Source organism: Mustela lutreola, chromosome 2, assembly GCF_030435805.1.
Source record: "Mustela lutreola isolate mMusLut2 chromosome 2, mMusLut2.pri, whole genome shotgun sequence".
NCBI lineage: Eukaryota > Metazoa > Chordata > Mammalia > Carnivora > Mustelidae > Mustela > Mustela lutreola.
Genome location: NC_081291.1, coordinates 90,537,540 through 90,609,628, shown reverse-complemented (window position 1 = coordinate 90,609,628; position 72,089 = coordinate 90,537,540). Strand labels below are relative to the sequence as shown.

Below are 72,089 nucleotides of genomic sequence, written 5' to 3'. Positions count from 1 at the left end.
TTAACATATGATTCCGCTAAAATGATTACTTGGAACAGAGCCAGATAGGTATCTGCATCAGTGGCTGAGAGTACAAGGAGGGCAAGCTTAGGTAGCATAGTAGCCCAGAGCAGGTGACAGGGACCAAGCAAGGAAAGGAGGATGTCCACACACTCCACACAGAAATGCTGCCATGACATGGGGTCAGGGCTTCAGCAGCATGAGCAAGATGTCCATGCAAGGGTTCGACCTACAATAAGCTGACAGGTGAAGAGGTGCTCCTTCAGAGAAGCAGCATGACATGGGGTTTTAAAGCCCAAGCAGAGTGAGGTTGGCCTCTATGTTGGGGGAATGTGGCCCAGAATGTGGATTCAGAGCTCAAGAAGGTGAGAAAGTATCCCCGTAGAAGGTTGTCCTGGTGTCCTGGAACAGGGTATCAGAGTCCAAGGGTGGTAGAGGAGGGCATCTGTATCAGAAAGTGGGTGGTGGTATAGAAAAATCATATGATCATCTCAACAAATGCAGAAGCAGCATTTGGCGATAATCTAGTACCTATTACTAATAAAAACTCCTAGAAAACTAAGCATAGGAAGGAATTTCCTCAAAATGATGAAGGGCGTCTATTAAAAAACCTATATCTGGGCACCTGGGTGGTGTAGTCAGTTAAGCAACAAACTGTTGGTCTGATCTCAGGGTCATGAGATAGAGCCCCACATTGGGCTCTGCACATAGCAGGGAGTCTGCTTGAGTTTCTTTCTCTCTCTCCCTCTGCCCCTACCCCCGGCTCTCTCTCAAATAAATAAATTTAAAAAAAAAAAACACACAAATCCTATACCTTACATCATATTTAATGGTAAAGACTAAATGCTTTCTCCCTATGATCAGGAACAAAATAAGCATTGTATTGTACTTAGCATTGCTTTGATGTCCTAGAGCAGGCAATCAGACAAGAAAAATAAATTAAAGTCATTCAATGTAAAAAAGAAGTAAAACTACCTTTATACGTAGCTGAAATGATCATTTATGTAGAAAACCCAATGGAATCCACAAAAGGTTAGGAGAAGGAGGAGGAGTCAAGATGGCAGAGAAGTAGCAGGCTGAGACTACTTCAGCTAGCAGGTGATCAGCTAGATAGCTTATCTAAAGATTGCAAATCCATCGGCAGATCTAAGAGAAGAAGAATAGCAATTCTGGAAACAGAAAAACAAACACTTTCTGAAAGGTAGGACTGAGAGAAACGTGAATCCAAAGCAACGGGAAGATAGACCCCTGGGGGGAGGGGCCAGCTCCTGGCAAGCGGCGGAGCAACAGCGCACAAAATCAGGACTTTTAAAAGTCTGTTCCACTGAGAGACATCGCTCCAGAGGCTAAATCGGGGTGAAGCCCACACGGGGCCAGCGTGGCCTCAGGTCCCACAGGGTCACAGAAGGATCGGGGGTGTCTGAGTGTCGCAGAGCTTGCGGGTATTGGAACGGGAAAGCCCGCTACAGAGACAGAGCCAACAGTAAGCTCACAGTTCGGGGTTACCTTGAACCGGTCGCAGGCTCGGTGAGCTCGGAGCGCGGCCGGAGGTCAGGCAGACGGGAGTAACTGGCTGCTGTTCTCTGAGGGCGCACTAAGGAGTGGGGCCCCGGGCTCTCGGCTCCTCCTGGCCAGAGACCAGGAGGCCACCATTTGTATTCCTGACCTCCGGAAATCTATGGAAAGCACTCAGGGAACAAAAGCTCCTGAAAGCAAACCTGAGTGGATTACTCAGCCCCGCCCCTGGTAAGGGCGGTGCAATTCCGCCTGGGGTAAAGACACTTGAGAATCACTACACCAGGCCCCTCCCCCAGAAGATCAACAAGAAATCCAGCCAAGACCAAGTTCACCTACCAAGGAGTGCGGTTTCAATACCAAGGAGAGCAGCAGAATTCCAGAGGAGGAGAAAGCAAAGCACGGAACTCATGGCTTTCTCCCTGTGATTTTTTTTAGTTTTGCAATTAAATTTTTTTTTTCATTTTTTTTCTCTTCTTCTGCTAAATTTTTTTTTAACTTTTACCCATTTCTTTTTTAATGTTTTTTAACTAGTTTATCTAATATATATATATTTTCCTTTTTATATTTTTCTTTATTTGTTTTCTTTTTAAAATTCTTTCCTTTTATTATTTTTTCTTTCTTTCTTTTTGAACCTCTTTTTATCCACTTTCTCCCCCTTCACGATTTGGGATCTCTTCTGATTTGGTTAAAGTATATTTTCCTGGGGTTGTTGCCACCCTTTTAGTATTTTACTTGCTCCTTCATATACTCTTATCTGGACAAAATGACAAGGCGGAAAAATTCACCACAAAATAAAGAACAAGAGGCAGTACCGAAGGCTAGGGACCTAATCAATACAGATATTGGTAATATGTCAGATCTAGAGTTCAGAATGACAATTCTCAAGGTTCTAGCCGGGCTCGAAAAAAGCATGGAAGATACTAGAGAAACCCTCTCGGGAGATATAAAAGCCCTTTCTGGAGAAATAAAAGAACTAAAATCTAACCAAGTTGAAATCAAAAAAGCTATTAATGAGCTGCAATAAAAAATGGAGGCTCTCACTGCTAGGATAAATGAGGCAGAAGAAAGAATTAGTGATATAGAAGACCAAATGACAGAGAATAAAGAAGCTGAGCAAAAGAGGGACAAACAGCTACTGGACCACGAGGGGAGAATTCAAGAGATAAGTGACACCATAAGACGAAACAACATTAGAATAATTGGGATTCCAGAAGAAGAAGAAAGAGAGGGGAGCAGAAGGTATACTGGAGAGAATTATTGGGGAGAATTTCCCCAATATGGCAAAGGGAACGAGCATCAAAATTCAGGAGGTTCAGAGAACGCCCCTCAAAATCAATAAGAATAGGCCCACACCCCGTCACCTAATAGTAAAATTTACAAGTCTCAGTGACAAAGAGAAAATCCTGAAAGCAGCCCGGGAAAAGAAGTCTGTAACATACAATGGTAAAAATATTAGATTGGCAGCTGACTTATCCACAGAGACCTGGCCGGGCTCAAAAAGAAAGAGCTGGCATGATATTTTCAGAGCACTAAACGAGAAAAACATGCAGCCAAGAATACTATATCCAGCTAGGCTATCATTGAAAATAGAAGGAGAGATTAAAAGCTTCCAGGACAAACAAAAACTGAAAGAATTTGCAAACACCAAACCAGCTCTACAGGAAATATTGAAAGGGGTCCTCTAAGCAAAGAGAGAGCCTACAAGTGGTAGATCAGTAAGGAACAGAGACAATATACAGTAACAGTCACCATACAGGCAATACAATGGCACTAAATTCATATCTCTCAATAGTTACCCTGAATGTTAATGGGCTAAATGCCCCAGTCAAAAGACACAGGGTATCAGAATGGATAAAAAACAAAACCCATCTATATGTTGCCTCCAAGAAACTCATTTTAAGCCCAAAGACACCTCCAGATTTAAAGTGAGGGGGTGGAAAAGAATTTACCATGCTAATGGACATCAGAAGAAAGCAGGAGTGGCAATCCTTATATCAGATCAAGTAGATTTTAAGCCAAAGACTATAATAAGAGATGAGGAAGGACACTATATCATACTCAAAGGGTCTGTCCAACAAGAAGATCTAACAATTTTAAATATCTATGCCCCCAACGTGGGAGCAGCCAACTATATAAACCAATTAATAACAAAATCAAAGAAACACATCAACAATAATACAATAATAGTAGGGGACTTTAACACTCCCCTCACTGAAATGGACAGATCATCCAAGCAAAAGATCAGCAAGGAAATAAAGGCCTTAAACGACACACTGGACAAGATGGACATCACAGATATATTCAGAACATTTCATCCCAAAGCAACAGAATACACATTCTTCTCTAGTGCACATGGAACATTCTCCAGAATAGATCACATCCTCGGTCTTAAATCAGGACTCAACTGGTATCAAAAGATTGGGATCATTCCCTGCATATTTTCAGACCACAATGCTCTGAAGCTAGAACTCAACCACAAGAGGAAGTTTGGAAAGAACCCAAATACATGGAGACTAAACAGCATCCTTCTAAAGAATGAATGGGTCAACCGGGAAATTAAAGAAGAATTGAAAAAAATCATGGAAACAAATGATAATGAAAATACAATGGTTCAAAATCTGTGGGACACAAAGAAGGCGTCCTGAGAGGAAAATATATAGCGGTAGGTCTCAGGTACACAACCTAACCCTACACCTAAAGGAGCTGGAGAAAGAACAAGAAAGAAACCCTAAGCCCAGCAGGAGAAGAGAAATCATAAAGATCAGAGCAGAAATCAATGAAATAGAAACCAAAAAAACAATAGAGCAAATCAACAAAACTAGGAGCTGGTTCTTTGAAAGAATTAATAAAATTGATAAACCCCTGGCCAGACTTATCAAAAAGAAAAGAGAAAGGACCCAAATAAAATCATGAGTGAAAGAGGAGAGATCACAACTAACACCAAAGAAATACAAACTATTATAAGAACATACTATGAGCAGCTCTACGCCAACAAATTTGACAATCTGGAAGAAATGGATGCATTCCTAGAAACATATAAACTACCACAACTGAGCCAGGAAGAAATAGAAAGCCTGAACAGACCCATAACCAGTAAGGAGATTGAAATAGCCATCAAAAATCTCCAAACAAACAAAAGCCCGGGGCCAGACGGCTTCGTGGGGGAATTCTACCAAACATTTAAAGAAGAACTAATTCCTATTCTCCTGAAACTGTTCCAAAAAATAGAAATGGAAGGAAAACTTCCAAACTCATTTTATGAGGCCAGCATCACCTTGATCCCAAAACCAGACAAGGATCCCACCAAAAAAGAGAGCTATAGACCAATATCCTTGAGGAACACAGATGCGAAAATTATCACCAAAATACTAGCCAATAGGATTCAACAGTACATTAAAAGGATTATTCACCACGACCAAGTGGGATTTATTCCAGGGCTGCAAGGTTGGTTCAACATCCGCAAATCAGTCAATGTGATACAACACATCAATAAAAGAAAGAACAAGAACCATATGATACTCTCAATACATGCTGAAAAAGCATTTGACAAAGTACAGCATCCCTTCCTGATCAAAACTCTTCAAAGTGTAGGGATAGAAGGCACATACCTCAATATCATCAAAGCCATCTATGAAAAACCCACCGCAAATATCATTCTCAATGGAGAAAAACTGAAAGCTTTTCCGCTAAGGTCAGGATCACGGCAGGGATGTCCATTATCACCACTGCTATTCAACATAGTACTAGAAGTCCTAGCCTCAGCAATCAGACAACAAAAGGAAATTAAAGGCATCCAAATCAGCAAAGAAGAAGTCAAATTATCACTCTTCGCAGATGATATGATACTATATGTGGAAAACGCAAAAGACTCCACTCCAAAACTGCTAGAACTCATACAGGAATTCAGTAAAGTGTCAGGATATAAAATCAATGCACAGAAATCAGTTGCATTTCTCTACACCAACAATAAAACAGAAGAAAGAGAAATTAAGGAGTCAATCCCATTTACAATTGCACCCAAAACCATAAGATACCTAGGAATAAACCTAACCAAAGAGGCATGGAATCTATACTCAGAAAACTATAAAGTGCTCATGAAAGAAATTGAGGAAGACACAAAGAAATGGAAAAATGTTCCATGCTCCTGGATTGGAAGAATAAATATTGTGAAAATGTCTATGCTACATAAAGCAATCTACACATTTAATGCAATTCCTATCAAAGTACCATCCATATTTTTCAAAGAAATGGAACAAATAATTCTAAAATTTATATGGAACCAGAAAAGACCTCGAATAGCCAAAGGGATATTGAAAAAGAAAGCCAAAGTTGGTGGCATCACAATTCCGGACTTCAAGCTCTATTACAAAGCTGTCATCATCAAGACAGCATGGTACTGGCACAAAAACAGACACATAGATCAATGGAACAGAATAGAGAGCTCAGAAATAGACCCTCAACTCTATGGTCAACTAATCTTGACAAAGCAGGAAAGAATGTCCAATGGAAAAAAGACAGCCTCTTTAATAAATGGTGTTGGGAAAATTGGACAGCCACATGCAGAAAAGTGAAATTGGACCATTTCCTTACACCACACACAAAAATAGACTCAAAATGGATGAAGGACCTCAATGTACGAAAGGAATCCATCAAAATCCTTGAGGAGAACACAGGCAGCAACCTCTTCGACCTCAGCCGCAGCAACATCTTCCTAGGAACATCGCCAAAGGCAAGGGAAGCAAGGGCAAAAATGAACTATTGGGATTTCATCAAGATCAAAAGCTTTTGTACAGCAAAGGAAACAGTTAACAAAATCAAAAGACAACTGACAGAATGGGAGAAGATATTTGCAAACGACATATCAGATATCCAAAATCTATAAAGAACTTAGCAAACTCAACACCCAAAGAACAAATAATCCAATCAAGAAATGGGCAGAGGACATGAACAGACATTTCTGCAAAGAAGACATCCAGATGGCCAACAGACACATGAAAAAGTGCTCCATATCACTCGGCATCAGGGAAATACAAATCAGAACCACAATGAGATATCACCTCACACCACTCAGAATGGCTAAAATCAACAAGTCAGGAAATGACAGATGCTGGCGAGGATGCAGAGAAAGGGGAACCCTCCTACACTGTTGGTGGGAATGCAAGCTGGTGCAACCACTCTGGAAAACAGCATGGAGGTTCCTCAAAATGATGAAAATAGAACTGCCCTATGACCCAGCAATTGCACTACTGGGTATTTACCCTAAAGATACAAACGTAGTGATCCAAAGGGGCACGTGCACCTGAATGTTTATAGCAGCAATGTCCACAATAGCCAAACTATGGAAAGAACCTAGATGTCCATCAACAGATGAATGGATAAAGAAGATGTGGTATATATACACAATGGAATACTATGCAGCCATCAAAAGAAATGAAATCTTGCCATTTGCGACAACATGGATGGAACTAGAGCATATCATGCTTAGTGAAATAAGTCAAGCAGAGAAAGACAACTATTATATGATCTCCCTGATATGAGGAAGTGGTGATGCAACATGGGGGCTTAAGTGGGTAGGAGAAGAATCAATGAAGCAAGATGGGATTGGGAGGGAGACAAACCATAAGTGACTCTTAATCTCACAAAACAAACTGAGGGTTGCTGGGGGGAGGAGAGTTGGGAGAAGGGGGTGGGATTATGGACATTGGGGAGGGTATGTGCTTTGGTGAGTGCTGTGAAGTGTGTAAACCTGGCGATGCACAGACCTGTACCCCTGGGGATAAAAAGATATGTTTATAAAAAATAAAAAATTTAAAAAAAAAGGTTAGGAGAAAAATTTATTTTAGCTAAGGTTGTACGATAAAAGATCAACATAAATATCAATTGTTTTTCAATAAGCAAATAATCAGTAAACAATCAGAATTTCAATTTTAAAAACAGCATTTAAAATAGCATCAAAAATATGAAATAGGGCTAAATCTGACAAAACGTGAAAAATCTGTACACTATAAACTATAAGATATTGCTGAGAAAAATTAAAGACCTAAATAATAGGAGAGAGAGATCTCGTTTATAAAGACTCAATATTGTTAAGATGTTAATTATCTCCAAATTATTTATAGATTCAAGGCAATCTCAATCAAAATCTCATCAGAAATTTTTCTAGAAATCAACAATCTGATTCTAAGATTAATATGGAAATTCAAAGAACCTACCCTAGACAAAACAATTTGGGAAAAGAACTAAGAGTGTTAACACTACCTCATTTTAAGACCTACTACAAAGCTGTGGTATTGACATCAAGTATTGACAAAGAAGATCAACCAAAAAGAACAGACAGTCCAGAAAGAGTCCTACATTAGGGACATTAATTTTTTTTTCTCAAGGTGCAAATACAATTAATGGAGAAGGGATGGTGTTTTCAACAAATGGTGCTAGAATAACTAGATACTTATACATAGTAACAACAATAACAACAACAATAAAAAAATACTTCATGCCATTTAAAGAAATGAAGTGAAAATGGGTCATGAACCTAAATGTAAAATCTGAAACTATAAAAATTCTAGGAGAAAACAAGAGAAAATCTTTATGGATTTAGGTTAGGCAATTCTTCTTAGATATAACACCAAAAACATGATTCATAAAAGGACAAATTAATAAGTTGGATTTCATTGAAATTTAGAACTTCTGCTCTTCAGATGACACTATTAAGAAAATGAGAAAACAAGCTAGAGACTAGGAGAAGATATTTGCATAGAATGTATCTGATAAGAGACTTGCATCCAGAATAAAGAACTCCCAAAATTCAAGGACAAAAAAAAAAGGAAAAAATCCATAAAAAAATGGGCAAAACATTTAAACAGAACTTCCACAAAAAAAATATATAAATGGCAATAAACACATGAAAAGATGTTCAAAATCAGTCATTAGGGAAATGCAAATTAAAATAACTACACACGTATTTAAAAAGTTAAATTAAAAAGACTAACCATACCAAGTGTCAGCAAGAATGTTGTGGAATTGAAACTCTCCTACTAGCTGGTGGGAATGCAAATGGAAAATAGTTTAGCAGTTACTTAAAGAGTCAAACATACATCTACCATACGATTCAGCCATTGCATTCTTAGGTATTTACCCACGAAAAATGAAAACATATACAAAGACCTATACAGAACTATCCCAAAGAACATGTATTTGTTTATAAAAGCCTCAAACTTGAAACAATCCAAATGTCCAGGTAAGTAGATAAAGGAATATATTCACACAATGAAACACTACTCAACAATAAAAGGGAACATACAAAAATATGGATGAATGCCATTGCAATTATGTGGAATGAAAGAAGCCAGGGAAAAAAAGAGTACATACTGTATTATTCCATTAATATGAACCTCTAGAAAATGTAAACTAGTCCATATGACAGGGAACAGATCAACAGTTCCCTGGGGAGATAGTGGAGAGGAAAGGATAGGAGGGAGGGATTACTTAGGCACAAAAGGAAATTTGGGGGGTGATGGATATGTTCACTATGTTGATTATGAGAATGGTTTCATAGGTAAATGCATACATCAAACTTTACCAAACTGTACACTAAATATGTATTTATTTTATGTCAATTATCCCTCAAAATACTATTAAAAAAAGAAATAAGTTCAAATTAATTCAATAATAGTCTGATAGGGCACCTGGGTGGCTCAGTAGGTTAAGCCTCTGCCTTCGGCTCAGGACATGATCCCAGGGTGCTGGGATCGAGGCCCACATCGGACTCTCTGCTCAGCAGGGAGCCTGCTTCCTCCTCTCTCTCTCTCTGCCTGCCTCTCTGCCTACATGTGATCTCTGTCTATCAAATAAATAAATAAATCTTTAAAAAAAAATAATCGTCTGATAGAAGGAAATGTCTGTTAAGATTTTGCCTGTAGTTGGAAAATAAAGTCAAATGGGCAAAATTTGCTTATTCAACCCAATTAAATGTCAATGGGGACCAATTAAAATGTTTGCTAATTTGTGCAATGGTTTTGTACAGTATAAATCTACAAATTAGAATAATACGTGGATATTTCACTGTTTTTAAAGATTGTATTTATTTGAGAACGAGAGAAGCAGAGAGAGAAGGACAAACAGACTTGAGACAAGATGTGAGGCTTGATCTCATGATCCTGAGATCATGACCTGAGCTGAAGACAAGAGTCAGATGCTTAACTGACTGAGCCACCCAGGCACCTCGACTATACAGCTATTTAAAAAATTATTATGAAAATGTTTACTGTTTAATGCTAAGTAAGAAGACTGAGAAATTGTGCCTCACCCTTTGATTATGCATGCATTTTGGTCAAGAACTGGAAAAATACTTTGGAAAACAAAAAGTTTATGTGATAGGGTGACAGGACACTGGGTGATGACTTCCTTGTTATGTTAAAACTTATGTAAATACTCCTGAAGCTGTTTCAAAAAACAGAAACAGAAGGAAAACTTCCAGACTCATTCTATGAGGCCCGCATTATCCTGATCCCCAAACCAGACAAAGATTCCATTAAAAAGGAGATTTTTAGACCAATATCCTGATGGATATGGACACCAAAATTCTCAACAAGATCCTCACTAATAGGATCCCACAGCACATTAAAAGAATTATCCATCACAGCCACATGGGATTTATCCCTCAGATGCAAGGGTGGTTCACTTTCACAAATCAATGTGATAGAGCACATTAATAAGAGGAGAGAGAAGAAACACATGGTCCTCTCAATTGATGCAGACAGTGCATTTGACAAAATACAGCATCCTTTCCTGATTAAAACTCTTCAGGTATAGGGAAAGAAGGAACATTTCTCAGTTTCATAAAATCCATCTATAAAAAATCCACAGCAAATACCATTCTCAATGGGGAAAAGCTAAGACCCTTTCTCCTAAGATCAGGAACACAGTGATGCCCAATCTTGCCACTATTGTTCAACATAGTAGTAGAAGTCATAGCAACGGCAATCAGACAATAAAAAGAAATAAAAGGTATTCAAATTGGCAAAGAAGAAGTCAAACTCTCTCTCTTCGCAGATGACATGATTCTTTATGTGGGAAACCCAAAAGACTTCACCCCTAAATTACTAGAACTCATACAGCCAATTCAGTAATGTGACAGAATATAAAATCAATGCACAGAAATCAGTTGCTTTCTTCTGCACTAACTGTAGAAAGAGAAATTAGAGAATTGATTCCATTTACAATAGCACCAAAAACCATAAGCTACCTTGGAACAAACCTAACCAAAGAATTAAAGATTTATACTCTAGGGAACCACAGAACACTTATGAAAGAAATTGAAGACGACACAAAAAGGTGGAAAAACATCCCATGCTCATGGATTGGAAGAATAAATATTGTTAAAATGTCTGTGCTGCCCAGAACAATCTATACTTTCAAAGCCATCCCAATCAAAATACCAACGGCATTTTTCAAAGCGCTGGAACAATCCTAAAATTTGTATGGAACCAGAAAAGACCCTGAATCGCCAAGGAAATGCTGAAAAAGAAAAACAAAGCTGGGGCATCATGTTACCTGATTTCAAGTTATATTACAAAACTGTGATCAGCAAGACAGCATGGTACTGCCACAAAAACAGACACATAGATCAATGGAACAGAATAGAGAGCCCAGATATGGACCCTCAACTCTCAAATACTCTTCAACAAAGCAGGAAAAATATCCAGTGGAAAAAAAGACAATGTCTTCAATAAATGGTGCTGGAAAAATTGGACAGTTACATACAGAAGAATGAAACTCAACCATTCTCTTACACCATACAAAAAGATAAACTCAAGGGGCGCCTGGGTGGCTCAGTGGGTTAAAGCCTCTGTCTTTGGCTCAGATCACGATCCTGGGGTCCTGGGATCGAGCCCAGCCTCGAGCTCTCTGCTCTGTGGGGAGCCCACTCCCCTCTCTCTCTCTGCCTGCCTCTCTGCCTGCTTGTGATCTCTCTCTCTGTCAAATAAATAGATAAAATTAAAAAAAAAAAAAAAGATAAACTCAAAATGGATGAAAGACCTCAATGTGAGACACGATCCACGAAAGTCCTAGAGAATAATATAGGCAGTAACCTCTTCAACATCGGCCACAGCAACTTCTATGAAGAGACGTCTCCAAAGGTAAGGGAAACAAAAGCAAAAATGAACTTTTGGGACTTCATCAAGATAAAAAGCTTCTGCACAGCAAAGGAAACAGTTAACAAAACAAATAGACAATCCACAGAGTAGAAGATATTTACAAATGACACACAGATAAAGGGCTGACATCAAATATCTATAAAGAACTTCTCAAACTCAACACCCAAAAAACAAATAATCAAGTCAAAAAGTGGGCAGAAGACATGAACAGACACTTCTCAAAAGAGAACATACAAATGGTTAACAGACACATGAAAAAATGTTCATCATCATTAGCCATCAGGGGAATTCAAATCCAAACCACATTGAGATACCACTTCACACCAGTTAGAATGGCAACAATCAACAAGGCAAAAACAAGTGTTGGAGAGGTTATAGAGAAAGGGGAACCCTCTTACACTGTTGGTGGGAATGCAAATTGGTGCATCCACTTAAGGAAACAGCGTGGAGGTCCCTCAAACAATTAAAAATAGAGCTTCCCGATGACCCAGCAATTGCACTACTGGGTATTTGCCCCAAAGATACAGATGTAGTGAAAAGAAGAGCCATATGCACCCCAAAGTTCATAGCAGCAATATCCACAATAGCCAAACTGTGGAAAGAGCCGAGATGCCTTTCAATAGACGAATGGATAAAGAAGATGTCATCCATATACACAATGGAATATGACTCAGCCATCAGAAAGGATGAATACCCAATATTTGCATCAACCTGGATGGAACTGGAGGAGATTATGCTGAGTAAAATAAGTCAAGCAGAGAAATTCAATTATCATATGGTTTCACTTATTCATGGAACATAAGGAATAGCATGGAGGACATTAGGAGAAGGAAGGGAAAAATGAAGGGTGGAAATCAGAGAAGGAGATGAACTATGAGAGACTACGGACTCTGGGAAACAAACTGAGGGTTTTAGAGGGGAGGGGTTGAGTTAGCCCAGTGATGGGTACTGACAAGGACATGTATTGAATGGAGCACAGAGTGTTATACACAGATAATGAATCATGGAACATTACATCAAAAACCAATGATGTACTGTATGGTGAATAACATAACATAATTTTTTTCTAAATTATTCAAACAATAAGTAATGTAAGTAGTAAAAAACAGGAATCAAATATTTTTAAAGCTACTAATTTTAAACAAATAGCCTAACATCATTCACTCCTAATTATCTTTACACAATGATTAAAAACCAAACAGATGATTCAGGAAGCAAAACCCAGTACTTTTTGAGGAGTTCGGATAATCAGGCAATTGACTGTCAGCAAATGAACCCTGAGCTATTGATTGTAAAGGAAAGCTTTTCTGGGAATGACATAACTCAATAGTAATGACAACTGTCATTAAAACCCAAAGACTAGATTGAAATATTATCAGAGTAAAGGCTGACACCACCACTGATTCTTTATTAAGCCTCTTCTACTGAAAAGCCCAATTTTTGTAGAGTGCTAAGGTAGGACTTGGGACCAAGCATCACAAATCTGTAAATTTACCATTTGAGCTTTTTAAAACTTTTGTACAAGGATTCCTGGTCTCCTGAGTACCATGGCAACACCAATCAGGAGAGAGATAAAACTCCCCTCAGCTCAAACCTTTGTTCATGTCATTCCTGGAACTAGACCCCCTAAGTGTCTATTGAAGATCATAAAAACTACAGTTCACAAAGGCAATTTGCATTCATTCCACAAGCCCTACTGAACACCTATTTGTGCCAAGCTTTGCATGCTGGGCCTATAACAACGAATAAAACACAGTTCCTGCCCTAGAAGAATTTACAAAGAAATAGGGCAACTACAGGTGGTGTGAAACTGCAAAGTGCATATAAATGTTAGCTTAATGTTACCTTTTTCACATCACTTTGTATTTTATTTCTTCTGTTCTTGTCCTCTTATTGTAGGAAATTCAAACAATCCAGAAAAGAAGAAAGAAGAAAATGTTAAGCTCTCTGAAATCCTACCATCAAGCAGTAAACATCACTGACATTGGCGAACATCCTCCCATCAATGGATTCGTGTATTAAATACATGGGAATCATACTCTAATGTTATTTTTCAATCTGCCTTTTCCAAGCAGCAGTCTGTAGTAGATCTTCTGACATGTTCATATACATCTTTTTAAAAATATGATATAGCTATAATCCTTCTCACTACAGGAAGCCAAAATGTTTTGGCCTATCATAAAAGTCCACAGAAAAAAACTCAGGCCACCTCTCTTCATTCATCTCCACCTTATCTTGTAGGTAATATCTGTCTTTTGTCCCAGGGCGGGAAGAACTCTGGCCTCAGAGCTGAAAGGCCTTGGTTGTGGTGCTGACATTGTTTTGACCCTGGGCCGTCCCTGAAACATTTGTAAGTTCTAACTTTTATCTTCTGTAAAACAGGAGTAGTATTTACTCTGCCTGTGTTTTTCATTCAGTAAAAAGGCCTCAGTACCTTTGTTCTAGCTATTCCTTCTGCCAAAACTGTGCTAGGAACAGAGGAAAACAACAAAGCACCCCTTGACTTTCGGAATTCTATAGGCCAATGAGAGACAGGGGGAAAAAAGGAAATTACAAACCACTGTGTCAAGGGCTCCTGGTACTCCACATCTGTTCTCAGCCCAGCATCCAGAGTGGCCTTTTAAATGTGTCAGTCATATCGGGTCACTGCCATGCTCAAAAATACTTCAATGGCTCTGACCTGCAGGGGCTTATGTGATCTGGCTACCTGTCACCAATCTGTCCTCATCTCCTCCTGTTCTTTCCCTCCCTCATTCTACCTGCCATACTCACCTTCTTGCTGTTCCTCAAAATCACCAGGCATGCTTTTCCGTCAGGGTCTTTATTTGTATTGGCTGGCCCCTAGATCTAGAACACTGTTACCCAAATTATCAACATGGCTTCCTCTTTGAAGCCTTTCAAGTCTTTGCTCAATTGCAGCTTTCTGTGTTAATGATCATCCTCCTTAGAACGGAAACCCCATCTCTGCTGTAGCATTCTGGATCCTCCTATCAATCAGCTCTATTACCACTCTCTAGTGTACTAGATACTTCACTCTCTACTCTTCATGTCTCTGCTAGAATGTAAGTTCTAGAAGGGCAGAAATTTTTGTCTGTTTTGCTGGTATTTCTGTAGCATACAGAACAATGTCTGGCACAAGAGATGTGAAAGAAATGTTTGTTGAATCAATTGGACAAAGCTGCCCAGAGATGGGAATAGAGATGAGGGCTGCCTCATTACACAGCTCTGGGGGAGAGCCTCCATCATGCTGTGTCAATGGAATCTTCTGAAACTCTGCAATGTGCACACTTCACAGCTCTATGTGATGATTCTAAAAACAGCCATGAAATTACTTTGACAAAGAACGGAAGTTATTAAATGAAAATATTTTTCTAATAACAATATGCAAAAATTTAAAGAAAAAATCATCCCAAACCCTTCAACCTAGAGATAATATCTCCATTAATTTTTGCTGAATGTCCTTCTAGACACTTCTCTACTTATGCATATATATACATATACACCTTCATTTTACATAAGTACCATCACTTACGCCAAAATGTTTTTTTTTTTTACCCAATAGTATATGATGATAAACTCTCCATGTCAATAAATGCAAATCTGTATCATTTCTTTAAACCGTGGGTCTATAAACTAAGGTCTATAAACAAATTCCATTTTTTAATAAAGTTTTACTGGAACACAGCCATGCCCACTCCTTCACACATTGTCTATGACTGCTTTCATGCTACAATGGCAGAGTTGAGTAGTGTAACAGAAACCATATGGCCCACAAAACCTTCAATATTTACTATCTGTTCTTTGATAGAAGCTTTTGCCAACCCTTGCTTTGTGACTGAGTATTAAAACAGTGTAAAAATGTCCTAATTGAATTACTCTTCTACTGTTACACATTTAGCTTGTTGCCAATTTTTGTTGATGAAAGAAGTCATATATACATCTTGGGACACATGTCCAATAAAAGGACAAATTCCTAAATCAATTTCTTGAGCCACATCCATTTTTCCATATATTTGATGACAGGTTAACATCCAAAATACATAAGGAATCCAAATAAACCAATAGCAATAATACTAATAACCACCATCCAAAGACCCTAAATAGACATTTCTCCAAAAGAAGACCAAAAAAAAACAAAGCATAAGAAAAGATGCTCAATATCACTAATAATCAGGAAATTGCATATCAAAACCACAAATGTGTATCTCCTCACACCTATTAGAATGGCCAGCATAAAAAAGATAAGAGATCACAACTGTTGGTGAGGGTGTGGAGAAAAGGGAGCCCTTATACAGTGTTAGTGAAAATATAAATTAGTGCTGTCATATGGACAATAATATGAACATTCCTCAAAAAATTAAAAGGAAGGGGCCACCTGGGTGGCTCAGTTGGTTAAGCATCTGCCTTCAGCTCAGGATACAGGGTGCTTGGATCAAGTCCCACATTGGGTATCTTGCTCAGCAGGGAGCCTGCTTCTTCCTCAGCCTACTGCTCTCCCTACTGTGCTCTCTCTCTCTCTGACAAATAAATAAAATCTTTTTAAAAAAATTAAAAAGTAACTACCATTTGGTCAAGCAATCCCACTTTTGGGTATATAATCAAAGAAAATGAAATATATCTAAAAAAAAAATGAAGTCAGTATCTCTATATATGTATGTATATATGGATAAACATATATGTTTTTATATATTTATATATAATTTTTATATATTATATATTATATATAATAATAGAAATATAAATTATATGTAATAATGTGTGATTTACATTAGTAGGTAATATATTATATATTACATGTTATACATATATGTAATAATACACATATTTATATAATTATATATTAACATATAATATATACTATTATATATAATATTATAATTATTATTTTAAGATTTTATTTATTTGACAGAGAGAGACACAGCAAGAGAAAGAACACAGCAGGGGCAGTGGGAGAGGGAGAAGCAGGTCTCTAGTCGAGCAGGAAGCCTGATGTGGGGCTCAATCTCAGGACTCCAGGGTCATGAGCCGAAGGCAGTTGCTTAATGACTGAGCCCATATATAATATTATAAAATAATATAATATAATAATATGTTTAAATTATATATTATGTCTTAGCATATATATATAAAGAGAATAGATCTTAAGTGTTCTGACCATACACAAAATAGTATGTGAGATAATGAATATATTAATTAATTGGATTGTGGTAATTGTTTTACAGTGTATATATTAATTAAATCATCAGTTGTACACCTTAAAAATCACATTGTACAACCTAAAGAGATATAATTTTTATTTGTCAATCATATCTTCAATAAAGCTGGAAAAAACTGATCAATTAATCTAATTTGTGTTAAAAAACAAAAATAGAAAAATAACTGCAGTAAAAATATTCAAAGAAATAAAAACAAATATAGTAAATATTGAGAATGGTTTCACTGCATTGTAAAGAATATCAATCAAGCAATTAAGTTGGCTTGAGATTGCTCTAGAAAATATTTTCTTGAAGAAAATTCTTCCATTTTGCTGATGAGATTTCTCTAGAAGAGATCTTCACTAATAGCTTTCTACTCCTTGTCAGACTTTTTTCTATTTTTTTTTTTTTTAGATTTATTTATTTATTTATTTGACAGAGAGAGATCACAAGCAGGCAGAGAGGCAGGCAGAGAGAGAGAGAGGAGGAAGCAGGCTCCCTGCTGTGCAAAGAGCCCGATGCAGGCCTCGATCCCAGGACCCTGAGATCATGACCTGAGCCGAAGGCAGCGGCTTAACCCACTGAGCCACCCAGGCGCCCAGACTTTTTTCATTAGCCACTTTCCTACAAGATTTCTGTGGTCTCTGGAGTCACTAGGGCCCCAGTTGTTCTGTTCAGAATTTGTTTTCCAACGAAGTGGCAGTCAATTTTAACAACCTTCACACTGACCTCTACCTTAGGTTTTATATCTTTTTCTAAGAGTTCCAAAGAGGTGGGCATTGTTGTACCATTCCAAAGTCTTTTTATAGTGTAAATTTAACAGCAAATGAGAAAATATTTTACTATTTAATGACACAATTTTACACGTGAGTTTTGTTTGGCTTATAGGCCAAATTATTTTCATCCTTCTATATTTCTTTATGAGGCTTCTGGTGAGGATTTATGTTTTGCCAGTTTGTCTTATTTTTATTAGAATATCCTGTTTATTGAAGAATGTCTACATCAAAAAACAAACAAGGGAGAGATAAAATACAAAGATCAAAACCCGGCCATGGGCTCTATGATGCTCAGGGACCAGAGTGCAAATACCAGGGGTAAAATATGTCTATTTTATCTTTATTTTTACAGCTCCCTACCTAACTCACTTAAAGACATTGTGCCCAAAGTTGAATTATACTGAAGGAAGTATGAGACATAGGAATCAGGGAAGGGAAAGTACAAAACTAAAAAAGCAACATCTCAAACACCGTGAAGGATCCCATTACCTTTTCTCTCCCTCATCAGGACTCAACTTAGGCCAGGGCTTCAAAATTTCAAGATAGATCAGTAGAAAACAAAATAAACAAACTAACGAACAAAAAAACTGTCCAAAATACTGGTCATGCATGTGAAATTTGGTGTTCTTAAGAGAAAGGAAAAAAAAACCCTTTACAATGAGATTCTTGAGGGTAAAGGTACCATAGTATCTCTCTATTCCCAACACTCAGTAAAGAGTCAGTGCAGCTCTTTTTGAGTAAATGAGTAGGTGAGTGAAAACAAATAAACCATGAACACAGAAGCGCAAATACCTGTCATTACTTAAGTATTTGGAACTCATTTGTCTGGAAAATTCAACGGTTCTCAACCATGGCTGCATATTACAATCATGCAGGAAGTTTTTTTTTTTTTCCCCTTCAACTTTTAATTGGTGTACTATATACAGAAAGGCACAGATAATCTTGGGGAGCTTATAAAAACTGCTCGCCCACAGAGTGGTTAAATTTAAAAAGACTAACAACACCTAGCATGTTGTGGTAAAAAATGTAGAGCAACTGAACACTCCTACATTGCTAAAGAAAATGCAAAATAACACAATTTCTCTGGGAACCAGTTTGGAAGTTTCTTGTAAAGTGAAGCAGACACTTAGCATATGACCCAGAAATTCTACTCTAGGTATTTACCCAAGAGAAGTAAAAACATATTTTCCACACAAAAACTTTTACATGAATGTTCACAGAAACATTACTCATTACAGTTCATAACTCGAAATAGCCCAGATGGCCATCAATAGGTGAAGGGAGAAACAAAATGTGGTACCTCCATCAAATGGAATACTAATTGGCAGAAAAAAAAAAAACTTAAAAAAAAAAAGAATAAACTACTAAAACATGTAACAGTATGAAGAGACTCATAAAACATTATACTGAGTGAAAAAATCTAGGCTGCCTGATTCCATTTACGGAAATTTATGAAATTCTAGGGCTTATAGTGACATAACAAGAATATGAAGGGATAAATCTTCATGACTTGGAAACTAGCAATGGATTCTTAGATATAACAGAAGCACAAAAAGCAGTAACAAATTATTGATAAATTAGATTTAATCAAAATTAAAACACTTGGGGGCGCCTGGGTGGCTCAGTGGGTTAAGCCTCTGCCTTCAACTCAGGTCCTGATCTCAGGGTCCTGGGATAGAGCCCCTCATTGGGCTCTCTGCTCGGTGGAGAGCCTCCTCCCCCTCTCCCTGCCTCTCTGCCTACTTGTGATCTCTGTCTGTCACATAAATAAATAAAATCTTTTAAAAAAATTAAAACTTTTATGTATCAAAGGACATTACCAAGAAACTGAAAATCCAACCTACAGAACAGGAAAAAAATATTTGTAAATTATCTCTGATAAGAGTCTAGTATCCAGGAAAATATACATGGGTATTTGTGTGAATACATCTGTAGATGGATGGATTGATCTATCTATCTTAATATATTAAGAGAGAGAGGGACGAAGAAAGAGAGATTTCTAATGACTCAAAAGTAAAATGACAAACAACCAAATTAAAAAAGGGGCAAAGGGGACTCCTGGGTGGATCAGTTGGTTGGGCATCTGCCTTTGGCTCAGGTCATGATTTCAGGGTCCTGGGATGGAGTCTCTCAATGGGCTCTTTGCTCGGTGGGGAACCTGCTTTTCCCTCTGACTGCAGTTCCCCTACTCGTGTTCTCTTTCTTTCTCTGACAAATATAAATAAATTCTTTAAAAAAACAAACAAAAAAATGGGCAGAGGACCAAATAGACATTTCTACAAATAAGAAATAAAAATGGCCAACAAGCACATAAAAAGGTGCTCAAGATCATTACAAATCTGATAAACAACTGTTATCCAAAATATACAAAGAACTCTAAAAACTCAACAAGAAAAAAAGAACAATTAAAAATGGGCCAAAAACCTAATGGATACCCCTCTAAAGAAGATTGTAAATACAGATGACAAACAAACATATAAGAAAGATCCCATGTCATTTAGGGAAATGCAGCCCAAATAAACAAGATATAACTACACACCTATTAGAATGGCCAAAATCTGGAATATTGACAACACAAAATTTTGGCAAGGATGAAGAACAGCAGGAACTTTCCTTCATTGCTGGTGGGAATGCAAAATAGTTACAGCCACTTTGAAAGACAGTTAGGCATATTTTTACAAAATGAAACATACTATATGGTCCAGCGACTGCACTCTGTGGCATCGATGCAAATGAATCAAAAACTTCTGTCCATCCAAAAACTTGCAGGTGGATGTTTCTAGCAGCTTTATTCATAATTACCAAAACTCAGAAGTAACCAAACGTCCTTCAATAGATGAATGGACAAATTGTGGTACATTCAATACCATTTAGCGCTAAAAAGAAATGTGCCAGACAGCCACAAAAAGACATTGAGGAGGGCGCCTGGGTGGCTCAGTGGGTTAAGCCGCTGCCTTCTGCTCAGGTCATGATCAAGTCCCGCATCGGGCTCTCTGCTCAGCAGGGAGCCTGCTTCCTCCTCTTTCTCTCTGCCTGCCTCTCTGCCTACTTGTGATCTCTCTCTCTGTCAAATAAATAATAAATAAAATCTTAAAAAAAAAGACATAGTGGAAACTTAACTGTGTATTACTAGTGAAAGGCTTCAAAAGGCTACATACTGTATTTTTTTCAACTTTAAGAAATTGTGGGAAAGGTGAAACTATGGAGATACCAAAAAGATGAGTGGTTCCTAGGTTAAAGGTAATGGTGGGGTTTGAGGCATATATAGGTGGAGCATGGAGGATTTATAGAACAGTGAAAATACTCTGTATAGTACTATAATGCTGGAACACCATCATTATACATTTTGTCCAAGCCCGTTGAAAGTAGAATACCAAAAGTGAACCCTAAAGAAAACTATGTACTTTAGGTAACTATATATTTATACTAAAGTATAAATACTTTAGTAACTAAGTACTATGTACTTAGGTAACTATAACTATTACCACTATAATGTGGTAATGGGGGTGCATCAATTGTAGCTGCTTTGTTGGGGGATGTTAATGGAGGAGGCTATGTGCGTAGGGAACCAGAAGGTGATGGGAAACCTTTGTATCTCCCTCTCAGCTCTGCTGTGAACCCAAAACTGCTCTTAAAAAAAGTCTTTAAATAGTCATTTTTAAAAAGTAAAGCCTTAAACACACACACATACACGAAAAGAAACAACAAATTATTTCGTGGTTTAAACCAAAATTCAATTTAGTGGTTACCTCTTGTTGAGGAGAAAGAAGGTGTGGTCGGAGAAGACATGGTCTAAATTAATGGAATGTTCTCTTCCTTAAGCCAATTTGGGTATTTATTTTTATTATTCCTTTTTCAACATAGTTATTTAAAAAATTGTTTTAAACAAAGGTATATTTATTTTATACTTTTATATGAATTACATGTAATTTTGAAAAAGATTTACTTATTTGAGAGAGAGTGAGAAAAGCATGAATGGGGGCGTGAGTGGAGAAGCAGATGGAAAGGGAGAGGCAACTCTCCATCGAGCAGGAAGCCTGCTGCAGGGCTTGATCCCAGAACTCTGGAATCATGACTTGAGCTGAAGGCTGATGTTTAACCCACTGAGCCACCCAGGAGTTCCAAATCAGGTGAAATTTTTTTAAACACACACATACATATGAATCTTAATATGCCCTAGATTGTCTCTGGAACTTGATTTTTTTTAAACATTTCATTAATATTTATTTGTGGCAGGAGGAAGATGGTGGAGGAGTAAGGGACCTTAGTTTTACCTGCTCCCTGGAATTCAGCTAGATAGCTATCAAATCATTTTGAATACCTGCGAACTCAACTGAGATGTTAAGAAAAGAATAGCCGTAACTCTACAAGAGAAAAGTGACCACTTTCTGCAAGGTAGGAGGTGCGGAGAAGTGAATCCTAGGCGATCTACAGGAAGATAGACCATAGTGGGAGGGAGTCTCCATCACTCAGCTCCCAGCAAGTGAGAGAGCAGTGGAGCATAAAATTGGAACTTTTAGAAGTTGGCTCTAGTGAAGGATGTCCTGGTCTAAAAGGCACTCGGGTGGTGAAAAGGGGGCAGAACCCTCACTGGAGCAGTGTGGTTTCTGGATCCCTGGAGTCACAGAAAAACCGGGGGTGCCTGAGTATGGCAGAGCTCCCAGGCATTAGAATAGGGAAGCCGGCAGCAATCAGTAAGCCCCAGAGTGGCCTCTCAGGTCAGGGTTGCTATAAACCATGAACCATGGCACTGTTGGGCAACCACTCTCTGAGCAGGGGCCCAAAAAGCAGCAGAATCATGGCAAGACCTGCATTCCTACCCCTAGGAGGAGCGGCACAGGAGCACACTACAGGAGTCTGCAGGGTTTGGAGACTGAAAGCGGGGTCATGTGTCTGAGATAGAAATGTTAGGTCACAGCCCAGATGAGTAGAGTGCAGATGTAGACCAGGGAGAGAGGAGTGAATGACTGCTTTTCCCTAAGGGTATGATGAGTGGGGTGGGTGTGAACTATCAGCTTGGGAGCTGGAGAGGGAGAGGCTGCCATTTTCATTCTCATCCTCTACAGCTGCATGGAAAGCCTTGAGGGAACAAACAGAGAGCAAACCAAAGCCGATTACTCAGCCTGGCTCCTGGCAAGGGCAGGTGCAGTTCCACCTTGGGCAAACTTTTGAGAATTAATTCAACGGTCCCCTCCCCCAGAAGATGAGCAAGAACATCCAGCCAAGACCAAGTTTACCAATCAATGAGAACTGCAAAATTCCAGTGCTAGGGGAAAATAGTATATAGAATTGTGTTTTTTTTCTCATGATTCATTAGTCTTTCAATTTTAATTTATTTTCTTTTATTTTTCCTTTTCAACTAATTTCTTATTTTATCAACTCTTTTTTAAAAGTCTTTATTAATTTTGGGGGCACCTGGGTGGCTCAGTTGGTTGAGCGACTGCCTTTGGCTCAGGCCATGATCTTGGGATGGAGTCCCGCATCAGGCTCCCTGTTCAGCGGGTAATCTGCTTCTCCCTCTGACCTCTCTCCTCTCATGCTCTCAAATAAATAAGTAAAATCTTAAAAAAAAAAAAAAAAGTCTTTCTTAATTTTAATTTTTACACCTATATTCTATCCTTTCATTGTATTTAATTTCATTTTTGTATATATAGAAGTTTTTCTTTCTTTACAATTTTGGGATCTTTTTTCTTCTAACAAACAGACCAAAATACACCCAGGATATAGTGTATTGCTCAGTTCTGTTCATCTGTATGATTATATTCTCTCCCTTTTTTTTTTCTTTGGTTTTGGTTTCTTATGATTTGTTTAGTACTTATTTCTCTGGGGTCACTATTGCTATTTTAGTATTTTGTTCTCTTGTTCATCTATTCTTCTCTGGACAGAATGACAAAATGGAAAAACTCAATTAAAAAAGGGAACAAGTGGCACTACTGACTGCTAGGGACCCACTAAGTATGGATATAAGTTAGATGTTGATACTAGAATTTAGAGTAACAATTATAAAGATACCAACTGGGCTTGAAAAAAAGCATAGGACATACTAGAAAATCCCTTTCTGGAGAAATAAAAGAACTAAAATCTAATTGGGTCAAAATAAAAAAGGCTATTAATAAGATGCAATAAAAAATGAAGGCTCTAACTGCTAAGAAAATGAAGCAGAAGAAAGAATTAATGATATAGAAGACCAAATGATGGAGAATAGGAAGCTGAGAAAAAGAGAAATAATCACTGGATCAAAAGGGGAGAATTCAGGAGATAAGTGATAACATAAAGTGAAGCAATATTAGAATAATTGGGGTCCCAGGAGAGGGGAGGAGAGAGAGAGAAGGCATATTTGAGCAAATTATAGCTGAGAACTTTCCTTATCTGGAGAAGGGAATGGACATTCTATCTAGTCCAGGAAGCATAGAGAACCCCCTCAAAATCAATAAAAATAAGTCAACACCTCAATATATAAAAATAAAGCTTGCAAATTTCAGAGAAAATCCTGAAAGCAGCTTGGGATAAGAAGTACTTAACCTATCAGGGTAGAAACATTAAACTGGCAAGAGACCTATGCATAGAAACCTGGCAGGCCAGAAAGGACTGGCATGATATATTCAGGATGCCAAATGAGAGAAAAATACGTAGCCAAGAATATTTTATCCAGCTAGGTTGTCATTTAGAATAGGAGAGATAAAGAGCTTGCAAGACAAACAAAAACTAAAAGAATTTGTGATCACCAAACCAGTCCAGCAAGAAATATTAAAGGGGATCCTTTAAGTGAAGAGAGAGCCCAAAAGTAACACAGACCAGAAAGGAACAGAGACAATATACAGAACTGGTGACTTTACAGATAATACAATTGTACTAAATTTATATCTTTCAATAGTGAATTCTGAATGTAAATGGACTAAATGCCCCCATCAAAAGACACAGGTTATCGGATTGAATAAAAAAGCAAGACTCAGGGGCAACTGGGTGGTTCAGTGGGTTAAGCCTCTGCCTTCAGCTCAGGTCATGATTTCAGGGTCCTGGGATCAAGCCCCACATGGGGGTTGGGAGGGTCTCTGCTCAGCAGGGAGCCTGTTTCCCCCTCTCTCTCTGCCTGCCTCTCTGCCTACTTATGAACTCTGTCAAATAAATAAATAAAATCTTAAAAAAAAAAAGCAAGAACCATTGATATGCAGTCTACAAGAGACTCATTTTAGATCCAAAGACACTTCCAGATTGAAAGTGATAGGGAGGGAGTGGAGAACCATTTATCATGCTAATGGATATCAAAAGAAAGCTGAGGTGGGGCAAACCTTTTATCAGACAAATTAAATTTTAAAGAAAAAGCTGTAATAAGAGATGAGGAAGGACACAATATCATAATTAAAGGGTCTATCCAACAAGATCTAACAACTGTAAATATTTATGCCCCTAACATGGGAGCAGCCAATTATATAAACCAATTAATAACAAAATTAAAGAAACACATTGATAATAACACAGTAAGAGTAGGGGACTTTAACATCCTACTAGCAATGTCCTAGCAATGGACAGATCATCTAGGCAGAAGATCAACAAAGAAAACAGTGCTTTGAATGACACACTGGACCAGATGAACTTCATGGACATATTCAGAGAAGTCCATTCTAAAGCAACAGAAAATACATTCTTCTCGAATGCACATAGAACATTCTCCAGAATAGATCACACATTGGGTCACAAATCAGGTTTCAACCTGTACCAGAAGATTGGGATCATTCCCTGCATATTTTCAGACCACGACACTTTGAAACTTGAATTCAGTCACAAGAGGAAATTTGGAAAGAACTCAAATACATGGAGATTGCTACTAAAGAATGAATGGGTCAACCAGGAAATTAAAGAAGAATTAAAAAAAAAATCATGGAAACAAACAAACATGACAACACAACTGTTCAAAACCTTTGGGATGCAGCAAAAGCAGTATATAGCAATATAAGCCTTTCTCAAGAAACAAGAAAGGTCTCAAATACACAACCTAACCTTACACTTAAGGGACCTGGAGAAAGAATAGCAAATATAGCCTAAACCCAGAAGAACAGAAATAATAAAGATTAGAGCAGAAATCAATGAAGTAGAAATCAAATGAACAGTAGAACAGATCAATGAAACTAGGAGCTGGCTCTTTGAAAGAATTAGTAAGACTGATAGACCCTTGGCCAGACTTATCAAAAATAAAAGAGAAAGGACCCAAATAAAATCATGAATGAAAAAGGAGTGATCACAACCAATACCGAAGAAATACAAACTATCACAAGAACTTATTATGAGGAACTGTATGCCAACAAATTAGGCAATCTGGAAGAAACAGATGCATTTCTAGAAATTTATAAACTATCAAAGTAGAACCAGGAAGAAATTGAAAACCCGAACAGACCCAAAACCAGCAAGGAAATTAATGTAGTAGTCAAAAATCTCCCACCAAACAAGAGCCCAGGGCTTCCCAGGGGAATTCTACCAAACATTGAAAAAAGAATTAATACTAGTCTTCTGAAACTTTTCCAAAAAATAGAAATGGGATGAAAACTTCCAAACTCATTTTATAAGGCCAGCATTACCTTAATCCTAAAACCAGACAAAGACCCCACCAAAAAGGAGAATTACAGACCAATATCCCTGAAGAACATGGATGTGAAAATTCTCACCAAGATTTTAGCCAATTGTATCCAAAAGTACATTAAAAGGATTATTCACCGCAACCAAGTGAGATTTATTCCTGGGCTGCCAGGGTGGTTCAACATCTATAAATCAATCAATGTGATACACTACATTAATAAAAGAAAGGACGAGAACTGATTCTCTCAACAGATGCAGAAAAATCATTGTACTTAAGAAGGTACAGCATCCTTTCTTGATTAAAGCTCTTTACAGTGTAGAGATAGAGGGAACATACCTCAATATCATAAAAGTCACATATGAAAAGCCCACAGTGAATATCATTCTTAATGAGGAAAAACTGAAAAGTTTTTCCCCTAAGGTCAGGCATACAACAGGTATGTCCACTCTTAACACTATTGTTCAACATAGTACTACTAGCCTCAGCAATAAGACAACAAAAAGAAATGAAAAGGCATCAGAATTGGCAAAGAAGTCAAACTCTCACTCTTTGCAGGGGACATGATACTCTATGTGGAAAACCCAAAAGACTCCACCCCCAAATTGTTAAAGCTCATTCAGGAATTCAGCAATGTGGCAGGAAATAAAATCAATGCACAGAAACCAGTTGCATTTCTGCTAACAAGGAGAAGAAAGCGAAATTAAGGAGTTGATCCCATTTACAATTGCACCCTAAACCATAAGATACACCTAGGGATAAACCCAACTAAGGGGGCAAAGGATCCATACTCAGAAAACTATAGAACACTCATGAAAGAAATTGTGGAAGACACAAAGAAAAAGAAAAATGTTCCATGCTCATGGATTGCAATAACAAATACTGTTAAAATGTCTATCCTACCTAGAACAATCTATACATTCAATGCCATCCCTATCAAAATGCCATCAACATTTTTCACAGAGCTGGAACAAAAAAATCCTAAAATTTGTATGGAACCAGAAAAGCCAATGAATGTTGAAAAAGAAAACCCAACCTGGGGCATCACATTTCCGGACTTCAAGCTCTATTACAAAGCTGTAATCATCAAAACAGTATGGTACTGGCACAACAACAGACACACAGATCAATGGAACAGAATAGAGAGCCCAGAAATGGACCCTCAACTCTGTGGTCAACTAATCTTCAACAAAGCAGGAAAAAATGTCCAGTGGGAAAAAGACAATCTCTTGAACAAAGGGGTTGGGAAAATTGGGATGGCCACATACAGAAGAATGAAACTGGACCATTTCCTTATACTATACACAAAAATAAACTCAAAATGGATGAAAGACCTAAATGTGAGACAGGAATCCATCAAAGTCCTAGAAGAGAACACAGGCAGCAACCTCTTCGACCTCGGCTTCAGAAACTTCTTGCTAGACATTGTCTCAAAGGCAAGGGAAACAAAGGTAAAAATGAACCACTGGGACATTAAGATGAAAACCTTTTGCACAGCAAAGGAAAGAGTTGACAAAACCAAAAGACAATTGAGAGAATGGGAGAAGATATTTGCACATGATGTACCAGATAAAGGGCAGTATCCAAAATCTATGAAGAACTTACAAACAACCAAACAAGGAACAAACAACCCAATCAAGAAATAGGCAGAAGATATGAACAGACATTTCTCCAAAGACATCTAAATGGTCAATGGACACATGAAAAAATTCTCTACATCACTCAGCATCAGGGAAATACAAATCAAAACCACAATGAGATGCCACCTCACAACAGTGAGGTTAATAGCTAAAATTAACAAGTCAGGAAATGACAGATGTTGGTGAGGATGTGGAGAAAGGGGAAACCTCTTACACTGTTGATGGGAACCCAAGCTGGTGCAATCACTTTGAAAAACAGTACAAAGTTTCCTCAGAAGATTGAAAATAGAGCTACTCTACAACCCAGCAATGGCACTACTGGGTATTTTCCCCAAAGATACAAATGTAGTGATCTGAAGGGGCATGTGCACTCCAATGTTTATAGCAGCAGTGTCCACAATAGCCAATGATGGAAAGAGCCCGGATGACCATTTGACAGATGAATGGATAAAGATGATAATGGATAAAGAAGATGAAATATAACTTGGCCATCAAAAAATGAAATCTTGCCATTTCCAATGATATTTATGGAACTAGTGGATATTATACCAAGCAAAATAAGACAATCAGAGAAAAACAATTACATGATTTCACTCACATGTGGAACATAAGAAACAAAATAGAGGAGCATAGGGGAAGGGAGGGAAAAATAAATCAAGACAAACCATAAGAGACTCTTAATCATAGGAAACAAACAGGGTTACTGGAGGAGAGGTGGTTGTGGGGATGGGGTAACTGGGTGATGGACATTAAGAAGCGCATGTGATGTAATGAGCACTGGGTGTTATAAAAGACTGGTGAATCACTGAATTCTACCTCTGAAACTAATAATACACTATGTTAATCGAATTTTAAAAAGTTTTTAAAAATGGGAATAAAAAATAATTGAGGAAAAAAGTATGAATGCTTCTAGTATCTAAAAAACAAAACAGAAAACAATATTTGATATTAATATTCTTGTTAAGGCTGAGAGATACTAATTCAAAGGTCGGAAAATAAGCAATGAACAGGCCACACTCCTCTAAAATCCATGGGTAGTATAATGAAATTTTCCAAGTGGGCCAAAGGTAGATTTCCTCTCTCCAGGAGGCAAGTATATTATCCCTGCCTCCTTAATGTGCACTCTGCCCCTTCCCAGCTGAGCCTAGTTCCATACCCATGGCATACCAGCACTTGGCTTCAGAATCCAGCGTTTCTTCTGCAGTCACTACCTCTTCTGTCTTAACATTTATTTTTGGCTACATATCTTGACTTTCAGACCTCATTCAATCCACTTTTCAGCCTTTTTGTGAGTCTCCCTTGTGTGTGGACAATAGACACTCCTGAACCTGTTGGCTTGGCAGGAAAAGATGAATTATGCCAACAAAATAATTTGTGAATGAGTCAAAATGGATCTAACAGAGTTGATCTCCAAATCTATCTATTTCAAAGTTAGAGGTAGCCTGAGATGACATGCTGAGAGATCTTCATCTGGGGCAGTTATTCCTCAAAGTGAGTATTGTAGAGATCAGAATCCCCAAGGGACATGGTAAAAATACAGATTTCTGAGCCCAAGCCTACAGAATAAAAGCATCTGAGATTAAGACCCAGGAATCTAATCTCTGAAAAGCATCCCAGATGATGGTTCTGATGTTCTTTGACTTTCCTGATGGGTATCATTGAGGAAACTTACCCCATCAAACATAAAGTTGATCTAATTATAGATATAATTTTGAAAAGTGAGTGTATAGGTTTTTATTTTGTCAAAGATTGACATACCACCAAAACCAAAACGATGAACAGTAACCAAACTACGTTCAGAAGAAAAAAATGCAGTTAAAACTTTTCTCATTTAGTAGGTGTATTACTTAAGCAGTGTTCAGATTTTACTCACACTGTGAAGCAAATAAACACTAGATAGGAGATAAGCTTAGGAAAAAACAAAGAGAAAATGGCCTCTGTATTTTAAATGATTTCTCTCCATTCCTACTAGTCTAGCCATTTATTCTGGGGTGGTGGTGGTGGTGGTAGATTGATAATACTAAACATTTTTAACAAGTGTGCAAGGGCAGAGGGGACCAGCCCAACTGCAAACAGTTGATCTGGCTATACCAGTAAAGATCAGTTGACTTGACCTGCCTTTCTTCTACAATAAATAGTTTCAACCAAGATTGAACCAGAACAGAGTATGTTTCTATTCATTTTATTCTGGGGAAAGACAATAGATGAGATTAGAACCTTCATGTACTTTTGCTAGATCTGTTTTCTGTAAAAAAGTACTGATTAAGGATTATAAAACCTCCAACTTTCTGAACTGTGTGAAATGTTACTATTGCTTCAAATTTGTAAGGAGCTTTCATGACCCCAATAACCCAGTTATGCAAGCATTTGTTCTATCGTTAAAGACCTACTGAACTGGTATCTGGGAATTTTATGTGGGAAAAGGCATATTCCTGGCATGCAGCCTTAATGGAGGTACACATAAGATACAAAGCTTCCATGTGCCTTGGGGAAATGAACTAGAGACTAAGTGGGAAAGTTTCAGTTTCAAACCAGTTTAAAACATAAAATATAGCTACCGTAGAGCTTAATTGTACAGTGCTAGTTTCAACTTCTGTATCAAGAGACAATTTTTTGTATTTCCTTGGGATTGGCCCACAGCTACAGCCATATTAGACAGATGTTTTTAACTCTAAATGCAAAGCAGAATTACCTATCATTTCTTTGCTACAGACTGAATATTTTGCATGAGCATTCAAAACCGCATGTTTATAGTTTGAACTTCTTATGTTTATTGTTTTCTACTACCAAATGTACTGTCTACAGATGGAAAACTCAAGAGTTTTTGATGATGGGTGGTGAGGAATTGCTCAAGAAGATTCAGTTACACACAGACATATTACATGTAATGTCGGGAAGAGCTAGATTATACAGTTATCAATGTATGTACAGGAGCAATCCTCATCTGGAAGTGTTTCAGGGATTCCAAATGATCCTACTCAACAGCTGGGCCTATTTGCAAGACTTGGTCAATGGAAAATACTGCCGCTTTTCTCCCCCTTATGGTCCCCCACCCTCTCTATTGCCATCTTTGCAATAAGCAGAGTGGCACGTTGCCTTATCACTGCTGCTCCTTATTACCCTCAAACAACAGTCATGAAAGCAGGCAAGACGATTAAGCAATGTGGCGGCCCGTTTTTATGAGTTTACCTTTAAAGACAACCAAGAGAATTTTAGAAAAGTGTATAGAGAGCTTCACGAATACAAGGAACTCCTGTGGAGTATTTATTTTTGAAAGTCAACAAATACCTTGCAGTTAAAGTAGAGCAATCAGTATTAGTTATTTTAAACCATACAAAGGTTACATGTTCTTAGGAAGGAAAAAGCACACAATATATTTCTTACAGGGCTGACCAACCTTTTTGACATCACTTGATTTTTATCATAATTTGCAACATTTTACCAAAAAAAGATGCTATATGAAATTTCTTTTTCAATTCCAAAGACTTGGTTTTGTGTTGAGAATTTTGAGGTATTCCTCAACTTGCAAATACATTTAAAATATCAAGCAGGTTTCAGGGCACCTGGGTGGCTCAGTGGATTAAGCCTCTGCCTTCAGCTCAGGTCATGATCTCAGGGTCCTGGTATGCAGCCCTGCATCAGGCTATCTGCTCAGCAGAGAGCCTGCTTCACCCTCAGTCTCTCTCTGCCTGCCGCTCTGCCTTCTGTCAAATAAGTAAACAAAATTGTAAAAAAAAAAAAAAAAAAAAAAAAATATATATATATATATATATATATATAAAATATATATCAAGCAGGTTAATTTTTTTTTTAAGATTTTATTTATTTGACACAGAGAGAGATCACAAGTAGGCAGAGGGGCACGCAGAGAGAGAGAGAGAGAGGAGCAAGGAGGCTCCCTGCTGAGCTGAGAGCCCAATGCGATGCTTGATCCCAGGACCCCGAGATCATGCCCTGAGTCGAAGGCAGAGGCTTAACCCACTGAACCACCCAGGTGCCCCGAAAATACATTTGAGGACATTTTTAAAAATATTTTACTTATTTATTTGACAGACAGATCACAAGCAGCAGAGAGGCAAGCAGAGAGGTGGAAGCAGGCGCCCTACTGAGCAGAGATCCTGATGCAGGGTTCAATCCCAGGACCCTGAGATCATGACCTGAGCTGAAGGCAGAGGCTTTAACCCACTGAGCCACCCAGGTGCCCCTTCAGGCAGGTTTAAAACAACTGTTTAAGATATACGTAGTCTAGCTTTACGGTCTCAAAATGTTATACATTTTTATTTAGCTTAGTCAGGGCTAATCAGATATTCTGAAAAACGGCCAGTATATATGTATGTGTGTATACATACATACACATGTGCATTTCAGGATTACTAATCTTCAACAAATTATACTTGAAATATTAAAACTTAATCTTTGGTGATTCAGAAGGCACTTTTCTTCTTAGAAAAACTTAGTATCTATTTTTCTAGTAATGAGTCAGTTATGAAAGGTAGCATAAGAGTGTTCAAAGGGGAGAATTTCCTCTTTTCTGGCTTTAGTTTATAGAACTCTGAGTACTGGAGCTTGAGTAATGATCTTTTGGATACATCCTCATATGAAGTACATATAATATGAAAAATTTAAGCCCTATCATAGACAACTGCAATATTTCCAAATAAGGGTCACAGAGGTGAGGTCCAAAGTATGCAGTACACAAAATATTTATATAGAGTCCAAAATGAGAGGGACCTTGGTCATGAAACTATAGTTACATGTGACTTACCAGCATTCTCACTAGGCACCACTCTGTTAATTCATGGCACTGGAACCCATTAACCATTTCCAACTTCACCTACAAGGGATTATTTTCTCAGAAAAACCTATCTCTTAATTTCATAAGAGAGCAATAAAATGCAGTGTATCAAAATTTGCTTTCATAAAGTAACCCCATCAGATTAATAAATTGAATAATATTTACAACTTTTGAATTTTAAGAATTTAAACCTTTTCACATCACTACCCACCCAATTCCCCACTATCTCTTTAGCTGATATGACATGAATAAACAGGTTGAAATGATTTTGGGAAAAAAAAGTTTCTTTATTTCTGTTTATTCATTTATGCAAAAACAATTTCAACAATAGGAAATAGGAACATACTTATAAGTTTAAAATTAATTTTCCATTTTGAAAGGTTCAGGACTTTTTGTCTCTTATTTCTACCTTACTCTTTTAAATACTTCAGTCCAACAAAAAAAGCAGAAAAATAAAGTTTATTCTCTTACTTTTCTTAAGGTCACATTGGGATAATTAGAATTGGCTCTTTCAAATTTAGGTATCATTTAGAGTAACCTGGAAATTTAATCACAGAATGATATATCTAAGAATGTTATAGCACACCCCAAAAAAAGTACAGAGAATTTTTTAAAGGACAAATTTCAGGGCACTTTCAAATTCTGAGGCATAAGAAAGCCCTCTCAGGGATCCTTACGTTAAAAGACTCTTCCCTTCAGATTCAGAGTAAAAATTATTAGGGATTATAAGACAACAATGAAGACTGATATGGCCCACAGTAGTTGCCTTACGTTAGGGCTAAATAGAGTCTCCATGTTTTTAGTGAAGGGACCAATGAAAGAAAGGCCAGGAAGCCACTTTAAACTCATTTTCATGGCAGGTCAAATGATGCTGATCCAGTGTTTCCCTTAGAAAGGTTTTGTCCTGTTGCTACCTTTTCAAGGCTTAGCCCTCAAACTGTTCAAGTTGCTACTTCTCTTCTTTATATCATCTGTTCAAGGAGCAAACCTCCTGGAAGAATGGTGCTACAGACTGGAAAATCAAGACTGTAAGGGCAGCAAAGGGGCTCTAGTGCTCTAGCTGTCACAATTTACAACATCTAACAAAGAGACTAGCTAATCTAGAAATGATTGTTAGCTCTGTCCTAGTATATTCTAGAGATACACTTAAAACTTTAGTGGTTTTGAAACACAACCACTTTGACTCTTTTAAACATATTTTACTTTAAAAAGGGAACTATAATAGGTTAACAGGCAAAAATAAAATATATTTGCTCTTTAACAAATAACTAATATTTCAATGTTTTTATAAAAACAATTCCTTTCAGATACTCTGATTAACCTTTTAAGTGACATAAAAAAAGTTTCAGCATTCTTTAATAGCAGTATTTTGCACAATTTAAGATACAGCCATTGAGTTTAGCATTTCAAGGGAAAAAGAAATTAAAGAAAAAAGGAGAATGGTAACTCACTGAGAAGCAGCTTATGTACCTAGTAAAGTTTTGTTTGTTTTGGATTTTTAAAAAAATTATGCCCAGAATTTTAGTTATCCTAATTAGCATCCCAATCAAATAAGATATATATTTGTGGATTCTAGATAAAAAACAAGTACTTTGAACTAATAAACTTAAGACCCACTGATTGGACTGTTTGTTTAGACTCTCTTTTACTGGGTTTAGACAAGGAAGACTTCAATAAAGCTAACTATATATTGAGTTCCACTGATTAAAAATACAGTTTTAAAAACTCTGCTTTTGTGGTAAATTTTGAGACAAATCATAAATGTAAAGAACAATACTGTAAATATTGTACTGTTCACAAGTACTTGTTGGAGAAGTGAAATGCTTGAATTCAAACTATAAAAATTCTGACCTTTCAAAATAGGTTTTCTAATTTTTGGAAAATCAGCAATTGCTTTTAAACTCTTAAAATGTCAGTTTCAATTAAAAAAAAATCCTTACAGATAAAGTTATTCCTTTCAGTCTCAATTATTTTTTACTTTCAACTATATATTGAACACAGAACCAGTTTCTAAATAAATATCTAATGAACAGTTTCAATGTAAAATAAAACTAGGCAATCTACCACAACTTATGTAAGAAAGTCTGAGTGTGAGTTATAAAATTTCAGAATTAAACTTCTCTAATAGTGAAAACTTTCAGTCTCTTCTTAATAATCAAAACCAGCAACTTTCCACGAGACTAGAAAGTTAGCAGAGAGGATCAAACAGATTTAAGCACTGCTCGACTTCTTCTAAAGTGATGTACTCTTTTATCCTAGAAAAGACAGAAACAGTCCTTTTTTACTTCATTGGAAATTTTGTATTATCACTATGACCTAAGATAGTTGCAAAATACTTAAAGCATTTATTCTGGATTTTTAAAAAACTATCAATAAGAGAAAAATGATCCTTTCTGGGAAGCTTTCTTGAACTTTAAGATAACAAGTATACCAATGACCTAGTTTTATTCAACAATTTAAAAAGAAATCTCAGTAAACTCAAACAGAGGACTTGGGAGTCAATGTCATTTTATTAAGATTCTTAATTAATGACTTGGCAGTGATGTCACCAAAGACAGCTGGTGGAAAACATACGTAATTTTTTAAAAGTACTGTTTTTACTAACAGAGTGTATCTGGTAGAAATCACAGCTTGAGTATAGCACTCCACTTCGAACTGAAATACTATGCTTTTTGGTTAAAAAAACAAAAATTTTGCTATATTTAAAGGCATACCCTTAACTTGTGATCAAGATATATCATTCTTCAGGAAATGAAGAGATAAATAAAAAATATACATAAAATTTCCTTTCACTTTATGTTGCCTGTGGATGTGCAAATATTAGGAGGTAAGGTCTTATAAAAAGGAATGGAGCTGAATGAACTAGTACTAACACAATGGTATTTTCTTTTCTCTAAGAGCTTAACTGTGCCCTTTTCCTAAGATTAAAGTCAGTTGTCATATAAAGAAGAGTGGCTTCTGGAAATTTTGCAATCTGTCAACAGGATAATATCCTATTTAGGTTAAAGCCCAAAAAAGTGGTCACAAACTCAAGTTACCTTCAGAGGTCAGGTAGGATGTGAAGATTTCCAGGTAGATGGAAAAGTATATACCTTGCCTTGATACATTCAAATTCAATTAAAACAACAATAACATTTAGCCAATCAAAAGAGGTCTAGATACCAGACAACTTTAGACTACCAACTTTTGACTCCTAGAGCAGAAGAACAGAAAACTGAAGATTCAAAGTAAGGTTTTTGCCTAATACCAGGTGAAAACTCAAGTTTAAAGAGTACTTTTTGCTTTGCAAACATATTTAAGTACTACCTATTTAACCTTCAGAACTTTGGGCAAGGTAGGCTGCCATACAACCCTAGTTCTTTCCTTTTAAATTATACTGTCTGTGTATAATGAAATAATAAGAGAACAAACATCAAAATTTTAAATCAATGTGTTTTACTTCCTATTGTGAAGATGACAATAACTTAATCCAGCTATGGCTCTGCTCTTCTTCTGTATTAAGAAGGAAGTCCTTAGTATATCCTTTAAAAAGGCTTAAAGTTTCACCCTATGCCCATTCATAGGCAGAAAAAAAGCTATTCTCCTTTCCTTGTTTTAAGACAGAAAACAATAGTTAAAAACTTCCCTTTGAATATAAAATGGTATAAGTCATTTTGGAGAAATTCTAGCAATTTCTCAAAAGGTTAAACATAGTTACTATTAGTCAGCAGTTTCATTCCCAGGTATATACCTAAGAGAAATAAAAGCATAGGTCCACAGAATAACTTGTCCATGAATGTTCACAGCATTTTTCATCAGAGAAAGTGGAAACAACCCAAGTTGTCTCTTAAGTAATAAATACACAAGGATGGTATATCCATAAATAAAAAGAGATGAAGTACACACTGTAACACTGATGAACCTTAAAAGCATTATGCTAAGTGAAGGAAGCCAGTCACAAAACGTCACATATTGCATTATTCTATTTATATGAAATGTCCAGAATAGGAAAATCTTTATTTAAAAAAAAAAAAAAAGCAGGCTAGTGACTCCCTAGGGGTAGAGGACCTGGGGGGAAATAAAGAGTGACTGCTAATGGCTTAAGAGGGGATTAAAATATTCTAAAACTGATTGTGGTCATGATTGCACAATTTTGTGAATACATTAAAAAATGGAGTTGTTTTAAATGGGTTTACTGTATGGTAGTATACTGTATCTCAATAAACCTGTTATAAAAAAATACCTTTCTTTTGCACAATATTCCTCCCCCATTAGAGTGAACTGAAAGTCTACTGGCACCATTTTCCCCACAGCATTTGTTCCCTTTGTGTCTCTGTGTTACATTTTAGTAATTCTCTTAATATTTCACGCATTATTATTATTATTTGTTATGGTGATCTAGGGTCAGTGATTCTGACTCACTGAAAGCTCAGATGACAGCATTTTTTTTAAGCAATAAAGTATATTTTAATTAAGATATATATACTTTTTTCTAGATATACTGCTATTGCACACTTCATAGACTACAGTACAGTGTGAACATAACTTTTATATGTACTGAGAAACAAAAAAATTCATTTGACTTACTTTATTGCATATTTAACCTATTGCACCAGTATGAAACTGAACCTGAGGTATCTCTGAGGTATGTTCTGCTTTATGCACCTAAAATTTCCTCTTTTTCCATTTGGTCAAGCCAATATTCTCTTTCAAACTCTCTTCTTTCACAACCTTTTCAATTATAAACTTCTGCTAAAGGTTTCTTCCCTAAGGACAAACTACACTAGATCAAGGTTTGAGCAGCATAAAATAGCCAGGTAAAACTCACTCACAGAGGTTTTCTGAGTTACAGTCAAATCCAAGAGTTCAATTAAATGCTCTTTGTAATCTCAAAACATATATCCCACAGAAAAAAAGATGCTTCATAGCTGACAGATATGCTTTTTATCCTGTATATTATTCTGTCATACCTTGAAGTAGTCGTCCTGAGTAACAAGAGAGTTTCTCAGTCTGTTCTCTGGGTTAAATAGACAAGATACCACAGTCTGTATGCTTCTGTCCACAGATTTCTGAAAAGAGAAGTATTTTCAATATTTTACTCGCTTTAACAAGCTTTTTAAAGAAAGTTGAACGAATACATGTGCTTCTTTCTGAAGAATTCTTATGTAATCTATAAAATACTATGTAATTCACAATATATTACATTTTCATGTAATTCATTACATGTCAATAAGTAACTTTTTATCAAATAAAATTTTTTAGAATCTTAAGAGTACTAGTTATAAAGCTCAATTTAGTAAAACCCTCAGATATTTGCTCAAGGCTCTTTAATTTTTCCTGATAAATAAGAAACAGTGAACTTCAACATTCCAAGAAAAAACATCCAGGATAAAACCGGATAATTTTAACTATTCATCACTCAAATCAAGGCATTTTTTCTTTACTCTGTAGTTGAGTAGTTCTCAACAACTTCTTCCATTGAGAAACACAAGGATAAATTTCACAAAATCCAATGGGAAACCTTCAATATTATTATATACATTCCTATCACATCAACTACTTCCACATTCCCACCCACTCAAGAAAAACATAGGAGCACTGAAGAGCACACTGCTAGTAGTTTGTTCTAATGATTAAAAAAGAAGCAACTCCACCTATTTCAGTATTTCAGTTATAACTAGTGACTCCACCACTCCTGAGAGCTGCTACCATATATAATATTATGGAGAGAATACAATAAATAATTATATATTACTATTCAGCTAAATAAATGTTTAAATGGGAAAAAAGGTAGGTATAATTCATACTAATCTCTCTTTTGAAGTGAGGATTCTTGAGGAAACCTACCTGTCTTCTGCATTCTACCAATTACATTAATAGTTATTTAAGTATGATCTTAAAAACAATGAAAATATAAGAGAGAAAAAGTCTACTCTTTCACAAACTATATGTAAACACTGAAAGCTTGGGGGTACCCAAAATTTCATCAAATTTTATAAAAACTGCCAAATTATTAGTCAATAACTTAAGCTCTGTAATTTTTGGCTTCCCTACTTAAATTTGAAAAAAGATGCTTACATCTCAAAGGGCCATTATTAAAACTTCAAAAAATAATTGTGAAAATATAAATATCAATAAACAAAATTATATGTTTGCCTTTTGTGGGCCATTTCCTGAGGATGGAGTAGCTTCATGAACAGAACATTCACTTTGCAAAACTTCAGCTCCTGGATCAACTTCATTACAGTGGTAGTTAACAGCAGTATAAGCCTAAATTATAATAAAAGTATAATTAAAGAGATGTACATTAGATACATTTCTAAACAATTTATTCTTCAAATTAGGTAAGCTTATATTTAGCATTTAAATGTGGGTTGTGTTGTAATTTTTGTATTATTTCAGAAACTTTAAATTGAATAGCTGAAAAGCACTAAAATAGTCTTATATTTGAAAAGTCTTCCAAGCTTCAACAAAATTAGATTAGAAGGGCTCTAAGAAAGACACTCCAACATGTAGTAATAGAATAAGAATTTACCAGTGCCTGAGAATTTTAACTCATGTTATATTATTCAAAGGTCCAATCCTGATAAAAGGTAAATCCGGGAAAAAAAGGAAAAAAAAAAAAAAAAAGGTAAAGGCTCAATGTTTCAGAGCTAACAGCCTCTTTTATTTCTCATATAACAGTATTAACAGTGAAATATATGCTTTTCTTCAACAGATGTTTTTACGGGTAGAAAACTAGAGACAGTTTCAATACTAATTCTAAATTCTTTGAATTACAATTAGCATAGGTATTAATACTATCTTTCTTGGATTATATACAATTTAGCACCTGTTGTATGCAGAGCAGCCATTGTCTTAACCTAAGAACAATCTGAGAAACGAAAAGCACAGTTTCTTGCATGAAAGAATAAACTTGGCATTGACAAGAAATCAATAAAAAATACATGTGATACGGAATTTAAAATTATTATGCCCAGGCATATGTGAGATGGCAAAAGGCAAGGAAACATTTAACAGTTAAAATAAGAAAAGATTTTAAAATAAAGAAAAGAAAGGGGTGGCTGTGTGCCTCAGTCCATTAAGTGTCTGATTCTTGATTTTGGCTCAGGTCATGATCCCGGGGTTGTGAGACTGAGGCCCACATCTGGCTCTGTACTGGGTGTAGAGCCTGCTTAAATTTCTCTCTCCCTCTCCCTCTTCCCCTCCACTCTTTCTCCCTCTCCAAAAATAAATAAGCAAATAAATAATAAAAAATTAAAGAAAGTATATGTTTGGCTAATTCACCTTACCGGGGGTATAACATAACTCCTTTGTTCTCCAGCAGGCCACTGTGGTGGCATCTTAAAAAAAGAGAGAGAGAGAGAGAGAGAGGCAGTAACAGTTAGTTAGCCATTCCTATAAATTTTCATGAATGTGAAAGACAATGTTGAAATATTTATCAAGCTGGATTCTTGAACTTGTAGTAACAGAAACATAATGGAAGAAAAAAGTACTTTATGTTTCTAATACCTGAGGGTTTGTTACTTTCATATATAAACTCTAAGTTTTTCTCAATTTTCTGTGTTGGCTTTCAGAAAAAAATAAAAAATAATAGCTTTGAATTTATGACCATAGATAATGGTCATGGGTCACAGATATGGCCATATCTATGATAGAAATTCAGAGACCTACTCCCTTGTAGTAGTCAGCTAAAATAAACACTACCAAATATAATTGGAATCCAAAGCTCTAAGAATTGAGTAATCATTTTATTTTGACCAATCCCACTAGAAGAAATTGTAAAAATCAGTCAGGACATTTCAGCTATTTGACAACAAGGATGAAGAATGTATGCTGAAATACAGAAGAGGACAGCAAATATTCTAAGACAATACAAGACAAAACTTTGTGCTAATAAGTATATTCCTGTTAAAATACATTCCATGTTTTCTAAATAACTAGAGGTCCTAATCCTAGACTTATTCTAACTTTTTACCTTATGTTAAGCATACTCAACTAAACAAACTATTACAAAAATTTATATGAATAAAGGCCTCAACAGTATTCCCAAGTAAAACATGTTGTTCCCTCTTAAATTACCTGATAATTATATACAGGCAGCTGATATCCAGTGATGACCTGAACAGGTGAACTTGGATAAGGAGGATAGGCCTGAGAATAAAGTTTATAGAAAAACTGCATTAACAAACAAAATTCTTAAAAATTAAAAAGAAGTATTATTCCCAATACAACCCAAGTATGAAAACAAATCTATACACAAATGCAGAATTCTATTGGAGTGATTGGCTTCATGAAGAAAAATTCTTTGTCAAATGTTAAGTCTTTTGGTTCGGGAGGAGGAAGAGATAACTGAGGTAAGTGACTTACTTTACCCATTTATCTTTATCTTACTTGTATATTTGCCTCCACTAAGAAGTGTCTTCCGTACACTGATGATAAAGTTCTATTAGAATAGACTTCCATGTTAAAGTTATATTAATACACCTGTTATTTCTTTGTTAAAATATTTTCAGGAAATTTTGTATTCCTTTTGGGTAATGTGTAGCCAATGTGTAGTCCTCCTACATACTCAGTGGCTCTGTATTTCATTTCTAAAAGGTAAAGGCCATATTTAACCCAAAACTGAAGGGGAAAAAAAACCCTAATAGAATGTCTTACACCCTTCAATATTTACTGATTGAAATCGTCTACGTAATACATATATGAATAGACCCAAGTAAATAATACTTCACAGTAAGTGTTAGGAACAAGTAGGGGTTTTCTTCTAACCATGTTTAGAGCCAGAAAAATAACGAATATATAACCTACATTTCAGATAGGTGGAAAATGTAAACTAATGAGAGACACTACAGAACTACTTCACTACCATTTCTCTTTTCCTGGAAATAAAAGTTTTTTAAACTGAAGAAATAAAGAAAAAAATCATTGTTACTCACCATCAATAGGAGATAATAAGTATTCCAAAGCCCATTACAAATATTAAAGAGACCAGGACCAAACAAATTATATACCAGAAACACACAGAATCTACAAATATAGTTGTCTTTAGAAACTTTTCCCCATTCTAGATCCAGTACATATCCAGAAGCCAGGAATCTGTATGAGAAGGCATCTGAAAATCACTGCAAATAAAGAATAACTAGAACTGCCAAACATGTAAGAAAAGCTGCCTTCAAATATTTTAGGAGTTACCGCATGGCAGGGAAAAACAGATGAGTATGTTTTTGTAGCTACAGAGTTCAGTTCTAAGATAAAGGTTTACAAACTATATAGCAGAAGATTTTCGCTTGGTATAAGAAACAAAATTAAGAACAAAAGATTTCTAACAAAAGTAACAGATTTCCTTCCCATCACTCAAAGTATTCAGAGAGTAATATCACTTATTAAGGGAATTCCACCATTTCTCATTTCAGAGAGTAAAATGTGAGACTGGCTTATTTTTAAGGTGGCCCCATCAATTAAAATCTCCAAAACCATTAAAAAATAAAGGAAGAAGAATAATTCTTACCTGAACATACTGAGTAATAGGATTCATCATGGTTGGAGGCTGCATATAAGTTTCAGTGTTTGGATTACTCCATACACTCTGAAACTGTGGTGGAGGAGGAGGATTAAAAACCAAAGGACGAGGCTGCACATGATAAGCACCTTTTTAAAGAATAAAATGAAAATAAAGTCCACTTTTAGTTTTCTGAAAAGTTATACATGTCAAAAAGAATAACTCTCCTCTTTACTTACATAAATTTTGTTTCCTGATTGCAGGTCCCAGTTTCAGCTTTTTACCATGGAAATTTATCTGTGACTGAAAATAAACAACGAAACTAAAATCAATTTTCAAAGTCTACTTTCGAGACTTTGGTAAACACCCCAGGTCTTCTAAAATCTATATCCTCAGAGAAGATCAATAGTAACAACATACTCAATCAAAATTTATCAGCATGAAGCTATCTTAACATCTCACCACTCAAGTGTTGAAAAGAGTCTTGGAATTTGATCAAAAAATTTTACACTCTGTCTGAAACCTTTCCTGTCTCTAGTTCATGAAGCCAGATGTCCAATTACAAATAAACAGGGCTGACAAGTTACATAAGATTACTCGAGGTTTGGATTTCAAACAGGAAGTTATTTCTATATTTTATACAAGGCTATATATATTCAGGACTCAAACCACACTAAGCATTGCATCCTTAAGCTACTTAAGAGATTTTGCCATAAGATTACTTACTTCTACTATCTTCTGCACATCCACATCATTATAAAATGAAACAAATCCATAGCTAAAAACACAGATAAATAATGTGTAAAAATCACCAGCATAATAGTATAAAACTTCTAATATTCCATGAAATGATTGAAAGAAATGATAATGATAAAAAATGAAGAATGTACTGAAATAAATATTTGTTAGATGTACATGATCAATCCTCTATTAATATTACTGTTTTTTGTTTTCTTCCCCAATCTATGTCAGAATGTGTAAAGATTAATGTAGTGTAGAACATCATTTGTTAACAGAAAATTCCTATCTACGAACCTGAATTTATTATCTAAGGCAAGATGGTTAAAATTTAAAGTACTGTTTAATACATGAAGAAAATAACTCTTTGTGGGGCACCTGGGTGGCTCAGTGGGTTAAAGCCTCTGCCTTTGGCTGAGGTCATGATCCCAGGGTCCTGGAATCGAGCCCTGCATTGGACTCTTTGCTCAGCAGGGAGCCTGCTTCCTCCTCCCTCTTCTGCCTGCCTCTCTGCCTACTTGTGATCTCTGTCAAATAAATAAATAAAAATCTTTAAAAAAAGAGAGAGAAAAGAAAATAACTTTTGGATAAAACTGATTAATCCACTTAAATAAATGATGGAAAATATTTACATATAAACACTGCAAAAATGACAAATAGAAGAGCTGACAACAAACTTACCCTTTATATGAAAGAAAGGAACAAAGCAACAGATTTATACAAGTGTAAGAAAACAAATTTTGAATTTTTCTAGGTTAGTTATTTTTTATTTTCACAGTGAACATGTTGTACTTACCCTTTGGACACACCAGTTCGATCCGTGATTATCTTCACTTCTTTTACTGAACCATATCTAGCAAAGAAACTTCTAATTTCGGTTTCATCCATCTATAGAGAAGAATTTGACTTCAAGAGTAAAAACTCAACATTCAAAGTTTTTAAGTATACTATAAAGAAGATTTGAAGATGTGGAAATATCTCCCCCAAGTATCCCCAAACCACCTGCAGATCTTTGTCAATGATAGTTTTAGTCTCTATACGTTAAACATAAACCTAATTCCAAACCTGAATGAAATTCCAAAAAACCTTATGTTTATAACAGAACCCCAACCTCCTTATTCACTAAATTTTTTTTAAATAAATGAAATATACAATACCCTAACATCAATTCCACCAACAAAAACGGTGTTGGGCATGATTTTGCCTTCTGGTAAAACATAGCCTTGGCTGGTTGTAGCTGATGAGGACTGAGTGCTGGCCTCTCTGGAGATGGTTGAGTTTGGAGTCTCAGGATTTGCAGCAGACTGTAATTTGGAAAGTAGATATCATCACTAGACATTCAGGCAAAAACCATATATATGAAATAAAATCTTTGTATTTAAAATACAAAATATTTTCATAAAAATTACTTTCACAGTAAACTGGCCAGCAATACAGCTCAGTTTAGGCTTAGGATTAAAAATAATCAGACTAGGGGCACCTGTGTTGTTTAATCAGTTAAGATTATGATTCACAGTCAGGAGATCCAACCCCATGTTGGCTCCTTGCTGGGTGTGAAGTCTGCTTAAGATTCTCTCTCCCTCTCCTTCTCCGGAACCTCACCCCTCTCTAAAACTAAACTGAAGTAAACTAAACTAAATTAGCATAAAACTTTTAACAAAAGAATAAAACCAGTGTTACTCATCATCTCTTACATAGCGTAGAAAACTGACTTTATACTGAGTTTGTGAACTGGAAAGTTCAGATTTGTAAAAATAGCTCTTAAAGTCATCCTGTTGTATGCCAGTAAACAAACTTTCCCTTTACTAAGTGCCTTATTAAAAAACATGGGAAATCTTTGAAAAATATAAATGAACCTTTCAAAAATACACATCAAAGATTTAAACTGATTTGTTTTCCCTCCTCTTTCTAGTCACCAAAATAAACATGGATTTTATAATTAACTACTTGATGTGTTAGCATGCATTTACTTTAGAAATGAAAACATTATTTACTCACATATCTTAACTCCTGCTGAAAAAGGCTTACAATCTTTTCCTCTAGTACTAGGGTTTTCAAAGCATCTTTTGAAATAATATTTTTCTTCTTCGATAACACCAAGTAAGTCCCACTGATAATTCTAATTTTCACAGTGGGCTAATAGAAAATACTATCGTTGATAGTATCTTTGATACTATCTTTATTTTCAGTTAAAGAGACCCACACATGAAACTCATTATTTTTCTGGATTCTAATTCAGACCTCTATCTTTAGTCCTTCCATACTAATATTAACATAAATTTTTCTGAAGCAAAACTTACTGGTAATATATATGTTGGAAAAGTAATATAGCATAATAAAAGAAAAATGGATTTAGTCAGGGGAATCAAGGTTCATTTGCCTTACTTAGTTAGAAGCCACTTATTTGGCAGCTGTTTATAACTGGGAAAACTGCTTTGAGACTGAAGATAACATCTGCAAATCTGTTTTGTAAAGTATAATGTGGCATGCCAATATAAATTAGTGTCCTGTTATTTGAATTTATTTTCAAAAGGATAAAAAGTTTCTTTCCTAGTTTTACTATTTACTTATTTTGTGATGTTTTATTAATTAACAACTAATTTCAACTGGAACTTAAGGAACTAGTTTATGGTATATCCACTTATTTGGAGTTCATTTATGAAGTGCCTATTGATTTTAAAAGGGAAACACAAAAGACTACAAAAGAGAGAAACCTATTATATTTCCTCTTATGGAGAAAAATAAGGTTAAAAAAAGCAATGGATACATATTTTTTAAAAGGGGAGCACAGTGATTTTTAGAGAAATTAGTAACAATACTAGAGTATTTTTTGAATTAGAATTCTTGAAGTTACTGATAAATTTAAGATTCTACAAATTGTTGTACTATTTAGAGATGAAATCTGAGCTGTCCCATCACCAAATATGTTTGCATTTTTCTCTATTAATCTGTGCACATACAATTACCCTTGAAAACATGGATTTGAACTGTCCAGGTTCACAGATTAAAAAACAAAACAATACAGTACGGTACTGTAAATCCATTTTTCTCTTCCTTATAATTTTCTAAATACTTTTTCTCTAGCTTATTTTATTGTAAAATTATAGTATATAATCCATATAACTTGCAAATTGTGTTTATCAATGGTTTGTGTTATCAGTAAGGCTTCCAATCAACAGTAGGCTACTACTAATTAAGTTTTGGAGTCAAAATTTACATGCCAACTTTTGAGTTTGTGTGGAGGGAAGGTGAGTCAGCATTCCTAAACCCTATATTATTCAAGAGTCAACTATAGGGGTGCCTGGGTGGCTCAGTGGGTTAAAGCCTCTGCCTTTGGCTCAGGTCATGATCCCAGGGTCCTGGGATCAAGCCCTACATCAAGCTCTCTGCTCAGCAGGGAGCCTGCTTCCTCCTCTCTCTGCCTGCCTCTTTGCCTACTTGTGATCTCTATCAGATAAATAAAAATCTTAAAAAAAAAAAAAAGTCAACTGTACTTACTTTTATGTGTTTCTATTTGGGTACTTCCTAATTCTTTCCTGTAACTCTACTATAGTAATAGTTCATGACAATGTAGTAGTATAAAAACCTGTTGCTAAAGTTTTTTCATTTTTTGTTTTTAGTTTTTTCTATGTGGGACTGTATTACATAAGCCACATATCTTGAACTATTGAAACTTAACTAGATTTCCCTTCACTATAAACAAATTACCAATCCTTTTCAGTTAGCTCCTTTGGAAGTCAAAACAAATAAAACAGTGGTCTGAAATTCTTATAGACTTTATTTTCTCCTCAATTTCCCCTTCATCTGTGGATGAACTTTGGATAGCTTTCTATTTGACAAACTGTTTAGTATTATCTATCCATGAACGACAATGGATTAATGTATTTTAATTTGGAGGTATATAGTATCAGGCCAGAAATCTGTGCCAGATTATGAACAGTTATGATACTGTATTATTTCTCAACTAGGGGAGATTTTGTGGTCCAGGGACATTTTTGATTGTTACAGCTAAGGGGTACTCCTTATATCTGGTGGTAGAGGCCAAGAATACAGTATAATCATCCTATAATGCAAAATCAGCTTCCCACAGCAAGATATTACCTGTCCCAAAATGTGAATAGAGTCATGGTTGAGAAACTCTGTGATAGTGTGTACAGAATTGAAAAGCAAAGTTCTGATTCTCATATTCTATTTATAGAAGTAAAATGGATATTTGACACACTAAACAATAATTTTGGGGGGAAGTCCATTGCATATTATAGGAAGTTTGGTTTGGGATTGCTTTATTCAAATTCAGTTTGGTTAATTGAGAAATTAAATGTAATATTCATCAAATCATTTTACTAGTGTCTTAACATCTTAAGGCACTAGCCTGTCTTAGTCCTCAGCCAGCAGGGGGCACTCAAAGCTAACAAAGTAAGCAAAGTATTCCGTTTTTACCAAGACTGATTTTTAAGGGATTTTTAAACTTTTACTGTGTGTTTATTTACACATAATTATAATTTATACATATGATTAATATACATTTTATATATACAACATTCACAACCAATAACCAACTTTTAATACTTTTAAACTATTGCTAAAAACACTCCACAAATAAATGCTTAGGCTAAAGCAAAAAGTTTGGTGTTAAAAGTATTCACCTTAACCATCAATAGTATACAGAAAATAAATTTAAAGCAAATTTAACATAATAAGTAATTATTTTTCTTAATTATACATTCAAGTGAGTTGGTGGGTTTTGAGATGAGTAAGGCTAGGAAATTAAATAGGGCGGAACTTGGAGGCCATCATATACACAATACTCATCACTGCTATTTATAGTAATATATTCACTGTTCTACCTGGATAACAAAATGACAAAATTAACTAAAAGCCGGAAAAAAGCTGTATCATTACTAAAGCTCCTGGGCTGTCAGCTAACATTATTTCATTCAACTATTATATCTACATGCAAGCAAACTGAAATCTAAAACTGACTACAAAAAAGGTCCAATTTGTAGTCATCAAAATTCTATCCATAAAAGTAGCAGCTAATAAAGAGAAAAGCTAAAAGGAAATAGGAAATGAAAATCAGAATTAGACCTCCTAAGTAAATCCAAGAGTGGACTCTTGGGGGCAGGGCAGGGGGGGAGAATCCAAACAATAAATCAAACTAGCAAGAAAATGGGCAAGAAAGCATAAATATAAATTTTTCTTGAAAAAGGTGCTATGACCACAGATTTTAAGATAATGCTATGTAAAAACTCTCTGGAAGCAAATTTGGAAATCTTGATGAAATAGTCAACTTGCTAGAAAAATGTGAATTTTAAAAAACAATCTAAAGAAAGGAAAGAATACTTGATTCTTAGGCTCAGTTTCACTGGGAGTTTTTTCAAACTGTAAAGAAACCGATTTTTTGTGCATGTGCAGGGCACAAGACAGAAACAATGGTAGACAGAAGACAGAGGGTAGGAGAAAGAAAATTCAAGGGTACCTAGTTGGTAGAGTGTCTGACCCTTGATCTCAAGGTTGTGAGTTTCAGCTCCTTGGGTACAGAGATCACTTAAATAAACAAACTTTAAAAAATATCAGTCACTTTAACTGAAAAAAAAAATTCCAGAGAAAAGACAGGAAAAGAGAATTACTCAAACCATTTTACAAAACTAACACCTCAATAACAAAACCTTATCAAAATGGTCCACCTTAATCTCTAATATTGAAAATTCAAGGATGGTTCATTCTTAGGAAAGCTACTACTGTAACTCACCAATGAAAAAGCATTTTAAAAACTACAGCATTCAGGGGTGCCTGGGTGGCTCAGTGGGTTAAGCCGCTCAGGTCATGATCTCAGGGTCCTAGGATCGAGTCCCATATCAGGCTCTCTGCTCAGCAGGGAGCCTGCTTCCCTCTCTCTATCTGCCTGCCTCTCCATCTACTTGTGATCTCTCTCTGTCAAGTAAATAAATAAAATCTTTAAAAAAAAATACAGCATTCATTTTTAAATTTTTTTTTCATTTTTTAATTTTTAAAACCTAAATAAAAGGGAAGAATCTTCTGTTGATGTAATTTTAAGCTAACATGGGGCTTAAAATGAATCTGCCACTTCCAGTATAAGTAGGAAATAAAGGCAACTCTGTACCACCACTGTAAATTACAAAGAATTTGTAAGAGTTCTTAAAAATCCTTTAAAAAAGATAAACATCCAAATAGAAAGGTGCGTTAAGAATTTATGAGAAAGAAATTTTGAAAACTAATGACTTCAACTTAATGATCAAAAAGAAAAAAAACTCATTAAAACATATTTTCCAGCTATTGGTTTGGCAATTCAAAAACTATAACAACTCTCATTGGAAAGAGTGTGGAGAAGAGATCACTCTACATACTCTCTACACACTGGGACCTGGTTCCATTAAGAGTAACTTGGAAGGATATACCATAATTTAAAATTGTTTTAAAATGGGCATCAACCTTTCACCCAGTTGTTTCCACTCCTGGCAATTAATTTCAAGGAACTAATGCAATAGGCATGCCAAAACATTTGCACAAATATACTTACGACAGTATTGTTTTTTAAACAGAAAAAGTATTCATTATAAGGGAATTTGATAAAAATAAATGATGATATAATCTTACAGTCTTAACATTACATATTTAAAATCATTTTATCTTTGAAATAAGATATTATTTCATTATATTTCATTATATTAGGTGAAGGAGAGAGGATATAAAATAACAGTATTATGTGACATGGTCCAAATTCTATAAATTAAAGTTCACCTATCTAAATGCAATACATGCATAAAAACAATCTGGAAGGGTATTCATACAGCAAAAACTTGACTAGTGGTTAGAGGTGTTGGGACAATATTTTCTTACACTAATTACTTTCAAATGAGTTAATATGCTACTGTTATAATCAGGGGGAAAAAACCCCAGCTATTAGCATCTCCCCCTTTTCCTCTAAAAATATAGTGAAAAAAAATACTGGAAGTTTTTTTTATAGTAACTCAGTGGTTATTAAGTAATTAGTAACATGGATAACGACGTAACACAAATAATCACTACAGAATAATACGTATAATTATACATTTTCATTTTAGTACTTCTATATAGGAATATAAACTACATAAATTTCCTCCCTTTAGCTCGAAAATTGGAGACTAACGATCATACTATAAATCCACACAGTATATAATACATCTGTGAGGTAAGGTTGGTTAAAAGTGTAGCATCTTGTGGTGAATCAACTCTACATTTACCCAAACTCAACATAAACGTACACCCCAAAGAGGTAGTACTACCGTAGGTACGTTATGTCGAAATTCTTGGTTTATCCGGAGAGAAAAAGGGTCCCTCCTAAGCACAAAACTTGTCAACTGCTCAGGGCCGCGGTCCGGGAGGAGCACAGGCGGGCCCGACCTCATGCGCAGATGATGGCGTCGGCGAGTTTGCCGTCCCTAGTGGCCGCACGAGGGAGCCCCCAGCGCCAAGCCAGGAATGAGGGGTCGCCACGGAGGCTCTCCAGTCCCACCCGCCGCCGGATTCCCGCAGGAGCGCACCGCTCCCAACATGCCCACCCATCCCACCCCCACCCTACCCACCCGCCAGAAAGGAACCCTTAGTGGAGGAAACTCCAGCCCTCCGAGTCAAAAGGCGACGCCCTCAGAGAGTCGGTGGCAGCGGGCGTTCGGTAGGCAGCAGCCTGACGCCATCTCGCGGACGACGCGCTGCCTACCCCCCACAGGGTAAGCGCGGGAAGGGAGGCCTGCAGGGTGGGGGTGGGGCGGGCGCGCGGTGCCCCCCTCCCCCCACCGAGTCCCAGAGGCCCACTCCAAGGGCCCCCCTCACAACCCAGCCCGCCACGGCTGGAGGCAGGCAGGGCGGCGTGAAGGCCGCCACCCGGCACGTGGTCGGCAGGCAGCGGGTGGGACAGCGAGCCCTCAGGGCCTCCACCCACTGCCACACCCGCTGGCATGCCGCCCCTCCTCCACCCCTCTGCGCTGCCTCGACCTCCTCTCTCAGGCCTTGTCTTGGTGCACCCAGGAAGGGAAGGGGGTGACCCCGCTTTCAGCCCCGCTCTGGCACAGCGCTAGAAAGGCTGAGTTTCCACCACCCGGGAGGACCCAACCTGGCGTGGGCCCTTTAGGCCTTCTCCTCAGCTCACCATGATGGCGGCAGCTAGCAGTTCCCTCTGGTGAGGCTCGAGGAGGAGCGGAGGCGGCGCTTCTGGCACCACTCGTGGCGCTGCTGTGGGGTCTTCTCGTGGCACTGCCCGGCTTTGACTGGGCAAAGGGATAAAAGTCAGAGGACTGAGGAAAATCAAAGGCGAGCGGTGAGGCCGAGGAGCCCTAAGAGCTGAGTGGCGAGGCTGAGGGGCGCTGGCGAACTGAGGCGTGGCCTGCGAGGCTCCCGGAGGTGGCTCCTGCGCCTGGTACGGGGCTCGTGGTAGACGCCTCAGCCAATGGGTGGCAGCCCCCCGCCCCCTTTGGGGGGGTTTGGGGGGATGCCGGCTCCCCGATCGGGGGTGTGCAGGGGGTGCGCGCGGGCCGGCTCTCCGCAGCCAGGAAGTACCGACGAGAGACAGACCGATAGACCTTCCCTCGCCGCCCCCCCCGACATAGGTGTCACCCTGAAAATGCCTTTGAGGCGCACTTGAAATGAATATACATCTTTAAATATATGTTAAAATTAAAAATTTTTTGATGCGCGTCTAGGCTCTAATTTCAAAATGGCGCCCTGAATGCGTAGGATTAGCCGGATCACGATTACCCTATCATCACCCCCCAAAATCAGTTAAATGCCTACAGAAAAAGAAAATAGAACCAAGCTTATAAAAACATGGAAGGAGACCCCCAAAGTCCACAAACTTGGGCGCTTTTCTGCCAAGTTTGAAGTAGATGGAGTTGGATTGAAAAACAGGGCAGGCCTATTTGGTTGGTGTTCAGGGCGTTCACCAGTTCCAAGAAATGTTCTGATTGTATTGAGCGACTACAGCCAGGTACCACAGATGCAGAATTCCAGAAAACAGGCGAACATTTCTAACCTCAGGGAGTTTTAAATTGTAAAGGCGAAAGTTTATTTTCTAGGCCTTACAGGAAGAAACTAGGCCTGCTTAAAGAATTCTAGAACATTCTCAGGGTCTGAGAAACAAGGCCTAGAGCAAGGGTGAGCTGTAGGGCAGTTGGTGGAGCAAATAACACACATTTGGGAACCACACCAGCATTCTTTACTCACAGGATAGCCAGCTATGACTTTAATCTTCAAACTTTACTTTTGTACTGATGAAAAGCATAAAAATGTCACTTGGTGAGCTGGAATAGTGGTGGACTTCTGTAACCTGAAAACTTTCTCACTACCAACATCTAGCATTACTGGATAAAATAATAACAGCCTTATTTTAAATAGTTAGCCAAACCCATAAGAAATGAAGGGAAATATGAATATGCCAGAAATTGAAACTGAATACGATAGTAGTTACTTCTTATACTGATTATTCTCTAGCCCTAGGTATGGGGACTGGGGTGTAAAATGCCAACAAAACTTCTTGGTTTTTGCCCTGGAAAAAACCCCAAACCCAGAGAACCAGGTCCCAGGCAAACCATTTAGGATTACCATTTAGTTGGCCATCCTCAATGTGGGCAGGATGTTGTTAGTCTCTAGAGGTCCAGAAGTATAGGGGCAGAAGATAAGGGTTTGAAGTAGCTCAAGGTGGGAGCAGGAAGGGAGTACACTACAGAAAGCTATTGTCCCTGAAAGACATAATCCTCAGGAAAAGGATAGATTAGGGAAAATATAAAACACCCAGTAGATAACCAGATGGGGAAGCTTGTCCCATTTCTAGATGAAAAGAAAAAAATTATTTAACTCTGATGAAATTTTGAAACCCATTGCCTGCATTTTGTAAGAATTTGGAGTTTAATTTTTAGCACTTACATGTTGTTAGAATCTCAAAACTTAGTAATTGATTCCCCAACCCTTTCCTCTTCCCAGAAAAGATCTCGGACAAGGGGTCTGGAATTCCTTCCAGAGAAAAACATAAAGCCAACCTGGAAGGATAGTTCCACAAAAGGCTCAACATGATACTCATAAGAAAGGACCCTTTGAGATACCCTCAAAATGAAAAATATTAACACACTATTCACTTGGAGCAATACACTCTGCATATTTTAAGGTGATTCTACTATTTTAGCATGTAAACTTAAAGTCTAAAACTAGTGTCTTTACTCCAAATAATTCAAAGCTCTTAAGATGTTTTAACTCTGTACCACCCCTCTAAATTTATAAACTATTATTATTAATTTTCCTTCTATTAATTAGACATCATATTTTTTAGACCTACCAATATTTGTAAAACTATTTTACCATTTCCTTGTATATCTCAGATCTTTCTGGATTCTTTTCCTTGTGCCTAAAGTAAATTCTATAGAATTTCCTTTAATGAGAATGTGATGTGCTCAGATTTTTCCCCACCTAAACTACTTTTATTTTGCTCTTGATCATTGAAGATAATTCGACTAGATATATAATTCTAGGTTTACAGTTGTCTTTTTTTCTCAGAATATTGAATCTGTTATCTTCTAGTTTTTTTGCTACTGCAAAATCTATTAATATACTGGTTAAGATCTGTTTTGCTTTGGTGTTCTAAAAAGTTCTCAATGATGTCACTGGGGCAGTTTGAAAATTTTCTTCTGCCTAGGAGTTTTTTGGCTTTGTGGGTTTGTGGATGAACTTTCAACAATTCTAAAAAATTTCACTTGGGTGCAGCTGGGTGGCTCAGTCAGTTAAGCATCTGCCTTTGATTCAGGTCATGATCCCAGGGTTCTGGGGTGGAGCCCCACATCAGGCCCCTGCTTGGTGGGGAATCTGCTTCGGCCTCTCCCTCTCCCCAGCCCCTGATGTGCTTGCTCTCTTTCACATACACTTTCTTTCTCTCAAATAAAAAATAATAAAATAAATAATAAAATTTATAATTTTTTTCACCTTTCTTGTCAAAGATTAACTGGTTAAAGAATTTAACCTATTTTTAATTCTCACAGTTTTCAATTCTTATAGTTATTTTTGACTAGATTATGACTTTTTCAAATGTTGGTGGTATTACTTTGAAACTTTATGAAATCTTCACTTAATAGAAAAAAAATTGGTGTTTAGGATTAGTAGCCGTTATTGAGATCAGTAGCCATTTTTAATGTATTAGGATTGGTAGCATAAGTCATATAAATTCAGAAATAAATCTCTATATTGCTTCCTTATTTTGCAAGGACTAGAAGGGAAGGAAGAGGGAAAAAGGTTGATATTAATTTCTCTGCCAGTTTTTTTATATTCCTAAAGCCTGGGATTTTTAACAGAAGCCTTATAATTCATATAAGCACCCTCAAACTTCATTCATTTACACACCATTTTCAAGATTTTTGTTGTATCTGCTCTGAATCTCTATATCATTATTTACCTAATTTTTTAAAAGATGACTTATTATCCTAAGCAGTAGTATTTATGAAATCACATTTATTGTGTTAGTTACTTTTTTTTTTAAACAATTCACACCAAAATAAATAACTATTAAAATTTAAAAACACCACCCAAGGATCACTTCAGATCACACTCTTCCAGAGCAACAGGTTACATACTTTTGGAAAGGGCTAGACTAGGAGAATTCTTTTAATCTTTGGATGTGTAAAGTTAGGTTCAAGGAACTAAGGGGTGGAGTGTCAAGTTGTTCTGCATAATAAGTGAGAGTAATTGAATTTGAAAGGGAAATCCAGCAAGGCTGGAAAAATGGACATTTTGCAATTTGATAAAAAAAAGAGCTCACCTTGAAAAGTGACAAGAAGTTGAAGCCTAAAGTGAAAGATGCAATCTGAGTACATTGTAATCATCTGAAGCTTTTAGGGGTTTATATTCCCAGGCCTTACCTCAGACCAGTTAAATCAGCTGGGGGTCAGACCCAGACATCAGTATTTTTTTTAAAGTGTTTCTCAAGTTATTTCAATATGCAACTAACATTTGAAAATCTTCACTATTGAGCTTTGCTACTCAAATTGTTGTCCTCAGACCAGCAGCTTTGCAACACCTGGGGGCCGTGGAATCTCAGACCCTATCTTAGATTTACTGAATCAGACGCTGCATTTCAACACGATCTCCAGATGGTTCACAAACACCTGAAAGTTCAGGAAGCACTGGAATAGAGAACATTGCAATAAACAACTTGCATGGATGGATTTGGGGAGAGTCTGCTTTCCCAGCCTCTCTTGCAGCTAGACTTGGGCACGTGACCTACACCACAGCAATGAAATGCACCTGCCTTAAATTTTGGATGGGGACTAATGATGTGACAAAGCAGGGACTTTAGAGGATACATTCTGGAGAAGGGTGGCAACAGCAGCAGCAGCCATGGCATTAGTTAGAGCTGCACTGTCTACTCTTGTCAGTTGTGCAAGCTGCCATGCAATTCACTGCCCAGCAGGGACAGTGAAGCTTCTTCACTGGACCAATTCCGCAGCATGATTTTGTATGCCATTCTGGAGACACAGACTTCCAACCTGGTTCTTCAGTTCTCTGTGGGATTCCTTTCCTGCTTAAATCAGCCAAAATTTCTGTGGCTATTGTTTGTAACAAAGAACCTTAACTGAAATTGGTGGTAAATGAAGTCAGTCAAAGCACTTTTAGGAAAAGGGTTAAGAGGTAGATGATTTGTGAATCTTTGGTCTGTGACTCAGTGACATAATGTCACTCTATTGTTCCTAACCTTTAGTAAGATTCTACTATGTACACAAAAGCTTTGTACCAGTGGTGTTTTCTGAGGGATATCAAGGAAGGGATCTCTTTTCCCTCTCTATAGCAACGTGGTACAGTCAGGGAAGGCATACTGGACAGTAGGGAAATCCACAGATGAAGTAATTCATCAGGAACAGAAGCTTAGCACCAGAAGTGACCTGGGAAAGCATAAATCATAATCTCGGAATTCCCAGAGGGATAGGAAGAGACATTGTGCTAGTCCCACTGTATGTAGGCCGGGTTTGAGCCAATTCCATTTAAATCTCAAGGTATGGTGCCTCAGCTTCTATTGGGCCTGTATTCACATGGCTCAGCATAGCAGCATATATCTCTAATTCACTTGTGCATTCTTGCAGAAATGTCTGTCCACTAAGCAATGTTGCTTAAGCTTGGCTTGCTCCCCTTTAACCCTAATGTCTGCACAATAGTTCATGCATTCAACACTTAATCTCTTAGGTAGGTTGACTGAATTTTGGGGTTGGTCTGAATGAAGCTGACTTAATAAGTAACAACAATGACAGTAATTATTGATACTGATAGGGTGTTTCCTAAGTACCAGGTACTATTCCAAACACTTTACTTCTATTCATCTATCTCTTTTTTAAAAGATTTTATTTATTTATTTGTCAGAGAAAGAGAAAGAGAACGCATGCAAACAGGGAGAGCTATAGGCAGAGGGAGAAGCTCCCCACTGAGTAAGGATGCTGATGAGGGACTCCATCCCAGGACCCCAGAATCATGACCTGAGCAGAAGGTAGATGCTTAACCTACTGGGCCAGGCATGCCAGTTCATCTAATCTTTATGACAGTAATAGATACTATTATTATTCTAATTTTATAGAGAAGGAAGCAGAGGCACAAAGAGGTGGTAACTTGCCCCAGATCACATAGGTGGTAAATATCAGAGTGATGCTTTAAAACTAGTTAGGCTTCTGAATGTGAGTTCTTATTTATTTATTTATTTATTTGAGAGAGACCACAAGTGGACGGAGGGGGACAGAGGAAGAGAGAGAGGGGGAAGCAGACTCCTTGTCCAATGGGGAGCCCAACTCAGGGCTCAATCATAGGACCTGGAGATCATGAGGCAGGACCTGAGCCAAAGGCAGATGCTTAACTGACAGAGCTACTCAGGTGTCCCCTGAATGTGAGTTCCTAACCATTATGCTATATTAGCAAACTACGTGGTGGAAGAAAATTAATATAGTGGGACAAGGTTGTATATTAAATCCCTGGTTTCCATGAGAGTAGACAAATAAAGAGGGAAGCTGTGTGAGTCTTTTCCCATTACAAAAAATTTTTTAGTCATTTCTGATATATCTACATTGGTATATCTACATTAATAAGGATCAGAATCAGAACTTCAGACGTTCTGTCAAAATGAAGCAAAACCCCCAAATCAACACCTAAACCAGCCTACACCAGCCTACACCAGCGAATTGCTCCAACACAGTCAGCCCTTGAGAAGGCTACCCACTTAACAAAAAAGAAATTTCCTTCTGAATTTTGCCTGTTAGAGAATGTCTTAGTCCTTTTCTCAAGTGTTGGAATTAAATCTAATGTCTGACAACCTTATCTCCAGTCCTGGCCTACATCATTGGTTTCCTACTCACACATATATTCCTCCTAATCACTCGAAACTGATTTTCTGAGTCAAGAGGCATCACTGAGCAGACTTTTGTAAATCAGAGAAGCAGAAGTTGTTGAACACTTGTGGAGGTGCAGGGAGAAAAAGCTGGTAGAACTTACCCATCTTCCTTTATTTACCCCTAGTCACTCTTAGCTCCATTTCCATAGTTTTATTCTTTCTCTGTTTAAATTTTTTCCTTTCTTACCCACTTTTGAGAATACATGTATATATTTCCCTTTCTTAAAAAACACTAAAGCATGGAAAGTAAGACTTAAGTCCCCTTTTGACCACCAGATGTTTCTCAGATCTCTTCCAGAGGTAACTACTGCTGGTAGTTTGATATGAATCCTTTCAGACCTTTTTCTAGGCATTCCCTTTTGTGTACTTATGTAAAATATTTGGTGTTTGTACTTACAGAAAGTACTTGTACTAATAGAGAATATGTAGTTCTTTTAGTATACTTGTAGAAAATGCATACTTATGCTATATATAAAGTACATATATATTTAGAATATATAGTATTTTGTTATATGTTTTTAACACATATAGTATCATGCTTTATGCATCTTATAACTTGATTTTTTCCTTTAACAGCAGACTTCTAATATCTGTATAGATCTACCTAATTCCTTATAACTCTGGCGTAATTTAAGATACTGTAGATATATCATAGTTATTTAGCCATTCCCTGGTCAATGGACATTTAGGTTATTTTCATTGTTACAAATTACATGAAACAAACCTATTTAATTGGAGCCATGTGAGTCTTGCTGCAGTGAACACCAAGAAGTATTACTGCTGGATTATGGGATATGCACATTTCAAATTTTAATGGATCGCATGAAACTACCCTTTAAAATGCTGTGCCAGTATATATCAATTTACAGTTGTGACTAAGAGTCTCATTTGTCTATTCACCTGCCAATATTGATATTATCATACTTTAATTGCCACCCTGATGGGCAAGAAATGGCATCTGTTTTCATTTTACTTTGCATTTCCCTGATTGCTTGTGTAGTTGAGCCTCTTTCCACTGTTTGTTGAATGTTCAGGTTCTTCTGTGAATGGTTTGGTCATAGCCTTTAGCCATTTTTCTTCTGGATTTTTTTTTTCTTATTGTTTTGTGGGAGTCTGACTCCTTTTTTTCTTTTCCTCCTTGGCCTCTCAGGCAATGGGTGAAACAGTATTGGTACCTCCTTGAAGTTCTAGTCCAATGTGATGAAATAGAGTTACATTCATTTCCAAGAATTTCTTTCCCCAGACTGAAGCCACAAACAAGAAAGAAAAGGAAATGTCTAGTGTAAACATCAACTGTTGACCCTTGCGATGCCTTTGCACTTTACCTCTTTCCTGAACATCCTCCTAAACAAACAAGATTAGAGGTCTTATTTAAATCAGTCCGTCCCTTATTTTCAAAGAACATTTTTTTAGGATTTCAAGGAATTGCCAAAGAGAGGAAGAGCTGTTAGGGGTATGATTTCTGCTGAGCCTTTCTATATATTGCATTTTCCTTAGGCAATGTGACAGTCTTAAAGAAATCTGCTGAGGCCAACAATGTGCTGAGGTCCAACAACTTCTGATGTTCTGTTCTTGCCCCTGGTTTAGAGTGAGAATATCTGTAGAGAAAAGAAATGAGACATTAGGTGAATAAATACAACATTCACAGAGCTAGGATGTAGAGCTTAGTAGGTAAGTCTCTGAAAATAATTTCATTAACAAATATAAATTAATCTTTGATCACCCTAAGAAGGAGAAGCTAAGATGTTTCCTTTTCCCTAGCAAGAATTTTTTCTTCAGTTCCTATGTGGCACTGACTGAAAAAAAATATCTGTCTATGATTTCAGAACCACCATGGCTTCCCTTTTGGAAAATGTTTTATTTTGTGTAGCTGCAGCTAGCATTTCAGCTAGCCTGGACAAGAAAAACGAAGTGAGAGGACAGAAGAATAGAACATAACTTGAAAGAAAATCACAGAGGAAAGAAAGAAAAGACACATGAAAAGAAGATAATTCACATATACTTAAAAAAGAAAAGGAAAGGAAAAATAAAAATAGTTAAAGGAAACATTCTTTTATCATTTCCCATATTTGGTCAGTCATCGAGTTCTTTGTTTTCCTTTAATTTATCACTTTCTTTTAGACCATAGCAGGTAACCTGCTTAAGATAAACAATCAGATCATGTTCTCTTTGTTTTGTGCTTGGAGAATTCCAATAGCTATATGACTAGGATCCATGCCAATTAAGTCTCCATCAACTACTGTCAATATTTTGCTTTTTGCTCTGCTCACAAACCTTCTGGTGTTCCCTAGTTCCAACTTTATCATATTAAATTTAACCTTTTCAGCCTCTTAGAACCCTTTAATATATGATCTCACCCTACATAGACCTAATCGGACTGTCTCATCAACATTCCCTTCTCATTCTGTCTTCTGTATTCCTTCCATTTAGAATGCTCGTCGAGCCGTGCTTTTCCTCTCTGAATTCTACCTATTCTTGAAGGTATAGTCAAGCTTCTCCTTTTCTGTGAAATTTTCTGTCTACTCCACCTCCGTCTTCTTCTCTCATGGCTATTTCAATGTCCAAAGTATGTACTGTGCCATTTTGGATGGTGACACCTGTGAAATTGGAGGAGTATAACAAGTCCTTGGATTTGCATTTGTTTTGCATTGTCTCCAGCACTTAATGACACTAGACAGGCTACTTACCCTCTCTGAAGATCCATTTTCTTGTCCATGAAAGGGAGAGAATACTGTTTTACTTTAGAGGATCAGGGGAAGGATAGACTAGGTGAAAGATAGCTATATGGGTACTTAACACCATGGCTGGCCCATAAAAGACTATACCGGCTATACCAGTAATTTCCTTCCTGTCCTCATACCACTTTCTGAGAGAACCTACTTCTGTCACAGCCCCAGAAGAGATACCTAGCTTTTTAGATATAGGCAACAGAATGCCTGATTAAAAATGATTAAATAGTACAGATTTTAAAAATATGAACTCTAGATGTTAGCAGTTCCAGCATTAGTTCTGAGGCTCAGTGATATCAGGACTCTGAATTAGCGCCTCTGGAATTCTTTGGTTTGTTCCATAAAGCATGACTTATCTTCAGAGTCAAGAGTATGGAAGGAATGGGACGCCTGGGTGGCTCAGTTGGTTGGACGACTGCCTTTGGCTCTGGTCATGATCCCAGAGTCCTGGGATTGAGTTCTGCATCGGGCTCCCAGCTCTATGGGGAGTCTGCTTCTCCCTCTGACCTTCTCCTCGCTCATGCTCTCTCTCACTGTCTCTCTCTCAAATAAATAAATAAAATCTTAAAAAAAAAAAAAGTACAGAAGGAAGGAAGGGATTCTCTTCTATCTCTTTTATTTGAGAGGAGAATCTTTTCTAATAGGCTTCTTTTTGTATCTCATTGGACAGAACTGTGTGATGTATCCACTTTTAGCTCAAAAGGAGTCTAGATAAATGCATATCTGGCAAAAAGGAAATATAATTATATATATAATTACTATATATACTATATTAATATATTAATAATATATATTTAAGATTTTATTTACTTGAGAGAGAGAGCATACACAAGCAGAGGCAGAGGGAGTGGAAGAGGGAGAAGTAGACTCCACTGCTGAGCAGGGAGCTTGACACATGCTTTGATCCCAGGACCCTAGGATCATGACCTGAGCTGAAGGCAGACGCTTAACTGACTGAGCCACACAGGTGTCCCAAGGAAATGCATTTATAGTAACTAATCTGTACGAGTCATGATTCATCCTCTGGACTTGGGCAGATTCCTGCCCAAAAGTAGAAGTAGATTCTATTATCAAAGAAGAGGGGATGGTTATAATGTTGGTGTCAACTGTATCTGCCCCTTGGGCAACTCAAGATGCCACATCACCTCTTTTTTCTGGCTACAACTGATTGGGAATGAACAGTGAGCTAAACTGAATTGATCAGATTCTCTCCCATTATAATTTGAATTAAGAGCTCAAGAATCAGGAATTACTTCCTGATTTTAGTGTCTTGGTATTTAACATTCTATGGTATACCTTGTATCTTGCCAATAAAGTCTCCTTTTAGTGGATTTCTGTTCCCTGAAATCAGATGAATCCTGATTAAGCCACAAACTCATTTAAATGGTCTCAATTAATAATCACTAAAATAATAACTATTATAATATTTACCACCCTATTTTGTTTTTTAATGGCTTCATGCATATTAGTCTCATCTTGCATATTACCTATAAATTCCTTAAGGCAGAAATCAACTGTGTACTTTATTTCCCATAGTTCTTAAACTACTATTAAGTACAAAGTATGATCAGTTCCCTTAACACCTGTTGAATGCTTGTTTGGTTGGTTGCTAACTTTTATTAGTTACTATTCTTTTTAGTTAATATTTTAAAAATATTTTTTTAATTTAATATTTTAATATCTTCTGTTATTCCAGAAGTAGATAAAAAAGGAAATATCAGGATACCTGGGTGGCTCAGTTTTTAAGAATCTGCCTTCGGCTCAGGTCATCTTCCCAGGGTCCTGGGATCAAGCTCATATTGAGCCCCACATCGGGTTTTTCTCCCACTCCCCCTTCTTGTGTTCCCTCTCTTGCTGTGTGTCTCTCTCTCTGCCAAATAAATAAACAAAATCTTAAAAAGAGAGAGAGAGTGCAAAGTATGATGATATATTATTCCCCAGATTAGTTAGATGCAGCTCCAAATTGCTGGTTTGATAAATTTAAGATCTTTTAAAATATAGCAAATTGACAGAAGAATAAAGAGATGTACTTCAATATAAAAACAATAGTTGTGTTACCTATGAAAAGTAATACTACAAATCCATCTTCATCATACTAATCCCTTTCAAATTTTCTATGCAGGACATGAATTACTTTCAGAATCTAAAAAGAAATGTTAATTTCAAGTGAAGCAATCAGGAAAAATATTTGGCCATTTAGTACATGATTCTCTACTTTCCTTCTTTTGTCTAACAGTATGATAGAACTAAGCTTTATTATTAGGTATAAACTTTGGCCTTCATTTTGTAGTATAAGTTTTGGATTTTAATTTCCTTTTAACTTAGGATAATATTAACCTTATAGCAAAATTTAACACAGTTTAAAACTCATGTGATACCAAATTATAACTTTTCCCTTAAAGAACTTAAAATAAAATTCTTATGTTTTTTTTCTTCTTTTCCTATTTAATTTAAAACATGATTTTAAAATGAACAAAAGACTGCTTAGCTATGTTTTTAGTCTAAAATCATTTGGCTTTTCTTACATCTCTGCTAATTGTTTAAAAGGAATGCTACTTTGTTAGCAGATCATTCAAAAGTTTAATGGGCCTTTGTACAAAGTCTGACAAGTAAAACCAAAATTCTTCCAGAATCCAGTATCACAAAAGCTTTTGTTTCAAGCCACAAATTAGACAAATCTGTTTTTTTCCTAACATCTGAACAGTTTATATCAAACAGCTCCAGTGTAAGTAAATATCCATCTCTTTAAAAAACAAAATTAATATTAGAATTCTTTTTCTTTATAAAAAGAGCTAAATTCAACACATTCCAGATGTTGCAACTGGACCGCAGATGTATCTAAAATAACAATAAAGGAAATACATTTTTTGTTTTGATTCCAAGCAGAAACAATTGCCACTTAAGAATTCACGTTGAGGCCACAAAAAACTGTACTCTTGTACCTAGTAAATAAACAGTATTGTTTTAGTAAAGTGCTTCAGGACGTGATGTTATGTAAGTACCACACCTTCCTATCACAGGATTGGCAGCCTATACACAGAGTTCTCATCTTTAAAGATCCACTGCTGTTGATATCAGGGTTACTGGTGTCCAATGTTCACCCATGCAAAATTCTGATGTGCAAAGGAAAAGGTAGCTTCCTTAAGTTTAACTTTCTTCAACAGGTCCCCATGGGGGTCACAGGCTGTGGCGGGTAGAGGAAGGTGTGAGTGAAGGGGAGAAACTCTAATCTGGCCTGCCAATACGCAAATTTCTCTTCTGGTGCTAATGCATCCCTTTGGGGTGAATTCATTGGATTTATGTGTTAGGATTAGACTAAATCTTCTCTCCAGTTTCAATACAAAATGACAGCTGGTAGATGGAGATTTTATAAGACCTCCTGTTGGAAGAGAAGGGCCTCTGACTGATGCTGGACCTTCCTGAGTGACACTTGCAGTGTGGTTAGCCAGTTCTCTACTCTGGGGTTTTCCAGAGGCCCCCTCTCTCTGGGTCCTCAGGCAGGGTTGACTCCCTGGTTACCTAGCTCCATGTGAGTCCTCACTGGCCTGAAATCGAGGGGTCTGCAATTCATGCAGTGGCTGGCCTGGGCAGCAATCCCGCAACACAGCTCTATGAGCCCCACCACAGTCCATACTACAAAGCACAGCAAGGGAAGAGGAGACAAGCTGGCTCAGGGAGGGCTCAGGGCTGACCGGTTCCTTCTCCCTGCCCAGCCTGGTTCTGTCACCACTATGCCACAGGCCCACCAGTCAACATGTGAGGCTCCTCCTATCAAAACCCCTCCGTTTTTGTTTTTGCCTCCCTTCATCTGACACGTCCTGGCCCTTTGGGGCTTTGACCTGAGTTGGAATGTGAGGACATACTGCTCTCCTAGCTTGTCTCCCCTTTGCAGAAAGGGCTGCCTTTTTTTTCCCTTTGTCTTGCCAACTTCCTCCTCCTTCCAGAAGCTCTATCTCCCTTTCCTGGGGTTGTGATGGTAATGGGAAAAAGTCAGATCACCCAAAATGGGAATATAAAGATCTGGGAAATATATGTTTATAAAAAATAAAAAATTTAAAAAAAAAGAGTGAAGAATGAAAGATAAAAAAAAAAAATCTGGGAGAATTGCTTAAGTATTTCAACTGTGTATCAGGGTTAGGGTTATCTGGAGTACTGCCTCAAAGTAATAGTGGAATAAATAAGATTGAAGATGATTTGTTCTCAAATAAAGTCTGGAGGTGGGCGGTCCAGGGCAGATATGGCCTCAGGACGCACTCCATGACTGAGGGCTGCTTGGCTCTGCTTAGTGTACCATGTGTGACATTTAGTCTCAAGAGCATCTTATGGCCCAAGACAGGATATGCATTCTCTCAGAAGAAAAAAAAAAAAAAAGGAAAATAAAAGCAATACGTAAATGTCAGCTGGCTTTTAAGGAAGCTTCCAGAAGGGGTGCTTGGGTGGTGTAGTCAGTTAAGCATCCAACTCTTGCCTCAGATTGTGCTCTCAGAGTCGTGAAAACAAGCCCCAAGTCAGAGTCTGATTGAGATTCTCTTTCCCTCCATCCCTGATGCTCCTCTAAAATAAATAAATAAATCTTAAAAAAGAAATAAAAGGAAGCTTCAAGAAGGTGCTACAGGACACTTGTCTCACATCTAGCTGGAAGGAATGCTGTGAACGAAGTTTGCATAGTGGGCAAATATGTGCCCACCCAAAGTGAGGAATCCTTCCCTATGGAAGGAGGGGAACATGGTTATTTAGAGGTAGCCAGAAGTCTCTGACTTGAAAAGTTTTCATTATTCCATCCTGAAACAAGCTGCAGGAAAACATTCTCGAGTTTCCAAATTTATGGTGATGTGGAAAGAGCATTTGACTAAAAGTGAAAACAAGCGAAAAAACCCTTACTTTCTAATTCTAGCTTTTCTCCAGCTTATTGCATAGCTTTGAGGAAGTCAATGCTTCTTTGATTTTCATTTCCTTTTCTATAAAATAAGGTGTACTAGATGCTTCAGGATGTTCTTGAAGCCCAGATTGTACCTGTGTCTACAAATCCAACCTTAATTTTAAAGACCTATGTTTTATAATTCCTACTTTCACTTCATAGAAATACCAGAACTTATCATGGCAGGCAACAATGGGTTGAAGAATCAAGATTCTTCAGTTGTATGCACATTACAAAACTGTGTTAATATAATGCAGTTGCCCATACTTTTTATCCTAAACACTTGACTATAATTGTCTTTGATCTGATTTTTAAATTTAAGTCTTACTGATCTGTTGGCAGATAATAGAACATATTAACCTAAATGGTCATAGCAAGATAGATATATGTATTGGTAACTATAGAACACATTATCTATTGGTATTGGTTCAAAAATATATTATGAATAATATTCATATGATGTGACTATATTACAAGTAACAGTTATAATATATATAATATATAATGTAAATTTTATATGTATATTCTATGGCATATGAATATAATTCATTATGATATGAATGTCTTATTGATGTTAAGTTTATAATAAATAACATTATTAAAAAAAAGATGTTGGGGAGCACCTGGGTGGCTCAGTGGGTTGGGCCTCTGCCTTCGGCTCAGGTCATGGTCTCAGGGTTCTGGGATCAAGCCCCGCATCGGGCTCTCTGCTCGGCGGTGAGCCTGCTTCCTCCTCTCTCTGCCTGCCTCTCTGCCTATTTGTGATCTCTCTGTCAAATAAATAAATAAAATCTTAAAAAAAAAGATGTCAGTATTAGTTACATATTCTTAGTCTCTGAGATGGAGGTCATGTAGTTTAACTAGATTCCCCTAGAATTCTAAAGACTGCATATCATCAGGGAGAAAATAATTGTCTAGTTAAACCATTTTTTTTTATCCTGAATATCATTTTTAAATGTGCTTATGAATTAGACCTACAAGTAAAGTCCAGACATAGCTTGGAAATTTTAAAAGACTTAATGTGTCCTTTGGCAAGGGCAAAGTTACTCTCACTGCCTAAGTGCTCCCCTCATCTTAAGTGTATATGTAGTTGCATATGGATTCCATATCTGTTTTATCTTCAAGTTCTCTATGGGGAATATTTCCCACCTTAGGTGATTTTCTGAGAATATAAATCCAAAAGTCAGTTTTCTTCTTTTTACTGTGTATTTTTGGTGAGGACAGAGAAGTGATAGAGAAGATGACAGGAATGAAACTTCAGTTTGTGTTTGCAACCTCTCTGGAAATCATGCTTATCTACCAATGTTTAGAATCTTCTGAAATTTCTCAACTCAAAATTAAATGACTACTTTTGTCTGTCTCTATTTCTGGGATTTTTCTCTCTTGAGCAATAGATAGAGGATCTAAGGACAGCAGCCACCAAGCCATATCCTCCTTTGAAGACCAGCAGATGACACAGAGATAGACATCTTGAAAAGTTCTCTCTTTGCTGTCTTCAACACAACCATCAATGTGTCTGTTGGAAGCCGCCCAGAATTTGGAAGGGGAATGATGGTGCTATAAGAATCAGTAGGGACATATTGCAGCTAACTCTGTTACATTGAATAGATGGAACTTTCAAATTTAAATATGTGTGTATATTTTTCTTTGAGACTGAGATACAAATTCCTTTTATCTTTTTCCATGATTTCCTGCATCTTACTAAATTCAAAGAATATTGGTCATAGGTACCTTGACAATAATTATATTTGTTTTTGCCTTTTCCTTTTAACCTTTGTTTACTGTTGGCTTCAGCAGAGACTATTTGAACAAATGGGTTTTTATTTGTCCACCCCCTTTTGAAAGTGTGCTGCTCTTTTTACAACTAATTGTTATACTATTTGTAACTGAAATACTCTACTAAGTAAGACACAACAAATTACTTTGTAATGCTTTTTTAAAAAATTTTTATTTATTTATCTATTTATGTTTTTTTTAAAGATTTTATTTATTTATTTGACAGAGAGAAATCACAAGTAGATGGAGAGGCAGGTAGAGAGAGAGAGAGAGGGAAGCAGGCTCCCTGCCGAGCAGAGAGCCTGATGCGGGACTCGATCCCAGGACTCTGAGATCATGACCTGAGCCGAAGGCAGCGACTTAACCCACTGAGAGCCACCCAGGCGCCCATGCTTTTTTTTTTTTTTAATTCAGGGAAGAATCACTTAAAATGGTCTTTCTTACTATCTAACTAGACATACCCACTTCTCTGAGGGAAGAGTACAATAGAAGTTTTCTATGCCTTGTTAATATCAGGTCTTCACATGGGCTATATTGGTACATGTTAGGAAGTCAAGTAGGGAGGATAAAACTGAGAATATTTAAATGTGATGAGGTTCAATTAGTGTTTTAGAAATTTATCTCTGTATGAAGAAAACTAGGCTTAAACCAAGAATAGAATTAAAAATACAAGGATGGTGCAAAATCAGGTCAGATTAGTACCAACTGGTGTCTCTGAGATAGAAAAGAAAACAAACATGTAGTTATTTCAATAATTTTGATCACCCAAGAATAATATGACTTATACACACTAGGTGAAAACCAACTGCTTTAGGGTAGGAAGCAGAGGTATCAAACAAGGAAGCTTGGAACACCAACCACTCCCAAGAGTATAATCATGTAGTGCATATAAATGCTTAATTTGGGCACAGAAGTAGGTGGCATTGGGGGAATCATACAAACCAGACTGAGATAGTGGGCAAAGCTTCACAAAAGATGGATTGTGGCAGATGTTGTAGGCTGCCTGACCTGAACTCCACCTCCAGTCTTCTTTTCCCTTATCTGTCTCAACTACAGAGGCTGGAAAAGCTGAAATTTTCTTTTTCAGTCTCTGTTATAGTTAGGGACCAAATGACACACTTCAGGTTAATGAGATACAGGCAGAAGTCCATAAGGGGGAGCCCTTAGCGTGTCACTTCCTGGATAAAAAGGCCAAGCCTCCTGAAGAGAAAGCCCCTTGCCCATTGTCCCTTGCTCTTTTCTTTTGAACATGGTCATGAAGCTTGGAGGGGCAGCAACCATTGGAGAACAATGAACTGACAAACATGGATGTGGAAGTCATTGCATTAAGATGGGGGAGTAGAAAAGGAGAAAGAGCCTGGATCTTTTGATAACATCACTGGGCTTTGGTACTAGCTTTGCTTAGCTTAGAACATCAGGCTATATAAAAAGAACATTCTCCCTTAAACACCTAGTTATTTAAGTCATTTTGGGGGTTTTCTGTTATTTGCAGGCAAATACAATCTTAATTGATATAGTGACCAAAGAAGGGAAGGGTTTTAGATTTAGAATAAATATATAAATACAAGCATGTATGTTTGAGAGAATTACTTGAATGCTGTCAATTTATTACTTCTCCTGTTAACATGAGTTAATTGATCATATATATGGTTTTATTTTATTTATATATTTTTTTAGATTTTATTTATTTATTTGACAGAGAGAAATCACAAGTAGACAGAGAGGCAGGCAGAGAGAGAGAGAGAGAGAGGGAAGCAGGCTCCCTGCTGAGCAGAGAGCCTGATGCGGGACTCGATCCCAGGACCCTGAGATCATGACCTGAGCCGAAGGCAGTGGCTTAACCCACTGAGCCACCCAGGCGCCCCTATATATGGTTTTATATCCAAGATATGGCATTTATCTTAGAACTGGTCAAAGTCATATAAAGGAAATCATGAACAGGGGAAAACAGTGGCTCAAACTTTGGAATTCTCCATGACCCAGCCTGGGATCAGAGCTAGCTATGTAGCCAATTGTTGAGATGGCTTTCCTGCCCTTGACATTGCTTCTGAGTACGGAGTAGAATAGCCAGTCAACAGAATGCTGTGCCCACTGCTAAAGAGGAGGGAAGCCAATTTGCATAAGGACCAAGGGCCTTCTCAGAGGGAAGAGTCTGAGAACTTAATCCCTACTTTCTGAGATGCAAAGTTAGGGGAAGATGGTATAGAATGAGATGGCTCTGACCAGGAGATGTGGTCCCAGTATAAAAGGACCCATATGATCTCAAAGAAGAACTCACTGAGGGAAAGAGAAAGCATGGCTTGGTGACAGGTCCCACACAAAGTTCCAAAGATTTGTGGGTCTTGCTGATTCTGGTACTGTAGCTGACTTATTTACTATTCACTGAAATTCAAGGCTCCTCACTATCATGCCCCTCCCTATGAGAGGATTACACATCCCTACCTTATGACCTTTTGCATAGCCGAGTGATTTGCTTTGGTCAGTAAAATGTAGGAGGAAGTAATGTGTGTCACTTTTAGGCAAGGCATAGAGGCAGTGTGTGGTTTACACTGCTCTTTTAGCTCCAGCTTGCAATGTTCCCTGTGATGGCTGCTATGTCCTGGGGATTCTGGAGTGAAAATGACATGGAACAGAGAGACAGCAGACCTCCATGAGCACATAGCTATGTAAGAAATAAACCCTTGTTATTATAAACCAATTCAAGTTTGGAGTCCTTTGTTTCTTGAAACAGCTATTCTGACCTCAGCTGGGACTAATTGAGGGCATTTAATGATACAAAGCTCAAAAAAGACATTTTGTGGCTACATGTTTTGGGGTGCCTCATTCCCAAAACTGGGTCCCACAGAGGGTTAAGTTTGCACAGGGCATCTTTAGGATTTGGTGGGAGGAAACCGACACTGATGAATTTCTTTCTTTTTAAATAGCTAAGAAAAATAATTTATCATTAGGAAATGGTACAGTGTTACTGAGAACACTGCTTTTGAGGGATAATATTGAGAATAATCAACTGATACTCTTCTCACATTCTTTTTTCCATGCTAAAATTGTGTTTTAAAAATCAAATTCCTGGGGCGCCTGGGTGGCTCAGTGGGTTAAAGCCTCTGCTTTCGGCTCAGGTCATGATCCCAGGGTCCTGGGATCGAGCCCCACATCGGGCTCTCTGCTCAGCAGGGAGCCTGCTTCCTCCTCTCTCTGCCTGCCTCTGCCTACTTGTGATCTCTGTCTGTCAAATGAATAAAAATCTTAAAAAAAAAAAAATCAAATTCCTTTACTTGCATCTTTCGCCTCTTCTCCTAACCCAGGCAGTGAGACATGAATTACCTTCTCTTCTGGGTGGACAGAGACACTGAAGACAAGAAAATAAAGGCGGTATGTTTGAGTCTTGAATTCAAAATATGCTCGTGAAAAGTAGACAATTGTAGAGGTAGTGAAAGGCAGACTAGATAAATGGGATGGGGAGAAATACATTGAAAAGGATTGGGAGGAACCATTTGAAAGGGGTGCAGCTTACAAGTGAGCCCATAAGGCCCCACCAGAATCAAAACATGCTTTCTAGTTCCAGGAGGTCCTCCAGAAGTCACTCACCATTGTGGTCCAGAAGGACTGCTGATAGACAGTCGCCAGCACAGTGCTTCCCAGTCATCTAGCAGGAGTGATGGCCATCTGTGCTCTGAGATTTTGTTCAGGGTCCCCCTATGACTCATTGCAAGTAGATAACAGCCCAGATGCTCGGGAACCCCTTGGATTAGACAGTGGGGTAGGGTGATGATGGGGGCTTAAAGTGAAATTTCCTGCCTCAACGAGGATGGGACCAGAAAGGGCAGTTGGAAATCTCCCAGAATACCCCTATTCCCCAGAAATACTTGGTGTTCATGTGCAAATGAGAATATTTAATCTGCACTTCGCTGTAACAGCAGAATTTACCCAAGTCTGTGTTATTTTGCCTTAAAAATAACTCTTTTGTCTCAAAAATCTTAATTTGACCTGAGAATTGAAAGCATATTTTTACATAAAAGCTGGTACCTGAATGTACCAGCAGTGTTATTCATAATTGCCAAAAGTGGAAACAACACAAATGTCCATCACTTTATGAATGGATAAACACATTTTGGCATATTCTTCATACAATGGAATATGACTGAACCATAAGAAGGAATGAAGTACTGATTCATACTATAGCATGGTTGAACCTTGAAAACATGGTAAGTGAACAAATTAGACATAAAAGACCATATCTTATTTAAATTCCTTTTTTTTTTTAAAAAAAAGATTCTATTTACTTGACAGAGAGAGATCACAAGTAGGCATAGAGGCAGGCAGAGAGAGAGGAGGAAGCAGGACGCGGGGCTCGATCCCAGGACCCCGAGACCATGACCCGAGCCGAAGGCAGTGGCTTAACCCACTGAGCCACCCAGGTGCCCCTAAATTCCATTTATAAGAAATGTCCAGAAAAGGCAAACCCATAGAGACAAGGTAGATTAGAGATTGCCAGGAGGAGAGAAGTTGAGGGAAGTGACTAATTGTGCATAATGGGGATAGTGTTTCTTTGTGGGTTGATGAAAATGTCCTGAAATTAGTGGTGATGACTGTATGATTTGTGAATATACTAAAAACCACTTTAAGAGGCTGTGACATATCTTGATAAAAATTAATTTGTAATACTTAGTTTTGGTTGTGTATAAAAATATTTGTACCAAATGTGTTCTTTGTAGATCTGAAATTGAAAAAAGACAGTTTAAAATGTAAAGCAATCTTGATAGCTTGGAAACCGTGTTAGTCTAAAATAAGCAAAAAGTAATATGCTTCAAAGTGAAAATGAAAAATCCCAGACTTTGTTTTCTACAAAAAGAAGGAAGTGAGCTATTCGGGATGAAATAATTGAAATTTGGAGAGCCCTGCTTCAGTAGTCCCCAAATATAGCAAAGCACACTGATCATATTGTTTTTAATTTTCTAGAAAATGTGAATTTTTTCAGATTATAGTGTATTAAGGACAAAATTTAGGAATAGACTACATACTGCCCTTGATCAGCAACATTGTTTCTGATGGTGCTGACAACTTTTAAAAAGTCACATAAGAAAATCTGGATGAAACAAAACTTTGAAAAGCAAAAGAAATGATCTTGATTTGTTTATTTTTAACATAAAAATGACTTATTTTTGGTTTTATTCTAAGAATAATAAGACATGGAAATCAGATTTCGATCATTGGCTTAATTAATTGATCTGTGTGACCTGTTTTTTCTGTCTTTACTAATATAATCTAAGGATGCATTATCTCATGAACTCTAATTACTATCCAGTCAGTAAGTTACGACTTTCAGAAGTGTTCTGCAGTTAAGCAAGTTTGGGCCATGCTGCAGTGACATCCTTCTCTACCCACCTTCACACCAGAAA

At 37.1% G+C, this 72,089-nt stretch overlaps 1 protein-coding gene across 2 annotated transcripts; it reads right to left on the bottom strand.

Annotated features, from left to right (window-relative positions):
* Positions 1 to 32,932: 32,932 nt before the first annotated feature.
* Positions 32,933 to 51,276, bottom strand: LOC131824508 (deleted in azoospermia-like). 2 transcript variants are annotated; one of them, XM_059162539.1, is made up of 11 exons: positions 51,019 to 51,276; positions 44,027 to 44,173; positions 43,666 to 43,757; positions 42,858 to 42,909; positions 42,371 to 42,434; positions 42,141 to 42,280; positions 40,712 to 40,783; positions 39,922 to 39,972; positions 38,786 to 38,899; positions 37,600 to 37,698; positions 32,933 to 34,905 (listed from the first exon to the last, which is right to left on the bottom strand). In XM_059162539.1, exons 1-11 carry the CDS (start codon positions 51,019 to 51,021, stop codon positions 34,852 to 34,854), a joined length of 888 nt encoding a protein of 295 aa, XP_059018522.1. In that variant the 5' UTR covers positions 51,022 to 51,276; the 3' UTR covers positions 32,933 to 34,851. The 2 variants fall into 2 exon arrangements, with proteins under 2 accessions (XP_059018522.1, XP_059018521.1); XM_059162538.1 differs by lacking the exon at positions 51,019 to 51,276 and adding an exon at positions 50,156 to 50,378.
* Positions 51,277 to 72,089: the final 20,813 nt, after the last annotated feature.

Excerpts from the sequence above, each read along its gene's own strand:
- LOC131824508 (XM_059162538.1), bottom strand. The coding sequence starts at position 50,278 with ATGAGGTCGGGCCCGCCTGTGCTCCTCCCGGACCGCGGCCCTGAGCAG. Across the intron at positions 44,174-50,155 it reads TTCGACATAACGTACCTACG|TCTGCTGCAAATCCTGAGAC; the intron begins GTAGTACTACCT and ends TCCAAATTACAG. Across the intron at positions 42,910-43,665 it reads CGAACTGGTGTGTCCAAAGG|CTATGGATTTGTTTCATTTT; the intron begins GTAAGTACAACA and ends CTGTGTTTTTAG.